The following is a 72,089-nucleotide window of genomic DNA, read 5'->3' on the forward strand; positions in this document are numbered from 1 at the left end:
CACGTGCACATAGGGGAAGCCGGGGCACAGTGGATCAGAAATGTTGTTTTGTGGCAGCATAAACACATTATGCATAGGTTTAGGTCATTCTACTGTAGATTTAATACAGAAAGTTATTGTTTATAGCACTGTGTTATTTATGTCTCCCCAAGTGTAATTTGCAGGTGTTTAAAATCAATTTTAAAAATTTTTGATTCACTGTGTCCCAGACATTAATTCACGGGGCACAGTGAATCAACTTAGAATATAATGAAAAAACACATGATTATAAAGATTTCTTCAAAATTATTAAATATATGCTGATGCATATACAAACTATAATCCAGCAAACCAGCTATGTAATGTGTGAGTGTCTTATATAGTGATATAAGTCCTTTAGAAACTATTATAAATACAACTGTTGTAATTTTTGTTCAAACATGAAAACAGTTGTTTATTTACACAAATTATAGAAATAATTCATGGAAAAATAAATGTATAAGCTTCAACAAGTAATATTTGTCATCCACTTGATACTGGGGCTCAGTAACTCACTTTCAAGACTGATTCACTGTGTCCCGGGTGCATGTGACACACATGAGTCATGTAATCAAATAGCTGATGTTCTGGAGAAGACATAACACATGCTCATCAGTTGGACGGGGTAGTCTTCTAACTAATAATTTTTTGGGCCACCTTTCCTCTGTTATGAGAAATAAATACAAAGACACTGACATCCACAAAATTTACTTCTGATAGGACAAAACTGACTTCACTTGCCGCTTAGTTTTACCCTTAATGTATCCAAAAACAAAACACTAATTTATAACGGGATGTCTTTATGCATAAAAATATGGCATAACTGCTGCAAATATATGTGTAGTTTTGCAGATATAGCTACTGATTCACTGTGCCTCGTGTTTCACCGTGCCCCGGTTTCCCCTACAAGAAACATCAACTGTACAGACAAAATGATGCAAAATGTTTGGAGGAAAACAAAGGCCCATGATTTAAATTCAGTTTATTGTGATGATTCATATTTAATGCTTAAGAGCAGCCTTTGAAAGCGCTCTCACTGTCTAAAAGAAACTCTTGGTTGGCTGTGAACAGCTGCGCCAACATCCTGGCTGTGAACTGCGCCTTGTCTCTTTCTTTCTTGAAAGCAGCCTCCCTGCATTCAATCCCAGAATGCAGCTCTGCAATCTGCAAGACACAAAGACAAACTGTTGACACAAACATTTCAGCACAGCCTGCTGACACCATTTGCAATAATATTAATAGTTTAAAAAAAACATATTTTCAAGGTATACCTCTTTGTCATTTTTGTTGATGACCTGCAGCAGCCCCTGGATGGTCTTTGTGAACTTGATCCCATTTTCCTTCTCAGTGCTGAGTTCATTTTTTATCTCCTCCAACTTTCCACACAGAGTCTGAGCACATAAAGAAGCAGTGACGTCACTGTGAGAAAACTCTCCATCTGAATTTAGTGTGAAAGAACAAACTGGTGTGTCCATGTACCTTGTTCTGATTCTGTGTGTCCTCCAGAGATTTGATCAGGTTCTCAGTTAAGTTTTTGATCATGAACAGTTCTTCAAACAGCTGTTCATTCTGAGCTTCGGACTCATGAACCTCAGTCTGTTTTTAAGTAAATCAACAAAAAACACAAAAGAGAACATGTATTAAATTAAAAAAACAAACAAACAAATGCAAATGTCACAGCTGTTGTTAGCGTGGTGAGTTTTTCCTCCGTGTCCCTTTGCTTCTGGTCCATGTTTGTGTCACCACGTCGACTTATCTGCAGCTGTCTCAGCAAAACTGCAGTCGTCTTCTACAAACAGAGAGGACAACAGAAGACAAACTTCACTGACAAAGTAAAATCTAAGGATAATGTGTTGATAATGTGTCAGAATGTCCAAGAAAAAAAACACGAATCAGAGCAGAAGCTGTGTGAATGTGATGCTCGATGTCAGTTTACCTCCATATCCTTTGTCCTGTCCTGCAGCGTCCTCATTTGAACTGTGAACTCCTGGAGGAGGAAAAGTCAAAAATTAACTTTCACAAATTATTCAATACAGCAACATGCAAAAGCTTGAATCAAAGATATTTGGAAACAAAAACATTTCTACGTCACTGAATATGTCTTGGAGTTCATTTCCATCAATCATTCAAACAAGGAGACTTTTACTGGGAAAAAGGCAACAAGATCTCATGTCAAGTTCATGACAACATCACGAAAAGTGATTTAATTGATTAGTTTGTGACACCGTCATGAAATATCATAGATGTTCATGATGGGATCAGAAAACTGAGGTTGACATGGGGGAGGAAGGGGCATTTTGTGTTATAGTTCAGGTTAAAATTAATGGGTGACTCGCTACCTTTACAGCTTCACAGTCTTTCCTTCTCTGCTGTTGAAGGTCCTTCAGTTCCTCCTCCAGGTGCTCATTTTTCTCCATCAGGTCAGTCAGCTGCTGCTCCTTTTTTAAGGTCAAGCTGGAGCCTTTGGACCTCCAGGACCTTGGACAGATGTTGGTCCCGAATCTTGTCCAGCTCCATTTCCATTTCACTCAAAAGATTATGGAGCTCCTCATAAACCTGACAGAGTTACAGTTTGTTAAAAACTGAATTTTACACACATACACACACACACACACACACATATATATATATATATATATATGTGTGTGTGTGTGTGTGTGTGTGTACTCGCTAACAGTTCTTCTTCGTCACTCTTTTTCAGTAACTAGCAGTACATTTATCAAACTAGTTTAAACAGAATCCTTACTAGTGATACCAGGTGCTGCACTCGTAGCACCAAAGTACCAATTAGTTTTTGATGCACTAGCTGCCAAACTAGTAACACTCAAAGTCTCACCTCCGTGTTGATAACCATTCGTAAGATTCAGGCGGTTTTCAATGGCTTTCAGTCGAGTGAGTATCTGAGAAATTGTTTAACAGCTGGGCATGTTCAGACTTGTCCTGTGAGACTTCCAATGGAGGTGTTTTGCTGTGGCGGCGCGCCATGAGCGGCTGGGTGCCGATGCGCGAATCCGTCCGCACGTCTTTCATTACAAAATCTCCTTTAACATGTCCGGATAAACTGCTGATCCCGACCTCTTCTGAAACTTCTCTGTTCTCTCACGACGTCCTGGGTCAACAGAGGCTTAAATTTGGAAGTTTTCAGCTCGAAACAGGCTGACGATGGCGGCTCGGGGCGCGGCGCGCCGTCCGGCGCTGTGGGCTGTCCTTAAAGCGATAGTAACACTCCTTAATCTCTCATTTGCCGTTAAAATTTTCACCAAAAACCGTCTGAATTTCTCGAATGGTGTCCACTTGGATGTGCCTTACAGTTTCTGAAAAAATTTTGATCAAGCAAAGCGGCAGTCTCTCAGGAAGTTCTCAGACAAAGGAATTCTGACGGGAGGGGTGGACCAGTGCTCACTCAAAGCCTGCCCACAGGCGAATGACGCAACCGACAGGCATGAAAAAACTCACACATGCGCACGAGGGTTCAAGCTTGTCTGACGCAATCACACGTGATTCAAATCCATATAGTTTTTGAAAAAAATAATAAGGTCGGATACTTTTCTAACAGACCTCGTATAACATTCTAATAGTCAGTATGGTTTTCGAACTAGTCACTCTACAGCCATGGCAATTATGGAACTAACTGAAGAAATATGCACTGCAATAGACAATAAGGATTTTTTTGTGAGCAGTTTTGTGGACTTCAAAAAAGCTTTTGATACCATTGACCATACTTTACTTCTTCAAAAATTAAGTAAATATGGAATCAGAGGGGTTGCTCACAAATGGGTATCAAGCTATCTAGTCAACAGAAAACAGTTTGTACAGGTAAACGATGTAAGATCTGGATTATTAACCCCTTATCGCCCGAATGTATATAGCTGTATATAAAAAAAATGTTTTGTGTGTGTTTTTGCCTTTAATTAGATGGTAAATAATGTTGAGATTATTAATTTCACTTTTGGTAATGACTTTATGTTATAATGTTATAATAATAATGATGGTATGTTGCAAATTTGCGACAATGGGCATACAGGTCAATTTGATAAGTTGCATATTTGAGTCAGAGAATGTAGCATATATGCGACAATGGGTGTTAAGGGGTTAAGTGTTACCTGTGGGGTACCTCAGGGGTCGGTCATTGGACCAAAACTTTTTACACTGTATGTCAATGATATTGTTAATGTATCTAAGATGTTACATTGTATTCTGTTTGCTGATGATACCACATTTTTCTATTCTGGTAAAAATTTACAACATGTGTTGAGAGTAGTCAAAAAATAATTCATGGGAATAAAAAATTGGCTTGACATTAATAAATTATCGCTTAACTTTGACAAAACTAATTTTAGCATATTTAGTAATAGAGATAAAAGTATGAATACCCCAATTATTATAGATGGTGTAGAAATTAAAAGAGTGACGGAAACAAAATTTCTGGGTGTCATGATTGATGAGAACCTGAGATGGAAGTCACATATTAACTATACAAAGAATAAATTATTAAAAATGATTTCTATACTACACAAAGTAAAAGAGATGTTAGATGAGAAAGGACTATAATATATTATACTGTTCTATGATTGTTCCACATCTGTCCTACTGTATTGAAATATGGGGAAATGCCTGCAAAACATTTACACATTCACTTTTTATTTTACAGAAAAGAGCAATACAGTTAATTAGTCGGAGGCATTATAGAGAACACACGAGTCCAATATTCCCGCAGTTACATTTGTTGAAATTTCATGACCTGGTTGATTACACTATTCTCCAGACAATGTTTAAGGCTCACAAAAAATACTACCAACTAACATCCAAAACAAATTCAAAAAAAGAGAAAGCCGGTACAACTTAAAAGGAACAGAGATATTTAACAAACCAAGATTCAGAACTAAACTGAAGGAACGTTGCATTTCTATCAAGGGAGTCAGTTTATGGAATAATCTGAACAAGGAAATTAAAGAAGCTAAATCAAGCAATATATTTAAAAAGGCAGTTAAAATTAATATGATTCAGAAATACGACCTGATGTAATAATGAAACCGCATGTATATTTTTACTGTTTATTTGTATTTTCCTTTTGGAGATATTCTGATTGTAATGTTAATAATGTGATTATTATTTAATTTGGAAGTTAATCTTCTGTAAAAAGGGGTAGATAATATAAGTTCGCTTCTTTCTACCCCCTTTCATTCAGGTGTATTGTTACGTTTGTTATGTTTTCTTTTGGAATGATTTTTGGTTGTCTGGTTGGAACTGAATTAAATAAAATTAATGAAAAATGAAATGAAATTAAGACTGATTCTGTTTGAAAACAAACAACTGTGGCTCTGATCACCAAAGAATCACAACTGACCACTGACTCATCATAAAGTGGTGGAACAAGAGCATAAGTGTCATAAAGACAATAAAGCTTTTAATCAGTGTATCCTAGCAACAACCTCCCCCCACATTATTACATACAAACATATAAACATATATTACATATAAACATTATTATTATTAATTATTATTGTTTGTTTTTTGCACATGTAACTTTTAAACTCTGAACAAATTCAGCTCAACATGAAACCCTGAAGAAAAACATTTTACTGCCATTTACCTCATATGTTACATCACTGGATTTTTTTTTTTTTTTTTTTTTTTTTTTTTAGGTAATTTCAATCTACAATCTAATTTTAGTAGATTTAGGAATTATGATTGAATGTACTTAAATGTCACAAGATTTTAAATCCTGAAAATTAAAAACAACATAAAAACTGCAGCTGCATTTGTGTCACTGACTTTCATGTTTTTATCACCCGAGAGAATTAATGTTCACTGAAAATCAATGTGTTTTATAAAAATGTTTTCCAGAAGTGTTTCAACAGTCAATCGGCAAGAAAAATCATCAGATATCTGCATAATCATTTAATTCATTAATTTTAAAGGAGAATTTGACTTTTTCCACATTCTGAACTGTTTTTTTTTTTTTAACCTGTTAGCTAAAATGTGAAAATTCTTCATTTAGCTTCAGGACACAAAGACATTTTAAGACCGTTTATTCATCTCTCATACATTAAATGATTAATTATAAAAATAAATTCAGATTCTCATCAGCAGCAACAACTAATAAAACACACAGTGAGACAGAACCAAAGGTTTAAAACTGACTGTACCTGTTATGATGTTTGTTGAATCTGAAACTGGACACAAACTGATTTTGTTGTGGATGCAGCGATGAAGAAATTAACACTGTTGGTGTTTACAACCAAACAACTGTGTCTCTGATCAGCCAACAACCACAAAGTGACCACTTACACAAAGTGGTGGCAGCAAAGACAACAAAGCTTTTGAATATTGAATGATGTCACATAGCGTCATAAGGAGGTGAAACCATTCAATGTCTCCTAGCAACCCCCCACCTAAACACAGACTTTCGAATATTTGTTTTTTTTTTTTTGTTTTGTTTTTGTTTTGTTTTTTTGTTTTTTTTTTTGCCCTTACATTTTAAAAATTGAGGTTTAATAAATGACGTGGAAAATGAATAAAATCCACTTTGTTACGCGAGAAGTTTGTTCTGACTGTTTTATGCTTTCTTAGTTGCTTTGACAATGTGAACACATTTCATATGTCAGTAAAGTCTCTTTGAATTAAAAGGATTACTATTCCAGATTATTCTGAGAGGTGTGTAAATCCATTGGTGACAAACTCAGTTCTAAAGTTGTTTATCCAAATGCTGTTGTCGTACTCAGCAATGCAAATCTGAGAAAGTTTTCCCCAAGAACTTTGTTTTGATTACTTTTTAATTTTGTGATGAAGAGATCATTGTTGCATAATTCTGGCAGTCATATTATCAAACTCATGCAGTTCTCCAGACAGATTTATCACACTGTACCGTGTTGTTTGTGTTTCTTCATGATTGATGAAGTCCAACACATATTCAGTGACTTGGACTGTATTTGACTCGTCCACCAGGGAGCACAAACCAGTTCATTTCTGAATGTCAGTCACAAACCTACGGAGCTAAATCCAGGCCAAAAGTTTTGTAATCTGAAAATAAAAACAGATTGAAAAAATAAATTTTGAAACTGAAAATTCAGTGTTTGTTCTTGAATTTTATAATAATTTAAAAAGTATTATTAAAATAAAAATAACTGTACGATATATATTTTTCAGTTTAAATATATTTTTGATTCAGCTCTGTAATTATTTTGATAAAATAATTTATTTTCATTCATATTTCTTTTTTTCACCTTCAGATCTTTGTTTCACTTTCAGATCTTATTTTTTCAGTTTCAAACTTTTGGCCCCGTTCTGGTGTGGAAGGGCGTGGTTTCCATTGAGAGGGGCGTGGAATTGTGAGTGACAGCAGAGCAATCAGTCCTCACATGATGTTGCTTTCAGGAAACGTGGGTCCTTTGATAGATATTGACTCTGCTCCTGTCTCCATCGTGGATTACTACGCAGCTGGTGCGTGAAAGAAAATAGAGAGAATGAAAGCTTATTACGAGGCTTTAAACCCTCGAGATAAAGCTGTTTATTGTGATCAATGTCCAGCAGTTGGTTCAGTGGATACGTATGTTGTACCGGATAGTGAATTTAATGACTATGTAACAAAGTGTGCGGCAGTTTCACAGTGTAAACTTAATATGACCAGAACCAAGCAGACCGCCCGTAAATCCAAAGCCGGAAGAGTGCGCCGGCTACCGGCAGTGTGAAGAAGCCTCACCGTTACAGGCCCGGCTCTGAGGCACTGAGAGAGATCCACTGCTACCAGAAATCCACTAAGCTGCTGATCCACAAGCTGCCGACCAGGTCAGCCTCGTTGGCATCCTGCAGAGCATCACAGCGGAGCACTGAAAGCGGAGGTCGGTCTTGAAGTCCTGAGCGATTTCTCTCACCAGGTGCTGGAAGGGCAGCTTGGGTTGGCTTTGGATTTACCGGCGGTCTGCTTGGTTCTAGCCATATTAAAGCTCCCTTCAGATCTGCTGAGCCAGGTCTCTCTGTGTGTCACTTCGAAAGCTCGTAAGACTTCACTGCTTGATGCACATTAACTGCTGGCAGCCTGTAAAATGAGCGACCTGCCTCATTTTTATGCAGCAATGCTGCGCTGCGTTCACGGTCTTGTGTGGATTTGGGACACATTGGTTTTTTTTAGGTATAAGTGTTAAACTTTACAATCCTGCATATTTTCCAGTTTTTAAACATAAAAAAATGACCAAGAGTGGTCTAGAATTACTTGTAATAGCATCACTTTATTTACAGGTATCAAGACAATACAGTGGAGAGAAAGTGTTAAGTCATTATCTATCAAAGTACCTCCGTTTTCCACGGCCCTCTCAATCAAAGCCACACCCTCCCACGCCAGAACAGGGCCAAAAGTTTGAAACTGAAAAAATAAGATCTGAAAGTGAAAAAAAGATCTAAAGGTGAAAAAAGAAATATGAATGAAAATAAATTATATGATCAAAATAATTACAGAGCTGAATCAAAAATTTATTTAAACTGAAAAATATATATCTTACACTTATTTTTATTTTGATAATACTGTTTAAATTATTTCAAGAACAAACATTGAATTTTCAGTTTCAAATTTTATTTTTTCAATCTTTTTTATTTTCAGATTACAAATCTTTTGGCCTGGATACAAACCCACATACATGAGAAGGTTTGAATGAGGAAGATTATTCTGCATGTTTGTCAAACAGAGCATCCAGATAAAAAATAGTTTCCATCCTGGATCAGTTGAGATCTAAATGAACAACAACCACCACCAGAACTGTCCAGCAGGGTGTTGGTGCAAAACCTGTGCTTTTCGGTTAATAATGGAGTCAGAATAGGCAGCAGAGGAGGAAGGTCAGAAGTGTGGAGGTCATGGAACCTTGGAGTTCACAAATCAGCAGAGTGTAAACAGCAAAAACCAACTAACTTAGTTTACTTGATGACACCATCTTCAAGTAACTTCTTCTGATGGTCATTTTTGATACCAGTTCTGCAGGACATCCAAGTCTTGCTGTAACCTGTCAGTCTTTAACTCAGTGAAATCTTGGTGTCATCTGCAAAGATCAGAATCTGTCAGTGGACGACTTCCAGCATTTTGTGAACAAAAATAATGAAAGATTGGGCTCAAGACATTTCCTTCAAGATGTCACTAAAATCCTCTGACAGTTCTGAAGGACACTTTATGGTAAAACCTGTTGTTTTTGTCCTTGTACAAATTCAGTGTCCAGTCCATTGCTTACTTTGGATTTCATAGTTTTCCACCTTAAATATGAACCTCAGAGGTCAGGTCAGGGCAGGGAGCATGAGCTCATGCTGCATGTTACCAAATCCACCACACTACAGACCATAATGATCATCTGCTGCAGCCAGGTGGAACGTGGGCGTCTCCTTGGCGTTCTCCAGCCACTGGGGTCAACACCCAGTAACTGGAAACGTTAAGGGGGGACCATGTATCACTTGGCTGGAACAGAAAGAAGGACACTTTTGGGAGGTGGGGATGGACCGCTCATCTGCCTGTATGGTTACCATACAGATCCCAAGGAGGTCCTGTAGTGTGGTGACACCAGTGCATGCTCCCAGACCTGGTGTTTGTTCACATTTGAACACAGCTGCAAACATTTATACTTGAAAATATTCTGTATTCAAACACTCTTTAATGAAGCAGACTGAGAAGGAGGAGTTACATTTACAAGTTTTTTTTTTTTTTTACATTTGCACATAATAAGTGTAATAAATAATACTAACAATAATAAGCTTATATATTAGATCACAACCCACTTACTGGAGCACTTGTTTTTGTAGTTCACATGGTACTCAGGTTAGGTAACAAGTATCACACTTTACTTACTACGTAGTAGCGGCTTGCTAGGGTGCACAGTAATTGCAATCCAGACGGGCCAGTGCGTGCTGCGTGTGAGTTAAGGTGTGTGTTTTTCAATTAAAATGTACCTGCTGTGTGCGACTGTCAGAGTATTGCAGTGATATGACATGATGTCACCTTTTTAATCATCATTCACTTGAGTCTCATGAACGTCGCAAATTACTCTGAAAATTAATGATGACAACAAACACACAATGCAACTTACTACAGCTTAACTAAAGTGACATGAAATATACAATGACATGGCTAAAATTCATCTCTATTACCTGTGCGTAGAACAGGTAACTCAGCAAGAAGGTCGTGGGTTTGATTTCCACCTGTGGCCTTTCAATGTGGAGTTTGTGTGTTCTCTCCGTGTTTGTGTTGATTCTCTCCGGGTGCTCCGGCTTCCTCCCACATCCAAAGTCACCCAGGTGGATTGGAAACTTTAAATTTTCCGTAGGTGTGTGTGTGGGTGTGAATGTGTTTGTTTGTCTGTATGTGGCCCTGTGACAGACTGGGGTCCTGTCCGGGGTGAACCCCACCTCAATCTCTGTGACTGCTGGGATAGACTCCACTACCCAACCCCCCCCACAGCCGTTAAATGGACTAAGTAGTTGAACATGAGTGAGTATATATATATATATATATATATATATATATATATATATATATATATATATATATATATATATATACACAGTGAGGAAAATAAGTATTTGAACACCCTGCGATTTTGCAAGTTCTCCCACTTAGAAATCATGGAAGCATCTGAAATTTTCATCTTAGGTTCATGTCCACTATGAGAGACATAATCTAAAAAAAAAAAAAAAAATCCGGAAATCACAACGTATGATTTTTTTAAATAATTTATTTGTATGTTACTGCTGCAAATAAGTATTTGACCCCCTACCAACCAGCAAGAATTCTGGCTCACACAGACAGACCTGTTAATTTTTCTTTAAGAAGCCCTCTTATTTCTGCACTCTTTAACTATATTAATTGCACCTGTTTGAACTTGTTACCTGTATAAAAGACACCTGTCCACACACTCAATCAATAACACTCCAACCCGTCCACCATAGCCAAGACCAAAGAGCTGTCTAAGGACACCAGGGACAAAACTGTAGACCTGCACAAGGCTGGGATGGACTACAGGATAACAGGCAAGCAGCTTGGTAGAAGACAACAACTGTTATGATTATTTATTAGAAAGTGGAAGAAACACAAGATGACTGTCAATCTCCCTCAGTCTGGGATTCCATGCAAGATCTCACTTTGTGGGGTAAGGATGATTCTGAGAAAGCTCAGAACTACACAGGAGGACCTGGTCAATGACCTGAAGAGAGCTGGGACCACAGTCACAAAGATTACATTAGTAACACATGATGCTGTCATGGTTTAAAATCCTGCAGGGCAGCAAGGTCCCCCTGCTCAAGCCAGCACATGTCCAGGACTGTTTGAAGTTCACCAGTGACCATCTGGGTGATCCACACGATGCATGGGAGAAGGTCATGTGGTCAGATGAGACCAGAACAGAGCTTTTTGGAATCAACTCCACTTACCATGTTTAGAGGATGAGAACAACCCCAAGAAAACCATCCCAACCGTGAAGCATGGGGGTGGAAACATCATACTCTGGGGGTGCTCTTCTGCAAAGGGGACAGGATGACTGCAGCATATTGAAGGGAGGATGGATGGGGTCATGTATTGCGAGATTTTGGCAAACAACCTTTTTCCCTCAGTAAGAGCATTGAAGATGGGTCATGGCTGGGTCTTCCAGCATGACAATGACCCCAAACACACAGCCAGGGCAACTAAGGAGGGGCTCTGTAAGAAGCATTTCAAGGTCCTGGAGTGGCCTGGCCAGTCTCCAGACCTGAACTCAATAGAAAATCTTTGGAGGGAGCTGAAACTCCAAACCTGAAAGATCTAAAGAAGATCTATGTGGAGGAGTGGACCAAAATCCCTGCTGCAGTGCGTGCAAACCTGGTGAAAAACTACATGAAATGTTTGACCTCTGTAAGTGCAAACAAAATTGTTAAAAAATCATACATTGTGATTTCCGGATTTTTTTTTTAGATTACATCTCTCACAGTGGACATGCACCTAAGATGAAAATTTCAGACCCCTCCTTCATTTTTAAGTGGGAGAACTTGCAAAATCGCAGGGTGATCAAATACTTATTTTCCTCATATATATATATATATATATATATATATATATATATATATATATATATATATATATATATATATATATATATAAACGCAACACTTTTGGTTTTGCTCCCATTTTGTATGAGATGAACTCAAAGATCTAAATCTTTTTCCACATACACAATATCACCATTTCTCTCAAATATTGTTCACAAACCAGTCTAAATCTGTGATAGTGAGCACTTCTCCTTTGCTGAGATAATCCATCCCACCTCACAGGTGTGCCATATCAAGATGCTGATTAGACACCATGATTAGTGCACAGGTGTGCCTTAGACTGCCCACAATAAAAGGCCACTCTGAAAGGTGCAGTTTTATCACACAGCACAATGCCACAGATGTCGCAAGATTTGAGGGAGCGTGCAGTTGGCATGCTGACAGCAGGAATGTCAACCAGAGCTGTTGATCGTGTATTGAATGTTCATTTCTCTACCATAAGCCGTCTCCAAAGTTGTTTCAGAGAATTTGGCAGTACATCCAACCAGCCTCACAACCGCAGACCACATGTAACCACACCAGCCCAGGACCTCCACATCCAGCATGTTCACCTCCAAGACGTCTGAGACCAGCCACTCGGACAGCTGCTGAAACAATCGGTTTGCATAACCAAAGAATTTCTGCACAAACTGTCAGAAACCGTCTCAGGGAAGCTCATCTGCATGCTCGTCGTCCTCATCGGGGTCTCAACCTGACTCCAGTTCGTCGTCGTAACCGACTTGAGTGGGCAAATGCTCACATTCGCTGGCGTTTGGCACGTTGGAGAGGTGTTCTCTTCACGGATGATGCCAAGGAGATGTGTTGCACTGCATGAGGCAAATGGTGGTCACACCAGATACTGCCTGGTATCCCCCCCCCAATTAAACAAAATTGCACCTTTCAGAGTGGCCTTTTATTGTGGGCAGTCTAAGGCACACCTGTGCACTAATCATGGTGTCTAATCAGCATCTTGATATGGCACACCTGTGAGGTGGGATGGATTATCTCAGCAAAGGAGAAGTGCTCACTATCACAGATTTAGACTGGTTTGTGAACAATATTTGAGGGAAATGGTGATATTGTGTATGTGGAAAAAGTTTTAGATCTTTGAGTTCATCTCATACAAAATGGGAGCAAAACCAAAAGTGTTGCGTTTATATTTTTGTTGAGTATACATATATATATATATATATATATATATATATATATATACGAGGTCTGTTAAAAAAGTATCCGACCTTTTTATTTTTTGCAAAAACCATATGGATTTGAATCACATGTGATTGCATCAGCCAAGCTTGAACCTTCGTGTGCATGCGTGTATTTTTTCACGCCTGTCGGTTGCGTCATTCGCCTGTGAGCAGGCTTTGTGTGAGCAGTGGTCCACCCCTCTTGTCGGATTTTTATTGCGAATAAAATGTCTGAACGATTTGGAGCTTTGCTGCATCAAATTTCTCCAGAAACTGTGAGAGACCTCCAGGTGGACACCATTCGGAAAATTCAGATGGCTTTCAGGGACGATTTTATGGGGATTACACAGACTAAGGAGTGCTCCGAGCGCCGATTGACAGGCTGAATCAACCAGATCATTTCCAAAGTGAAGGCTTTGTTGATCCGGGACGTCGTCTGACTTCCACAGAAATGGCAGAAGATGTGGACATCACCACTTTTTCGGCTTTCAGATGGCTTTCAGACGGCTTTCGGTGACTTTTCAGTCGTGTGACTATCCGAGAAATTGTGAATGAGCTGGACATGCCAGAACATGTCCTGTGAGGCTTCATCATGGCGTTGCTTTGCGCCATGCAGCTCCGTCCCGACGCGCAAATTTCTCCGCTCCTCTTTCCATGACAAAAACTCCTGTAACAGTGGAATGTGCCATTCATTTCCAAAGTGAAGGCTTTGTTGATCCGGGACGTCGTCTGACTTCCACAGAAATTGCAGAAGACGTGGACATCAGCACTTTTTCGGCACATTGAGACAGACATGCGGAGAAATTTGCGCATCAGGACGGAGCCGCATGGTGCAAAGCAACGCAGTGATGAAGCCTCACAGGACATGTTGGGGCATGTCCAGCTCATTTACAATTTCTCGGATAGTCACATGACTGAAAAGCCACCGAAAGCCGTCTGAAAGCCATCTGAAAGCCGTCCTGTGAGACCAACACGGAGGTGCTTTTGTCCGCGCCATGAGCGGCTCTGTGGCGCATCCCTCTGCTTCTCTTTCCATGACAAAAACTCCTGTAACAGTGGAATGTGCCAAAAAAGTGGTGATGTCCACGTCTTCTGCCATTTCTGTGGAAGTCAGATGACGTCCCGGATCAACAAAGCCTTCACTTTGGAAATGATCTGATTGTTTCAGCGGGGTTTCAGCCTGTCGATCGGCGCTCGGAGTGCGCCGTGCTCTCAGACGCTGTGGGCGGTCTTTAAACCGGCTGGAGCACTCCTTAATCTGTGTAATCCCCATAAAATCTTCCCTGAAAGCCATCTGAATTTTCCGAATGGTGTCCACCTGGAGGTCTCTCACAGTTTCTGGAAAAATTTGATGCAGCAAAGCTCCAAATCGTTCAGACATTTTATTCGCAATAAAAATCCGATGAGAGGGGTGGACCACTGCTCACACAAAGCCTGCTCTCAGGCGAATGACGCAACCGACAGGCGTGAAAAAACTCACGCATGCACACGAAGGTTCAAGCTTGGCTGATGCAATCACACGTGATTCAAATCCATATGGTTTTTGCAAAAAATAAAAAGGTCGGATACTTTTCTAACAGACCTCGTATTAGGGCTGTCAAAGTTAACGCTTTTACTCATACGATTAATGTTTTGGAATTATCGCATTCATTAGTTTTTAACACAGATTAATCGTGTTGTATGATGACGTGGAGGGTTACCTCAAAAGCCGGTAGTGATATGGTCACAGTGATCAGGTCAATTCATACGCGAGAATTAGCATTGACGAGGAGACTAAAAACAGTGTGCTCGGTGGCAAATTTCGCTTCAAAAAACACCCCGATGGGACTTTCAATAAGAACAGCGTACAGTGCATATATTGCAATGATGAGTTTTCTTATCATCGAAGTACAACAAGCTTAAGATATCACCTTCGAGCAAAACATGTGTTTGATGACGCGAGCAAGGATGCGACGGCAACAACAACAAGCCGTGCTCGACAAGCAACACTGGAGGAGTGCACCCGTGGCAATGTTGTCAACAAAAGTAAAGCGGATAACTTAACCAACTCAATTGCAAAATAGATATCCGCAGAATGTAGACCAATAAGTATTGTTGAAGACCGAGGGCTCCAAAGCGTCTTGCACATTGCAACAGGTGACCATCATACAAACTACCTTCAAAGGCGACTATTACTACGAGAATACATGAACTGTACGACGTCAATAAAGCTGCTAAACTTCAACTGCTAGCGGATAGCATGTTTGTTTCACTTACCGGAGACCACTGGACCTCAGTGAGTAATCACAATTACCTCGGGGTTACCGCTCATTTAATAAATGAAGATTGGCAACTACTGTATTTTGCTTTGGGCGTGTTAAAAATGGAAGAAAGACATTTTGCCAATGCATGCGCCGATTAATTTGTCCAAGTTGCTCAGGATTGGAATATTGCTGACAAAGTCTGCACATTAAGAACAGACAGTGCTCACAATATGGTCGCTGCTGCAAGATCCTTGCCATATCAACATCTCCCCTGTATAGCCCACGCCATACAGAGAGTTATCACTGTAGTGTTTCGAGAGGGTGGCTTTGATGTTCCTTTAGCCAAATGTTGCAAAATTGTGGGACATTTTAAACACAGCCCTGCAAATACATCATAGGTGAGAGCACAACAAGCAGCTCAAGAACTTAAAGTGGAGTCACTTGTCCAGGATGTACCTACACGGTGGAATTCCACGCTGGAAATGATCAAACGAATCCAACGCAACAAAGAACCACTGAAAACAACCCTGGCACAGCAGAAGCACAACTTGGCCATGTTAACACCAGCAGAATATGACAAGTTGGCCAAACTTGAGACACTACTTGAGCCTTGCAGGTGAAGTGATGATTCTACTCTTTTCTCACTCTCTCTCTTCTAGCATTCACTAATTTAATTAATAGTGAGTTCTTGTGCCTCTGCTCCACAGATACATCACAGAACTTCTAGGTGGTGAGAAGTATGTGTCCTGCTCTGTTGTCCTGCCTGCGCTCTGCCATCTTCTGCGTACCATGGAAGTTTCAGATGTTGATCCGGCCTACATAGTCCGCTTCAAGAATGCATTCACAAAGGATCTTGATAAAAGAAAAGAAAACATAAATATGGCCTGGTTAAAGGTAGCAACTGCTTTAGATCCAAGGTTTAAGGACCTCAAGTGCCTGCCACGGGCAGACAGGGGAGAAGTATGGCAAAATTTAAATGAACTTCTGAAAGAAGGAGGAAACATTTTAGTAAAATGTTTACAAAGCTAAAATGTTTACAGTGTATACGTTGGCTGGCCACATTGTGCAAAAGAAAAGATCAGCGTTGTCATCTGAAAATGTTAATAAGCTTGTTTGTTTAAGTAACTGGTTGTAGGAAAAATCTTAAATGTGTGATTGCAAGCAGTGTTTACAAAGCTAAAATGTTAACAAAGCTAAAATCATTTTAGCTTTGTAAACATTTTAGTAAAATGTTTACAAAGCTATAATGTTTACAAAGCTATAATGTTTACAGTGTATACGTTTATATCAGCACTTTCTTAAGCAATATTGAAAATTTGTTCTAGACGTTTGCCTGGCACTTTGAGAGTAAAATAATAAAATAGAATTACATGTTCTATTAAAACTGGCTCCTTTTTCTTTTATAAACATGCAAACGAACAAGTGCGATTAATCGCATGCAAAAAGTGTGATTAACCAGATTAAATAAATTAATCGTTTGACAGCTCTAATATATATATATATATATATATGTGTGTGTGTGTGTGTGTGTGTGTGTGTGTGTGTGTGTGTGTGTGTGTGTGTGTGTGTGTGTGTGTGTGTGTAACTCTATGATCATGATTGATATTCATGTTTTGTGAGTCCTGTGTTCACGGTTCAGGAGATATTTTTTCAGTATTCACGATTTGCAGCTGATTCACGTTTTGGGGTTTAACAGTTTTGTGACCATGTTGGCTGTGATGTGGTTCAATATAAATACTTTGTATTGAATTCAACTGATTTGACTTTAAACGTGCACTTTATGCCACTGGGTGGCGCTGTAACAGCTTTTTTTCTTTATTTTAAAGCTGGATCTAATCACTGTGTTATCTTCAGGTCTGTATTTCTCTTTGCACATTTCTGTTGATGTGAGTCACATAATTACAGCCGGCAGATGATGACATTTATTTAAAGCTCTCTCAGAGTTTGAACACAGAACTTTAACTGATAGATACTTTACTTTTTCTTTGTATTTTTTTCTGTGGCTTTTACTGGTAAGAACTTTTTTATTAACCAATATAAAGTTCATTGACAGTAGTTAGTTTAGAGTAACAGAGGAGCTCATAAAAGTTTGTCTCCGCTGGAAGTTTTTTTAGAGCCTTTAGATGCCATTTAAATTAATTTTATTGTGTCATTTTGAAGAATCGCATGTTGATTCACTATTTTCCTGTTAAATAAACACATTAAAGTTCAGTTTCTGTGTTGTGGTAAATATTTAGATATAAAAGTAGCTTCATCATATGTCTTTAAAAGTAACTGAAATCAGTCGGGTTTAATTATTGAACAAAATAATAAAAGCTAATAACCACACACACACACACTGGAACACTTATCTTTTGAGCTTTGCACATTCAGTGTGTTCACATTTATTTTATGATTTGGAGATGATGACTTTGAATTTGTAGATGAGGATTTCAGAACATTATCTAAATATTTGATTCAAAGAGCAGCGATGCCACACCCACATGTCAAGGTGTCAGACATGAAGGGAAAATGTTATATGGGCTTGAAACAGTCAAGTTCATAAACCATAAAATATCTGAACTCATTCATGTTCTATTCCCACTGACTCCAATCGAGGGCCGCGGGGGGTTGGAGCCAAATCAGCCGTCATAGGGTGCGAGTCAGAGTCCACCCTGGACAGAAGGCCGGTCTGTGTTAAAATCTCCAACTTTACAGCAGAAATAAACATGTTTACAGCCTGGAACAAAACAACTGTTTTGGTCTCTGTAGCTGTTAGCTTTAGCTTATTTGATGACTGTCAGATGGGGGTGTGTTCAGGCTTTATTTGCCCCGCCCACTTCAGGCTGGTCTTGCTCATGCTCCACCTCTTTAACCATTTATAGGCTGGACGATAGTTAAGTGGCGTCAACCGGCAAGATGGTGACATTTGGAACAATTTGAATTTCAAATGAGTTCCTCAGAAATCCTGTAGGTGGCGTTACAGAGGGTTTGTCCAGCACATATACAGTCTGTGCTAATAAACACATGAAACACACTGAAACATATCAATAATTTGTTTTTGTTTTTCATCCAAACATGGATTCTGTCCTGACTTCAGCCTCCTGGTTATTTTAGATTTAGAGGAACATCTTCTCATTGTGACTGAAGTTTTCTTCCAATGTTCCATTTTGTTGTCGTTCTTCCACTCAGAGCTTTTCTTTCTCCTCCAGGTTTGACCAAAGCAGTCGGAATACTGCCAGATGATCCTCTGACTGCAACTGTGGGAGACACAGTGACGTTCAGCACAACACTGAATCCATCACAGACAAATATTATATACATCGACTGGATAAAGGATTCTACACCAATAGTAAGATACAGTGAGGGAGGAACCATTCCAGGTCCAGATTATAGAGACAGAAACACCCTCTTTCCAAACAGTGGAGCTCTAGAGCTCAGGAGTGTGACTTTGAAGGACAGTGGGGTTTATTATATTGACATAGATAACAATGGAACACGGCATGTAGACAGTAGAACATTGGATGTTTACGGTGAGCTGATGTTTAAATGCTGTTTCATCATTTTCAGTTTCCTGTTTCTGTCTGTTCCACTTGTTTTGTCTGAACACAAACATCAAACCTTTCTGTTCATTTATCTGCAGTCAGAGTGTCTGATGTCGTGGCTGTTTCAAACGCCACACAGCTGGTGGAGTTCAGCAGCTCCGTCAGTCTGACCTGCACCTCCTCTGGCTCCGCCCTCTCTTTCCTCTGGCTGAACGTCACCTCAGAGGTCACAGTGACAGAGTTCAGATCACTGATGGAGGGTCCACTCTCATCATCACCACTGTGACCCGCTACGACCACGGACCGTTCACGTGTCACGTGTCCAATCCCGTCAGTAACGGCTCCAGCAATCAACTAAAGTTGTCCATCAGCTGTGAGTTACTAACGTGCACGCTCACACTCCACATGTGACAAAGATCTTCATATTACCAGCTGAAGTCATCTGGATTAGATTTTTTTGTAAAATGGGTTACAGAGTTAAATTAACACTGCAACAAGTGCATGTGGTCCATTAAAATCATGTTCAATTAACACTATTGTAGTGTTAATCAACTCTTTAAGTGTTAAAGTTGATCAGTACTATTTTACAGTACTGGAGCCTATCTGAGCAGTCACAGGGTGTGAGGCAGAGTACACAGTGGACAGGACACCAGTCTGTCACAGGGTCACATACAGACAAACAAACACAGTCACACCTACAGACAGGGACGGATTAAGGCTAGTCTGGGCCCCTCAAAAACACCTAAATGCTATTGTCGCAGTTCTAAATCATTCCCAGACCAGTTAGCAACACTGCATACCATATACATGAAAACAAACCATGTGTGCTTATTTGAACGTGAAGAAATTGAAGCTGTATGTTGCTTTACGTCTTTCCAAAAGACAAATCCTGCCTGACAGTGGCACATAAAGCCATAACGTCTCAACGGAGCAGCCAGAGTTAAATGCAACCCAGTAGAAATACTTTTAAAAGTGCAGCTATATGCACACGACCAAAAACAAAGTAAATTCAAAGCTGCATACAGAAATTGTAAAGTAAGTGCAATCAGAAAGACTAACCCCTGTTCAATAAAAAAAAACAGCAGGTTTACACGTGGGTTGTCAGGAGAAGTGCACTGTGTCGTGTCGGCTGCTAGTTGACAGGTGGGACTGCATTAGATTGTCCGAGATAAGTGATGCTATCAATCTAACGTTAGTTTAAGATACAACATACACACAACACATCCTACGTGAAATAAGACGCAGTCAAAATAACATTTCTTGTGACTATCTTGGTTACTTGTGCCACGGCAGGCATATGATAAAGGAAACCCTATTGCCCTCCCTTAAATCCTTGTGGCTGCATTAAATCTTATTAGCTGTATGATCCATTTGTCTTCTTGCCGTGCAAACTACTAATTACTTTCTTTAAATCTGCGATTGTAATGGTACTTTCATTACATTAACTTCCGTTCTTTTATTTTCTGCCATCTAAACTTATCAAAGCAAGAAAACATGTTATAACAGACTAAAACAAAAAACCTTTTACACTGGCAGCCTGCATGTCACATTCGAAAGGAGGGGAGAGTTTTTGATACATTTGGGAAATTATAATTTGCCATGAACCTATGAATGGAGCTCCGGTTAGAGGGAGAAATACAGTTTAATTTTCTGGTTTCCACTCCAAATCAAATGCATTATTGTGTATAATAATATGTATAACATTTAAGCATAAATGTAAATGTAGGTCTAATTACAGATATTTTGTCATGACGTTTAAAACGGAAAATGATAAACAACCTGTCAATAACTAACCCTAACACAAGAATGTATTTTATATGTTTCTTTCTACTCTTCTTTCTTGCAAATTCATCCACTAATTAATCAAAATTAAGCTGTCTGACCAGATCTGATTCAACGGCCCTGAAGTGACAGTGAGTTCAGGCGGTTTTGGCACATCCTAATCCTGAGTTCATTCTTAATACGAGTCAGTTTGGAGAATGAACGCTCCCCTTCACAATTTGTGACAATCAAAAAAAGTCTACGTGCTCGTATGTAGACATTTGAAAAGGTTTACTGTAAATCCAAATCTATCATGGTTTTGAGCATTTTACTTAGAGATTTTTCTTTTTCTGTTATGAATGATTTGTGTCGTATCAGTTCATCTGCCAGGCTCATGTTCAAATCTGAAGGATATGCTGCAGCGAGTGAGTTTGCCTTTAAAGTGCGCTCACTGTTGGACATATTGTCGGGCATGAAAAGAACATCAAATAGCTCGGTTAAGTGTGTGTATGCATTCAAACGGTGGTTGAGACAGGACATAAGTTTGAAAGTTTCGATCCGAAACTTGTCCTTTCCGTTAAATGCTACACCTGGCTCTGCACTATCATCAGACATAATTTTGCGCTTCTTTGTGCGCTGGAGGTCATGCCTGTACTCTTTGGAGACAACAGTGGTGACATTTAAAGCTGCCCCTTCAAACACCTCAAAGTTATCTCTCTGTGCTGCCACAAAGTCATAAAGAAAAGAGAAGTTGTGTAGCTGTACATATGTCAATATCATGCTTCTGCAACTGCAGGCTTGTGGCTTGGAACCTCTGTAGTATTGTGTCCCAGAGGTGTGCCATGAAGCCCATCTACAGTGTGTCCAATTTGTCACAGAGTGCAGAGGCTTCACTTCCAGTTTCACATTTCTCCTCCATATCTTTAGACATATCATTCAATGCCTCTCTCAGTTGTGCATAATATTTCCAAAGAGCCTTAGTTGACTCAGCCCGTGCGCTCCACCAAGTACCTGACAGTGATTTCAGTGTGAGTTTGACATCAGTCTCACGGAAAACCTTTCCCCACCTGTGTGTAGATGATGCACAAAATACATTGCCTATACAAAGTCAAAAAAAACGTCCAGCTTCTGGGCTACTGTCAACAGCATTGACACCAACTAAATTCAATGATTGTGCTGCACAGGGGACATAACAAATCAAAGGGTTTCTTCATTTGAGATGAGCTTGGACTCCATTGTACTTTCCCGACATGTTACTTGCATTATCATATGACTGGCCCCTAGAGTTAGATAAGTCTAGGCCCAGATTCTCCACCATAGCAACGGCACACTCAGCCAAACTGTCCCCACTGTTGTGTGGGCCGCCAGAAGAGGAAGTACTGCTGGCCCACCACCACCAGATGGCGCCCTGGTGGGAGTGCAGGCTTCAGGCTACAGAGGGCGCTGCCGCCGTGGACACAGCCGGGGGTGACAGCTGTTACTCATCATCTCATGACAGCTGTCACCCATCTACACTTCATCATTCTCCTCCATAAAACCGGACTTCATCTCCATCTCATTGCCGAGATATCATCTACCAGTAGAGGTAATATTCTCAGCCGTGTAACTAACTGTGTTTAATCTGAACTCATTTTTGCAGCTGTTTTTCCTGTGGAGTGTATTGTCTGGAGATTGGCGTGACCGGCGAGAGCTTCGCTTCACACCCCGCCAGATAAGTGCCTTGTGACAGGAGCTGCACGTGTGGATGAGAGGTGGAGGTGGAATTCCCACCATTTGTTATTACTGGGTGTGCACACACCCACCTTTGATTGTTTCTGCTCCTCGCCAGCAGTACCAGATCCGACGCTCGGAGACGGTGGCCTCCTGGGGACTCGGGACTTGGCGACTCCAGTATTCTCCAGGTTCAGTGGCGGAGGAAATCGTGTGGTTCCGGTTCTTCTCAGGACAGACGTCTTCTATCCTCGAGCCTGCCCACACGTCACCTTTGTGATTGACTATTGTCTTACATTCTGTAATCTGTTGTATTGTGGTTGTGCTCATTCACAACAGTAAAAGTGTTCATTTTTGACTCTATTATTGTCCGTTCATTTACGCCCCCTGTTGTGGGTCCGTGTCACGACACTTTCCCAACACCCACTATGGTTTTCAATCGGCTCAAAAGCCAGAAAACGCTCAACTACATGTCCATCATTATTAACAAACCTGAAAATAAAAGTGAGTTGGTCCACATGAGCTAGGTCTGGAGTGGAGTCAACAATAACAGACAAGTCTTTTGATTATTTGATCTCATTAACAATTGCCTGCTTTGTTCTTTCTCCCATCAAAGGGATAAATTCTTCACAGACTGTTGATGATAAGTAGGACACAGAGACTTTTCCCTTGCCTCCAAACCTTTGGAGGTGCTCAGCTAGGAATGGGTCAAATTTGGCTAAGAGTTCTATGATGCCCAAAAAATTACTGTTGTGGGCTGATCCTAGTAGCTCATCATCTCCCCTGAAAGCGTGTCCCCTCTCCCCCAAAAACTGGATGACTGCAACAACTCTTTTCAAAATTTCCCACCAGTATTGTCTCTCTGCATCAATTTGTTTGACAGTATCAGACTCAACTGTTGCTGTGCCTCTGGAGTGATTATGTAATGTTGCCATGGAAGCCCTATGCTCCACACTCCTCTCACGCTCGCCAATCCGCTCTGAATGTTTCCAGTCAGAAAATCCATGAACAAAAGTATTGTGCTTACTGGAAAACAGTTTGCAAGCAAAACAATACACACAGCCAGTTGAAGGAGAGTAAAGTAGCCACTGCCTAGTTAGTTTGCCCATTGGGTGGAGAGCAACTGAGTAAACCATTTGTAAAGCTCCTACTGGTACCCCCAATGCCTCTGTCCCTGACTGAGGTTGGGTACTTAGCACTTCTGTTTTGAAGTACAGCTACTCCTCTACTAACGAGAATCGACTTGGCTTGGTCGGTAAGGGTACTGGGCCATAAAGCAGGGTCGTTGACCGTTTCATACCAGGAGTTGGGATCCTTGCCCTCCTCATTTGAAAAAAGACACTCACACGATGCAGCTGACTGGTCTGATTGTGGGTCTGACACACCTGCAACTTTCATTTCATGGTCTTTCTGCTTCTGGTGGTCTGTGGTAGCCTGGCATGGCTGGCATTCCTGCTCTGCACCTGACTGGGTCTGCAAAGGTACATAGTCACTGACAGGTGACACTAAGCTAGTGGTGATCACATCTTCATCACTAGAACTCTGGTCACTGCTAACATTAGCAATACTTGTCTCACTCATATCCAGCGGTTTATCAAAGAAGTTTGAGATCAAAGGAACGCGTTTCAGGAAAACTGCCTGCTTCACTTCCTTAATCTTTTTTGCTTTTCTTTTTGAGGCATCACTTTTTTGTTGGGGATCCATGTTATTAATGGAAAGTGTTAAGATGCTAATATAGATGCTTGTCTTGCAAATTCCTATTCCTATCCAATACTTCCTATGTTGTATGTTCAGGAAAAAATACAACCTGAAAGTGTAGAACCAGACACAATATGTATTAAAATAAGCTGACCTATAACTATTAGCTATAAGCTAAATTGTTGTTTTTGCAAATGTATGTATGTACTAATATTATAAAGCTTACACTTCTACTATTATCAATGAATTATATATAATAATATAATGTAATATGCAAAGAACAATAAGCTTTTAAAAAGGCTGAGTTGCTATTTAGCAACTTTACACTAGCCTTTAAAAAGGCTGTGAACCTTTCAAAGTTTAACTATAATATAATATATAATGTAATATAATATAATAATATAATATGATATAATATAATAAGACTTTGAAAAGACTATAAAAAAGAACTATGAAAAGACTGAAAATAATATAACAGAATATATGCAATATAGTATCGTATAATATAATATCAAAAAAGAATATATTATAAAATAATACAATGCAATATAAAGGGCAATGAGCCTTTAAAAAGGCTGTTGGTTGCTGATCTGGTAATAGCAAAGTAAAGGTTGTAGTAAAAACACAGAGCAAGTTCTCAATCTGAACTGTCTGAATGTGAGGAGTTTTGATACTTGCCAGTTTTGCCAGATTGGAAATATGCAACTATCGTACCAAAACCTCAAAATTATCGTATATTGGGAGAAATTATCGTACACAAATAAAACGCATACAACGTAGCTGTTTTAGCGTTATATTTTTCATTTCCAATGGTGACGGGGGTGGGCTAAGCTACGTATGTGCGCATGTGCAGCCAAAACAGTCTACTTTACAGGTCAGTTGTCTCGGGCCCAGGGAGGGAGGGGCAGGGCCGAGAATTGGGAACTCATTACTTTGTATGGAGAGGGGGTGGGCTTTCAAATGACTTTGTCCCGGGCCGGCCAAAGCTAGCAGCAGCCCTGTGTGTGGTGTGTCTTTGATGCCGCCTGAGTGCAACGCCTGCGAAATGATTCTTGGGTGTTACAGAGAGATGCGTGTTTGGGCAACCAACTGAAATTATCGTACATTTTGGATTTTTTCCCATTATTGATCGTACCTCGTACAGAGGGCAAAACTATCGTACAAATACGATAATTATCATACATCTGGCAACACTGATACTTGCAGGGGGTTTTATATCGATATTGCATTTTCACTTGGATTTTCAAACGTTCTTGCAACACCTGATTGGCTCATTCATGTCCAGCCCCCTGTGGGAATTTAGGGCAATGTAACAATTTTTCAACACTGAGTAAGAGATTGGGAAAGGGCCACCACCATCTACTACAAAAAATGCACGTTGTTTTTTTTGTGTGTGTGTGCAAGAGAGAGAGGCACGGAGAGGGAGACAGAGATGGGGGAAGGTTTTGGGTATTAAAAATGCTGTGTTAATGATAGTATTAAATCAAGTTTTATTGTTGTCGAGACCCCATTTACACTTCCTTTACAGCAGAAACATGTCAAGTCTAAACTGTCGTTGAATAGACACTGAATAACGAGCTGAATAAATTTTTTCTTACAATAAATAATCCTCAAACAAAATATCAGGGTTACACACACACACACACACACACACACACACACACACACACACACACACACACACGCAGCCACAACTACTACAACAAAACCACTTGCTGTTTCATCATCTGTCACCAAACCAAAATTGTGCTGTTGGGTAAAATTTGCTTGCAGTTCTGTTGTATGAAAAAGCACTTTTGCATTCATGCCAGAGCTGAAGTGACCACTGGTCTCTTTACTACGGTTTATTAAAGGGGAAACATGAAACTAGTCAAATGGCTTGTTGTTTTCACATAAGTGAAATCACACCCTTGGCCAAATTCACTCAATTTAATCAGTGTCTAAGATAGTAGCCATCAGACAAATTGCTTGTTTTAAATTTAAATAATTGCTAAATTAATTTGTGTCTCTTTGCTTAAGAGAAATTGAATATAATAATTTCGAAACAATACAAATTCAGAAACATTAAGTAAGGGCATGAATTGCATATTTGCAACAAAACATCTGTTATGAAATATGGTAGCTCGCCTGGCAATTTCTAGGTCCCTAGAAAGTCAAGGAGCCATGGTAAACGAAGAAACCAAGACTCTGGTAATGAGAGGGTTTCACGAGAGAACACAGAGCTTGTGTTATGCCTTTTTGGGTGTACTCATTCTTGGTAAAGCACTTTTGCTCTCCCATTTTTTTTAGCCCCGGTTGTTACTATGGGAAAACACAGGTCTCATTCTACGATTAACACATTGCACGCACTCCAATGTGTTAATAAACCACCAGTTATTAACAAATGAATTATCTCAAATGAATTTACATATTTGTTATTTGGAGTCTTGTCATTGAAGTCGTGTTTGAGATCCATGCTGAGATCCGCGCTGTTACAGTTAGTGATGACACAACATGTGTATCGAGCTAGAGTCCACCTCTTTTAAGCATACTAGTGTACCATAACCCGATAATAAACAATGATCAAATGAAACGGACTTTGGAAATCAAGTGTACTTGGGTCCAGTATGGATTGCCTTGTGTGAGTAGGCCCTTAGCAAGGCCAGCAGCCCTTGTAGTCAAAGGACTGGGGGCCACTCATAGTCTATGAGGCCCTCCCACAACCACACCCACTCTTACCAAGTTCCCAGGGTGGGGGTGCTTTCAGTGGGCCCCATGGCTGACAAGTAGGGCCAGCTGTGGGGCCCACTGAAAGCACCCCCACCCAGCCCAGGGCCCTTGGTAAGTCAGAGGCCCCTGGTAGGGGCCCTCATAATCATAGGGCCTTCTAAAAGAATGCCCCCCTCCTCCCTAGGACCCCTGGTAGCCAGAATTCAGGGGACCCATTGTAGGGGCCCTTGAAATCAAAGGGTCCTCTGAAAGTACACCCCCTTTCTTCCTAGGGTCCCCTGGTAGGGGCTCCTTCCTAGGTCCCCTGATAGCCAGAAGTCGAAGTCAGAGGAGTGCCACACCACTTCAGTTTGGCGACAGGTCTGATAACATGACACTGGAGTTTCACAGGTGCTAATAAAACTGGATCAAAGTGCAGATTAAGTGTGTGTGTGTGTGTGTGTGTGTGTGTGTGTGTGTGTGTGTGTGTGTGTGTGTGTGTGTGTGTGTGTGTGTGTGTGTGTGTGTGTGTGTGTGTGTGTGTGTGTGTGTGTGTGTGTGTGTGTGTGTAGAGGAAAGGTCGCTGTGCTTCAGGCACTGTATGATATCAGTTCAGGACAGGTGGAGGAGTATGTGCTCAGCTTTTTGTTTCTGCATATCAGTTGTAACGATACTTTAACACCTCATCAATCTCAGAACCTCACATGCTTTCAAAGTGGGTGAATGAACATGACACATGACACATCATTTCTAATGTCATTTTGTTGGCTTAGTTGGAAACTCGACATTTACAGGTGCAGAGGTGTTGGCTCAGAGAGAAAGGTTTTGATCTGCTGATCTATAAACGGGGTTCAGTTCAAGGTTGGATCACTTGATCCAAGTGTCACCCGTCTGTCTCGTCTACTGCACCCCCTGCGTTTGCTTTTTTAAAATTATTATTTATTAAAACTTTATTTAACCAGGTCAATCCCATTGAGACACAAAGATCTCTTTTCCAAGGGAAACCTGGTCAAGAAAGAAGCTTCAAAACATTAAGTTTCAGGAGAACAACACAGAATCAGACACCAATAAAACAGACCAATACAATCTGGTCACATCATAGAGTTAATATGGAGCTTTCATAAGCAGGAACAAGAACAATATGAGGCAGATACTAAGTCCCTCATAATGTTTTTAAATGTTTCAAGAGAAGTTAGTTCCCTCAAGTTCAAAGTTCTCTGTAGTGAGTTCCAGGCAGCAGGTGTGAAGTACATGAAGGATTGCTTACCCAACTCAGTGCGAATTCTGGGGATATTGAGCAAATAGCAATCATTGGAACGCAAGGAGTAAGTGCTCTGGGTTCTCAAAATATAGCCACATAGATACTGAGGGAGTAGACAGACCTAAGATCGCTTTGTAAATAAAAATGTGCCAGTGTGAGAGCCGAGGTGCAGCCAGCGAGGCTCTGCTATATAAGGAGCAATTTTGAGTGAGGGTTTTGCAACATGTAACAAACCTCAGGGCACCATGATACATGGAGTCCAGAGATAGGAGACAATTGGAGACATGCAGGGGCATGCATACGAGGTCTGTTAGAAAAGTATCGGACCTTTTTAGTTTTTTGCAAAAACCTGATGGATTTGAATCACGTGTGCTTGCATGAGCCAACCTTGAACCTTCGTGCGCATGCGTGAACTTTTTCATGCCTGTCGATTGCGTCATTTCCTGGTAAGCAGCCTTTGTGTGGGACGTGTGCAGTGCGCTCGGCGGATTTTCATTTAAAGGAAAAAGACGGAACGACTGGAGCAGCGCCGCATCAAATTTTGCCAGAAACTGGGCTACAGCCAGGTGGAAACCATTCGGATGATTCAGGCGGCTTTCGGTGACAATCCTATAGGCATCACACAGATTAAGGAGCAGTACAACCGGTTTAAAGACGTCCACACAATGGTGGAGAGCGAGCCACGCTCCGGTCGGCCATTAACATGCTGAAATGACCAGATCATTTGCAAAGTGAACGCTGTGGTGATGCGGGACCGTCGTGTGACTGTCCGAGAAATTGCAGAAGAGGTGGACATCAGCACTTTTTCGGTACATTCCACTGTAGGAGATTTCCACCGTAGAAGACAGAAGATCTGGCCATGAAAAGAGTGGCTGTGAAATTCATGCTGCTTCTGACGGCAGAGCAAAAGCGCCTCCGTGTTGAAGTCTCACAGGACATGCTGTGACATGCCCACCTCTTCCACAATTTCTCGGATACTCACACGACTGAAAAGTCACCGAAAGCCTTCTGAATCATCCGAATGGTTTCCACCTGGCTGTTGCCCAGTTTCTGGCAAAATTTGATGCAGCGCTGCTCCAGTTGTTTCGTCGTTTTCCTTGAAATGAAAATCCGCTGAGCGCACACCACATGTCCTCACACAAAGGCTGCTTACCAGAAAATTATGCAATCGACAGGCGTGAAAAAGTTCACGCAAGCGCACGAAGGTTCAAGGTTTGCTCATGCAAGCACACGTGATTCAAATCCATCAGGTTTTTGCAAAAAATAAAAAGGTCCGATACTTTTCTAACAGACCTCGTATAAAGAAGGTCACCGTAATCCAATAAAGGAAGAAAGGTGGCAGTTACTAAATTCTTCCTAGCAGTAAAGGTAAAACATGTCCTGTCACGATAAAAGAGCCCCAGTTTTAGCTTTAGTTTTTTGATCAGATTCTCTATATAAGACTTAAAAGAAAGCCTGTCATTAATCAGTGTCATTAATCAGACCACCCAGATACTTGTAGCAAGGCACGAGCTCAATCATGTTTCCTTGCAGGGAGAGCACATTGGGAGGGGACTCAGGTGTCTTCCTGCCATTTGAAAAAATCATAAATTTGGTTTTAGAAATGTTAAGAACAAGTTTCAGATTCACAAGCTGATGTTCCACAAGGTTAAAGGCGGTCTGTAAATAGCCAATGGCCTCAGCAAGGGTGGAGCCACAACAATAAATAACAGTATCATCAGCATACAAATGGAATTTAGCATCAGGGACATTTCTAACAAGTACATCCACAAAAATGCTAAACAAAATTTGACCTAAAACGGAGCCCTGGGGCACACCAGAGGAGACTTTTAACATTATGGAGAAACTACCACTGAAGTATGTACATTGCATTCTGTCTGACAGGTAGTTCACAAACCAACCCACTGCTTGCTTCAACAGATGAATATTCAACAATCATTGTTTCAGGATGGAATGATTCACAGTGTCAAAGGCCTTAGAGAGGTCAACAAAGAGGGCTGTAAAAATTGTTTCTTGTCCAGTGATTCTATTAAGTCCTTTGTGACTTTTAGGGAGGCTGTGATGGTACTGTGTTGCTTCCTGAAACCAGATTGATATGGAGAGAGTATTTTTTTTTTTTTTTTGAGAAAGTCCTTCAGTTGTAGCCTGCTTGTTGTTTTGGACCTCCTGGTCATGCCTTCCCTGGTGTTTTCCATCAGTCTAATTATGTCTTGGTCAGTTTAACCTGTCTCTCCTCTTGCGCTCCCCACTAGATTGTCTTTTTCATAATGCTGAGCTGTCCCACATCCTTTGTGTTTGATTCCCTGGTGTTTAACCTTTGCTTTATGTTACTGGTTCTGAGTTTTTTCCTGCCCCCTTGGACACTGGTGCCTGCGCTGACTGTGCCCCTGGTTCCAACCCATTGCCTGTTTTATGGACTCGAGTACCTGCCAGTGCCCTGACTGAACTGTTGCATACGACTGCTCAACCTGTAATCACTGTCACTGGCAAAAATAACTGCATTAAACCTCAGTTAAACCACCTACCTGAGTCACTTCCTGTGAAGGGGTCCTGGGTTGTGTCTACCTGTCTGTGTGCTTGGACAATGTGATTGGTGGATGGTCTCAGGGCGGAAACAAAGCAGTGTGTTTTAATGCTGTGTGTCCATCATAAACGACACACTATTGCATCATTGACTTGGAAAATTGTCTCGTCTTTTCCAGCCTGACATTTGTCTTTTGGACATTTATGGGGCCATTATTGTAGGAAAAGCAGGTGCAAATGTCTATTTTGATCTCTTCTAGGGACCATCCAGGCTTAAAACGACAGCGATGAGTGATGTCATTGGTGCTTGCGCCCCCTGGTGAAGGCACACAGAAAAGTCTCCACACACACACACACACACACAAATCGCAGCATGCATTTACAGGTCTAATGCGGCAGAACTGGAGCAAAAATTACGTGTAAGAACACATCCAATGGAGTGGCCCGATTTTCACAGACACACAGATACACACACACAAATTTTTTTACACATTTGTGGATGTATTTACACACACGCAGATCAAAATACGCATTTGCAAATACTACTATGCTACAATAATGGCTCCGTACTGTCAGACAGTAAAAACAAAACAAACCAAAAATCTACATGCACACAAGATAAATTCAAACTGAATGCACTCGGTACAGAAATGTGGAAAAAGGATCCATTTAATGTTTAGCTCGTTTTGTCTGCCATGGTGACAGCTTGTTAGTTACATAGTCATCATAACAGGGGCACAGATTACTTAAGCAGCTGCAAGTCCAACGTGTCTGATGTGATGGTCACAGCTGGTGACAGCCCAACTGCATATCCGAAAAGTATAAGGCAAATCTTTATGCCTGGTCTCTTCTCAAAGTTTTGACCATGCACAAACCTTTTTGTCGAATCTGGTGGACATCAGCTGACAAGGAACTCATTTATAAAAATGAACTTTATTCATAAAGCCCCCGTCACACATAACAAGAATGTGCAGGAACAAGGCCAAAACAGTAAATATTGCCATAATCGGATGCAGTCGGGAGGGAAAGAGGCAAGGTCAGCAGTGTCAGAATGCAGCCAGACTATCTCATCCACACCTGCATGATGGCATCCATAGCGTAGGTAGACAACAGGTAGATGACACAGACTGCCATCAGACAGCCATAAAAGGTGCTGAAGACTGCCGATGTCCAAACGTCTGGATGGCAAACACGGAACCGGAGTAGGAGGCAGCGCTATGTTCCTCCCTTTGCACAGGACCTGCTGGTACTGGACACCGAAGTACAACCAACACATGGACCGTACTCACACCATATGTGTCCAAGCCGGCATCGGTGCGGTCACTCACTCACTCATGCAATCACATCTGAGCTCATCCTCTCCTTCCTAGCACGACTGACCTCATGTGCAGAAATGAGGTCACTCACTCTGCACGAGGTCAGTGCAGAGTGAGTGACACATCACTCACTCACACACATCACTCAGCTGTGTGTGTGTGTTCATGAAGGCTGAATGAGCCAGTAAGTGTGCGCGTGTGTGTGCGGGACGCACGTGCACACACTTACTGGCTCACTTACTGGTCCAGGTGGCCCCCTGTGGAGCTGACGGAGAGCGGTGTCACTGCAGAGGAGGAGAAACAGTATGAGGGTGACTGCTCACTAGTGCTCAAACCCAAATTGCACAGGTGTCAGGAAACATGCAGATTGACAAACAGAGTCCAGATATCAGTGCGACGGAACACAGACAAAAGGTTCTATCCAGAAATAGAGAGGCCAGGTACCAGGTCGTGAATATTGAGTTTCTGGCGCCGATGAGCTGTTGAACCAGGGTTTTTATGGAGGCAGGTTGATTGCAGACAGGTGTACTCATCAGCGCCACAAGGAATGCCACCTGGAAGAGAGAGAGAGAGAGAGAGACAGAGAGACAGAGAGACAGAGAGAGAGAGCAGAGGAGCAAGTACCAGGACGACACACAACATTTGTGTTGTTTTCGTGGTCGGCCCTTCCTGATAGAAGTTGCTGGTTGGCTTTGAGTAGGATGTTGTAGGCTGATCGGGAAGGGCGGATGGGAGTCTCACACACACACCACATTCACTCATGCACTGCATACCTTCTGTCTTGCAAGAATAAATCGCATATATGAGTATTAATGTTCATAAATGGTTCTGCCAGTGTGGCATTTACCATTACTATATATGCAGACAAGGGAAAAAAAATTAATTAATTAATTTTATTACGAATCACAGTGGGCTGCTGCCTCAACTTTATCTAAAGTCTGGGCCTTTTAGTGATGCTTCGGGTGAGTGGCAGAAGAAATACTAAGGTGATCACCAACCTTAGTATTTCTTCTGTTTTTCTTGTACAAATCAAAATTTCCCAAAATAGAGAGCAGGCTACCATTTTCGTGCTGGCTGTGCGAAGCCCCACATTTTCTAAGTGCCCCACGAGCTCGATACCGAGCAACACAAATGGTGTGTGAGTGTGCCGCCCCACCACCACAAATGGCATGCAAGTGTGCGATGCTCCCCGCCCCCCATAACGCAGATGGCGTGTGAGTGTGTCATCTCCGGACAGGCATGACACGTGACGCGCGATCACAACATCCACACGTACGTCCATCATGTCAAGCCTGACTGACAGCCTCATAGAAAAATCAGAATGGCCAGCTCAATTGCCCCACAGGCTGGAGGCGTGGCCCCATCTATGTGAGCATGTTGCTGCAATGGGAAGGTAGGCAAGTCACACATCAATCATGTATTGATTGATGGTCATACGTGCACACACACTGCAGTTATGCATTTGTCAGGGGACTGTGGTTGACATGTAATCATGTCATAGGTTGAATGAGATTTGACATGAAGAAGGGGGGGAGCTGACCACAACCCATGGCCAGTGCTGCAGAAAGGCACAATATGAACCATTTTAAAATGCACCCTGTAATCTCACATGGATACTTTAGCCTGTTTGTTATGATGTTGTGATCAAGAGTATGAAAAGTAGAGGTGAGGTCCAGCAAGACTAGAATTGTGAACTCCGTAGTGTCAGCAGCCATCAAAATGCCCAGAGAGATTTAAAGTAAAGCTGTACACACACGCATGCACACATGCATACACGTGTATGCATGTGTGCATACACGTGTATGCACACATGAATGTAATTATCAACATCCATTGTTCACTTTTGTTAGCTAATATCCCTAATTTCTCCAAAAAAATTTGTCTTGTCAACTTTCCATTTTCGATGCTGCCTGTTCGTTTCAGTCATATTCATCATCACAGCCTGACAAAAACCTATCCACATAAAGCGTCCTGATTTTGGAAATTGATGTCTGAAAATTCTTTAATTCCTTGTCGTGGGTGGAAACATAATGTTTTAAAACGAGTTTCTCTGCTCCAGGTGCATTTCTCAACCTGAGGATGCCAGTCTCACGGTCGCCTGTCGCTTTAAAAGTTGAAAGAGTCACAGCGCTTCATTCATTCACACAGCATTTACCACAGCCATCAGTCGACTCATCAGCATTCTGCATGCGATGAAAATAAATCCTGTGATCCAACAAGACAAAAATAAAATAAAATAAAATAAAAATTAAATTACTCTGATTTGACTCCGTGAGGAGTGAAGACACCATGTGACAGTGTACACGCACTGAATGACATGCTCATCAATATTTAAGTGTTCCACCTGCCAAATAAAAGGGTTTTGCCAGCAGTCCAAATGCAAAGCAAGCAAGACTTAACTGTTCTGACCTGCACCATACCCTGCAGCACCGACCCGAACAACTCGATGGAAACGGGACTGTCAGCATACAGTGAAATCATCAAGGTGTGACAGCTGCATAATTTATTAGACGTACACCAGCATATGCCAGCATTTTTAATATGGTCGGCACATGCTGGCGAAATCATCAACGTGTGACAGGGCCCTTAAAACCCCAAAACCCAAACTCCCATGGTGCACTGCAGCACAACATCCATTGTTCACTGTTGTTAGCTAATATTCCTAATGTTTCCAAAAATATTAGTATTTCTGCAAAAGGGGGATCTGCTATATATTGATGTATTTTTTTCTGTTGGGGTGCCCAAATTTATGCACCTAATTTTGTTTAAATAATTATTGCACACTTTCTGTAAATCCTATAAACTTCATTTCACTTCTCAAGTATCACTGTGATGTCTGCTATATGATATATTTAACCGAAATTGCTAATCCAAACAACCAATCATATAAAGGAAGTTACTTTACCTTGTGGAAGTCCACACAACTGCACAACTTAATTTTTTGTGCAGTCTGTATGCATTGTCTGTTATTGTAAATTTGTAAAAAAAAAAAAAAAAAAAAAAAAAAAAAAAACATTTTTAAAGAATCCTTGTAATAATGCTGTGATAATCTATTACATTCTTTTTGTGTTTGCTTGTCACATTCAGTTGGCCCAGCAGGGCCGGCCCAAGCCTTAAGCAGAATTTCATTTGGGGGCCCCCCTACCATCACCTGAGCACCAGATGCCTCATTATTCCATAGGCTACACTGTTATGTGTGTAACGTACCCACAATCATTAGCATTATTTGTAATTATCTTACATCATACAGGTGTCATTCTTGTTTTTAACCTTAAAGGCGTAGCAAACTCATAAATATGTTTTAATTAACTTCTACATACAGAGTGATGTATAAGTATGGCTCATTAATTTAACTATTTGAAAGTAACATCAGCAGGCAGGAGACTGCATTTATAGTAAACACGTTAAATAGTTTAATTTCTTTCAGGTGTGCAATGGTGTGCAAAATGTTCAATATCCAAATACAAAATAGAATCAAATGACATTCACATTATCTTACAGAAAAATAAAGTTGTAATCAAAATTAAATACTTAAATAATAAATACAATACTTAAATAATCTCCAAAATGAACATAGAAATCCACAACATAACAGCAATGTGTGTGCATAGCAATGCACAAACATTGCACTGGGGGCTATTGCTTTAACTTTGGCCTGCAAACCACTGAGAGCTGAGCTACTTTTCCCCACCTTTTGCACCAAATTAATCTGAGGAGTTGATCTGCCCTGCTGTTTAACTCTAAGTTTTTCTTTTTAAGGAAGACTATCAAATGGCTTCGCCAAAATCTGCTGCACAACATTCAAATTGTCTGCCACTATGTGCAGCTTGGCGTGAGGCTAGTGTGAAGTTTGTCCGCCTGAGTGCTTTGTGACGGTGGAGGAGCTCAGCAGCACCCGCTGCTCGGTAAGAACAGAAACTACGATAGAAGTCAGAAAGAGTGATAGAAGTCAGTCTCCAAACACAAGCAGCTACAAAAAAAACCAGAACACCAGAAATAGAAGTTCGATTTGTCGCTAGTCGTTTTTAACAAACAAAATGCCGCTAAGAGGATTAGGAAAGTCTCCGGTTCAACTCAGAACAGAATGAAAATGCTCCCACGGATGTTTACACCAAAAGATCGCTGATTCGCTCATTAAGCGGGCAATCAAAAAGGGATTCAGCCTCAGACAGATCATCCAATCATCATGCAGAAGCTGAGCGTCCGGGCCAGCCGAGGCCAGCCCACTGCCCCATAGACCCCAACACACGCTGAGCGTCCGATGGGCGGGACAAAGCCCAGCATTTATCCAATGACTCGTCTCGTTTTGCTGCATGCTTTGTGTCGCTACACTGTTTAAAGCACTGTGAAGCTGTGGGTTTGAGTGAGAGGAAAGCCGCGTCGTTACCAGTGATAAGAAGCTGATTCTGAACAAAGGTTGAGCGCGTTGTAGAGCATATTTAGTCAATGACGTGTACACACAAAAGTATATATTTGATCACTTATTTTTTGACATTTTAGGGGAAGCCGAGCTTCCCTTGCAGTCTTAGAGCAATCGCCTCTGTCTTTAAGACACCTAAAGCACTTTACACTAAACAAACGGAGCAACAAAAATTGTAATATTGGACATGCAAACCTACCTTTGTCTTGTTTTTTCTCATCTTTCAACTTCTTTTTTCTTTTCTCCGCTCCAGAGGGATAATTTCTTTTCTGAGACATGACTTGCACTCACTTCATTCCTCACGATTAGTCATCGACTGCCTGACCCAAGTGGTGCATCTAAATTTGCCCAACGGTGGCAGCAGCCAACAGGAGGCATCAATTAACCTAGTATTGGTATTTTGTCAAAATGAATTAATTTTTTCGGGTGTAATACAATTTCGTTTAAATTATTCAATATTATTTTAATTTCATGTATATATTTACTTTTTTATCACAACGTCTCGGTGCTCTCGGGGCCCCCTGGTGGCGTGGAGGCCCTAAGCGACCGCATAGTTGGCGTATGCCTTGGACCGGCTCTGTGGCCCAGAAAATGTTAAATTGACAGTTTTTCCATCCGAGCTGTACCACATGGAAGGATCAAACGCCATCTTGTCCTGTGCGGCTGATTCCAGACCAGCTGCCCAGTTTGACTGGTATCTGAATGGAGAGACACTGTCGCATTCTGGACCAGAACTCAGACTGAGTTAGCAGTCTGAGTTTAGGTAGCAGAGTAGCTACCTAAACTCTGTAAGTGAGATAGAGTATCTCGTCAATAGTTTTACATCCTCATTGAAGACAACTTTGGATGCTGTAGCTCCTCTGAAAAAGAGAGCTTTAAATCAGAAGTGCCTGACTCCGTGGTATAACTCACAAACTCGTAGCTTAAAGCAGATAACCCGTAAGTTGGAGAGGAAATGGCGTCTCACTAATTTAGAAGATCTTCACTTAGCCTGGAAAAAGAGTCTGTTGCTCTATAAAAAAGCCCTCCGTAAAGCTAGGACATCTTACTACTCATCACTAATTGAAGAAAATAAGAACAACCCCAGGTTTCTTTTCAGCACTGTAGCCAGGCTGACAAAGAGTCAGAGCTCTATTGAGCCGAGTATTCCTTTAACTTTAACTAGTAATGACTTCATGACTTTCTTTGCTAATAAAATTTTAACTATTAGAGAAAAAATTACTCATAACCATCCCAAAGATGTATCGTTATCTTTGGCTGCTTTCAGTGATGCCGGTATTTGGTTAGACTCTTTCTCTCAGATTGTTCTGTCTGAGTTATTTTCATTAGTTACTTCATCCAAACCATCAACATGTCTATTAGACCCCATTCCTACCAGGCTGCTCAGGGAAGCCCTACCATTATTTAATGCTTCGATCTTAAATATAATCAATCTGTCTTTATTAGTTGGCTATGTACCACAGGCTTTTAAGGTGGCAGTAATTAAACCATTACTTAAAAAGCCATCACTTGACCCAGCTATCTTAGCTAATTATAGGCCAATCTCCAACCTTCCTTTTCTCTCAAAAATTCTTGAAAGGGTAGTTGTAAAACAGCTAACTGATCATCTGCAGAGGAATGGTCTATTTGAAGAGTTTCAGTCAGGTTTTAGAATTCATCATAGTACAGAAACAGCATTAGTGAAGGTTACAAATGATCTTCTTATGGCCTCAGACAGTGGACTCATCTCTGTGCTTGTTCTGTTACACCTCAGTGCTGCTTTTGATACTGTTGACCATAAAATTTTATTACAGAGATTAGAGCATGCCATAGGTATTAAAGGCACTGTGCTGCGGTGGTTTGAATCATATTTATCTAATACATTACAATTTGTTCATGTAAATGGGGAATCTTCTTCACAGACTAAGGTTAATTATGGAGTTCCACAAGGTTCTGTGCTAGGACCAACTTTATTCACTTTATACATGCTTCCCTTAGGCAGTATTATTAGACAGCATTGCTTAAATTTTCATTGTTACGCAGATGATACCCAGCTTTATCTATCCATGAAGCCAGAGGACACACACCAATTAGCTAAACCGCAGGATTGTCTTACAGACATAAGGACATGGATGACCTCTAATTTCCTGCTTTTAAAATCAGATAAAACTGAAGTTATTGTACTTGGCCCCACAAATCTTAGAAACATGGTGTCTAACCAGATCCTTACTCTGGATGGCATTACCCTGACCTCTAGTAATACTGTGAGAAATCTTGGAGTAAATTTTGATCAGCATATGTCATTCAAAGCGCATATTAAACAAATATGTAAAACTGCTTTTTTGCATTTACGCAATATCTCTAAAATTAGAAAGCTCTTGTATCACAGTGATGCTGAAAAACTAATTCATGCATTTATTTCCTCTAGGCTGGACTATTGTAATTCATTATTATCAGGTTGTCCTAAAAGTTCCCTGAAAAGCCTTCAGTTAATTCAAAATGCTGCAGCTAGAGTACTGACGGGGACTAGAAGGAGAGAGCATATCTCACCCATATTGGCCTCTCTTCATTGGCTTCCTGTTAATTCTAGAATAGAATTTAAAATTCTTCTTCTTACTTATAAGGTTTTGAATAATCAGGTCCTTTCTTATCTTAGGGACCTCATAGTACCATATCACCCCAATAGAGCGCTTCGCTCTCAGACTGCAGGCTTACTTGTAGTTCCTAGGGTTTGTAAGAGTAGAATGGGAGGCAGAGCCTTCAGCTTTCAGGCTCCTCTCCTGTGGAACCAGCTCCCAATTCGGATCAGGGAGACAGACACCCTCTCTACTTTTAAGATTAGGCTTAAAACTTTCCTTTTTGCTAAAGCTTATAGTTAGGGCTGGATCAGGTGACCCTGAACCATCCCTTAGTTATGCTGCTATAGACTTAGACTGCTTGGGGGTTCCCATAATGCACAGTGTTTCTTTCTCTTTTTGCTCTGTATGCACCACTCTGCATTTAATCATTAGTGATTGATCTCTGCTCCCCTCCACAGCATGTCTTTTTCCTGGTTCTCTCCCTCTGCCCCAACCAGTCCCAGCAGAAGACTGCCCCTCCCTGAGCCTGGTTCTGCTGGAGGTTTCTTCCTGTTAAAAAGGAGTTTTTCCTTCCCACTGTAGCCAAGTGCTTGCTCACAGGGGGTCGTTTTGACTGTTGGGGTTTTACATAATTATTGTATGGCCTTGCCTTACAATATAAAGCGCCTTGGGGCAACTGTTTGTTGTGATTTGGCGCTATATAAAAAAACTGATTGATTGATTGATTGAACAACATCCAGCTGCATCAGAGTGGAAACTACAGCTGTCTGGCCTTCATTGAACAAACTCTGAGATATCAAACATCTCCAGCTTCAGCCATCCATGTCTTAGGTAAATTTGAATTTGTTTTTTTTTTTTAATAAGTGATATGGTGGTGGGGGGGCACATTTGATCACTGTAGAACAGCACAAAACTCTAACATAATTCTTTATGGTAGAGTTCTACACTTTGGACACTCGTTTGTCCACTGAGAGGTTGTGAATCATCAAGGATTTTAAGTCTGGTATTATGAGATGGGTTAAACAGGAAGAAAAAAGGACTCACTGACACCACATGAATGCTTAGTTTTCATTGTAATAATAGAACCTACAATCAGTAATAATGGCTGCAGGACACACTTCTGGTGTCCAGCTCAACAAAAATTTATCATTCATCACTACGACAATTCATGCGGTTTTGTGTGTCAGTTTTGGAGTCTTGGTTTCTTCTATGGTTGCCAGCATTTTAGGTCGTGTGATGGTGTGCTCTCTAATCTTGATGACAGAGTTCTATCTGATGCCTCCAGCTCCATCATTCCTGAGTTGTGGTCCTGATGTTCTGTTAATTTGGGCCTCCTTTGTGGATGATGTGAAGTCTACATGAGATCCAAGATCATGAAACCTTGGAACTTTTGAGTTGCTCTCGAAGGAAGAACCTGAGTTGTGGAGATCTGCAAATTTTTGTCCAGAAGTCTCAGCTTTTGTCTTTAAATTTTCTCTTGTTGTTGGAATGATACGATACGATATACTTTATTATCCGCAAAAGGGAAATTCATCTTGGACTCATATACTGCATACAATGCATGATAAAAAGAATTATAAGAAAAAAACACAGTAGATCAAATCAATTCAAATCAAATCAATTTTATTTATATAGCGCCAAATCACAACAAACAGTTGCCCCAAGGCGCTTTATATTCTAAGGCAAAAGCCATACAATAATTACAGAAAAACCCCAACGGTCAAAACGACCCCCTGTGAGCAAGCACTTGGCGACAGTGGGAAGGAAAAACTCCCTTTTAACAGGAAGAAACCTCCAGCAGAACCAGGCTCAGGGAGGGGCAGTCTTCTGCTGGGACTGGTTGGGGCAGAGGGAGAGAACCAGGAAAAAGACATGCTGTGGAGGGGAGCAGAGATCAATCACTAATGATTAAATGCAGAGTGGTGCATACAGAGCAAAAAGAGAAAGAAACACTCAGTGCATTATGGGAACCCCCCAGCAGTCTAAGTCTATAGCAGCATAACTAAGGGATGGTTCAGGGTCACCTGATCCAGCCCTAACTATAAGCTTTAGCAAAAAGGAAAGTTTTAAGCCTAATCTTAAAAGTAGAGAGGGTGTCTGTCTCCCTGATCCGAATTGGGAGCTGGTTCCACAGGAGAGGAGCCTGAAAGCTTGGGGTGATATGGTACTATGAGGTCCCTAAGATAAGATGGGACCTGATTATTCAAAACCTTATAAGTAAGAAGAAGACTTTTTAATTCTGTTCTAGAATTAACAGGAAGCCAATGAAGAGAGGCCAATATGGGTGAGATATGCTCTCTCCTTCTAGTCCCTGTCAGTACTCTAGCTGCAGCATTTTGAATTAACTGAAGGCTTTTCAGGGAACTTTTAGGACAACCTGATAATAATGAGGTATGTGAGGAGTCAGTCAATATCCTCTAAGCGTGCCTGAAAACAGACTGTTCATACAAAGACTGCAGGCCCTGGTACTCCTTTGTCCCATCACCTTCATAGCAGTGTCAGACGACTGAGTTTGGTTTTTAATTTCACAGTGAGGTTACCAAACCACACTGATATACCAAATCTTATCAAGCTCTCCAAGACAGCTTGGTAGAATATAAACATAATTCTCTGATCCACACCAAAAACTCTGAGTCTGTGTGAAAAGTATAGTCTCTGCTGGAATCGAGGACACAGACTATCCACAGCTAAAAGTATTATCCAAATGAATTCCTCGGTACTTGTAAGAGCAAACCTGGCTTATACATGTGTTGTGTTTGACCACTGGACTGTGGTCCCCTACAGACCGAGGGTCCAAGACCATCTTCTTAGTCTTCGGGACATGTAAAATGAGATGGTTGGTGTCACACCACTGAACAAAATTCTCTATTTCTGAGTGATAAGCTGGTGTACCTGTGTCTTTGTGCAATAGGTTCAAGATGGCTGTATCATCTGAAAATTTAAAAACATAATTTCCTTGATGAATATGTGAGCATTCATTTGTGTACAGTGTGAAGAGAACTGGTGATCTCACACAGCCCTGTGGAGCACCCGTGCTGATGGTTCTCACCTCCAAGAGAGAGTTATTAACTCTTACACACTGACTACGATTGGTTAAAAAAGAAACGTACCATTTGATAAAAAATGATTCACATTTAACTGCTTCAGTTTCTCAAGTTTCTGCTTCATTTTTGAATTGAAGAAGGTGTAACAGCAGTCTGTCAAAGTGCAAAAAGTTCACACCAAGGTCTCAAAGGTGCAAAATACAAACACTATCAGTACTCTCTGAACTGATTTTTGACGTTGATAAATAGGTGAGGTTTCCATAGGTATTTGCATGTTAACTCCCACAACTTTGCCCACTCAGGTGGACAAACCTCAAGTCACAAAATCAAAAAATGGTAAATGCATTAAAGAGACAATACACACAATTTTGCACTTCTGGTACATGCTATCATCATTCTGCACTTAGTAACTCAACGTGCAGGTGCATTTGTGCGTGGTGTTTGTGCACATTTTTAATTAATCAGGCCCTATGTGTTGATGGCAGCTACAGAATTACAACACAATTACAAATCTGCTTTAATTCATTCATCCAGGGAGAAATACGAGTGTGAATTGGCTGAGAATAAAAATCATACTTTATATTCAGACTGTCTCTCTGTCAGACACAGTCCATCCAACAAACATTTTGTACCAGTGACACAGTGAAGCACAACGGCCACATTTCACTCATGATACAGGGAACAATATGATTACAACATGTTTGTTCCTTTATTCAGGAGAACAAACTGTAGTTCTTTTATTTTGGTGGTTTGCTGTGTCACAGTTCATGGTTACACTTGTTCCAGTTTTCACTCTTTTTACAGATTTATTTATATTTCACCCAACAAAGAAAATATCAGGTGCTTCCATCAAAGCGTCAAAAAACGTGCTGCTGGAGGGGAAGTCAGTCAACCTGAGCTGTGAGGGTTTTGGCTCCATCTTTAGCAGAACGTGGCTGAAGGACGGCTCACCTCTGATCCTGGACAAAAATGTCACGTGTCAGATCCCGTTATTTTTTTTTAGATACACGGCACACGCTCACCCTCCGATGAATGTGTTTGTGTACTAAACCAGCTCTCCGTCTCTGGGGTCCGACCTTCGTGTCTCCACGGGTATTACCCGGCAGGGCTGCACAAAGGCTGTTCAAGCTGGTGACGAGGAGATTTGTCTAGCCGCTCACTGCCTCCATCCGGACGTCCACCCCGCTGAAGCTGATCTCGCACCCCGGTCGAATAGCCTTCTCTGGAACCAGGATACGAACTGGCCACGCCCGTTAACGGCAGCTCTCCTCTTATGGATCAGGGCTCTTGGAATGTTGCTAGATTTTGAATTTAGTGACTCGTACAGCGAGTCCCCAGGATGCGTTATTTTCATTAAAAACCAGACTAACCTTTTAGAGCACTTTTTGATGTTGTACACCCAATAAACTTTAACTTTTACACCTTAAGAAGCATCAATAAATCCAATGTCCGAACCTTAACACTTTAACTGCATGCTTGGAAATTTATTGCAGGTTTTGCAAGTGCCGACAACATAATCAAAATAGGTTATATGATGATAATTTCACAACAGTAATTCAAGTATAATTAGAATAATGATTGGCAGAGATTTTTGTTTTTGATTCAATAATACTGTCTGATCTTACTTTGACTGGACTGGATTGACTTCTTAACAATTTTTCTAGGAGTGAGGGAAGGAGGTTTTTGAGGTTAAAGTCCCCAGCTCGATGAACTTGATTTCCTCTTCATCAGCTATTAGTCGTTAGCTGACCACGATCCTTGTGTGATGTTGTAATCCTTCAGGAAATTAATCCACATAAGAGTTTATTCCTTCTTCAATCAACCAAAAGTTGATCTAATCCATTCTGGTATGATGTGATGTTCCTTGAGAGAGAAAACGTTGAACATTCCTCACTCAGACTTAAGGCCAGTGTTTATTCTCCAATGCTCTGCTACTCCGTGACTGGACGGCCTGAGTGGGAGTTGAAAACTCTCTCAAATGATCTCTTATGGCTCCAATCCTCTCACTCCACAATTCCAATTGCTGCTCACAAGATGGTCAAGTCTTGTGATCTCCTCGTAGCAGGGGAGAAGTGACAACAGCACCTCTCCCTGGAAGAATAACCCCGTTTCCTGGTGTTTCACAGTTTATATATGTGCTTGATTCTTTGTTGTCCTCAGAAGATCTTGGTTACCAAGAGGACGCTGGTGACTCAAAACCTCCTCCCCTTCTCCTTCCCTTACTGGAAGCCATCTGCGGCCCTTTGCCAGTAACTTATTTCTCAAGTTCCTCTTTTCTGTTAACACTTCAGTTTTTCTGAGAATTCATTCTTTTTAAATCATTTCTTTAGAATCACATCAATCATATTCAATCATTTCATTACAACTCTTTTTCACATAAAAACAATTCATATGATCATATACAAACATTTTCATTCCTTATTTATTCATTTTCATATTTTACCACATCTTAATCATTTGATCAGTTGTTTATCATCAGCTTTTCTTGCCTTGTTGCAACATCACTTCACTTCCTTTTTCTCTCTGACTGCACTCTTTATGAAAAACAACTTCTTCACTTCCTTTTTTCTCTGACTCTGCACTCTTTATGAAAAACAACTCATATAATCATTCATTTCACTTATTTGTAACATACTTTTTCTAATCAACTCTTAATTTTTAACACATTAATACTTCATTTAATCATACTTGTTATGTTAGAATCATTCTTAGACATAGTCCATCATCTTCACCACTGAGTTCATTCCGTGGGCCTCCCCATTTGTAATGGAAAAGTCCGGTATGACCTCACTTACTCCGGGAAAGTACCAAACACTGTTCAGTTTAATCCAACAGCATGTATATTAATCCCATGGCACGTACTATATTCCAAAATGAAAACAAGCTGAAAGCAAGCTTAAAGTCATCTTTCCTGACACACTTCATGAAGAGGACAGAGTGTTACACTTTCAGCGGTGAAGAACCACTGGGCTCTCAGTGACATCAAGCAAACTTTAACCTTAAAGTCATCAGCAAAGCAACATAAAAGTTTGCAAACTCTTAAAGCAGCTGGATTTCTTTTTTTTTACTTGCCCGTTGGCTTCTTGATTGCAGTCCTCTCCACTGTCTGTAAAGAAAGTTAGTTTGGCTTTTCTCTCCATATCTTTTTTACACCATCAGAGAGAAAAAAAAACAAACAAACAACAAAAACCTCGTCTTTTGTCCCCACATTGAGTCCTATGGTGCAGTGTTCTGTTGGTTTTGCAGTGTGAGCAACTCTTATTTTTGTGTACATTCAGAAGCTTGTAGTCGTCTTTTAACATTTCCTCTGTGCACCCTTCGGTGGCGTGTGCTCGGCTGTCAGAAGTACGTAGCCGGCAGTAGGATTTTTCTTGCCCTGGCTAAACTTTCCATAAGTTCACTTTTCTCTGTGGTTCCTGCAGTGGAGACAAACTCAAAGGTGTCAGTCTCATGAAAATGGCCTGCAAGTTCCTGCGGTGGAAACAGGCCTACTGAGAAGGTCTCATGTTTTCTTCTCACTTTACGCTTTCTGGTTGGAGTTTGCATGTTCTCCTGTGTTTGTGTGGATTCCTTATAGGTGCTCTGGCTTCCTCCCACTTCCAGAGACATGAAGGTTTAGTGAACTGGTGAATGTAAATTGACTGAATGACAGTGTGAATGAGATTGACTTTCTTGTTGTGGATCAGCACTGTGCATGGGAGTCAGTGTCCAGGTGTGTGATTTTGTAGATATTTGTGATCTACACTAAGCCCCAACCTCCACCCCTCAAAAATGAAAATGTGAATATTCTCTCAAATGTACAAGACACATGACTGATTTTTTGATCATTTATCCGAAAAATATTATTTTTTTACACTTTTAATGCAGCAGGTAAAATTATTTGAAATTTGCTAGATTCTATCATTTAAAAAAAAGCCACAGCAGAGCCTAAGGTTCAATCATTTGTCAATATTTGTATAAAATGAGTCTTTTGGAAGTGCAATATGATTTTACTGAAACTTATACAATTTCCTAAAACAAAGTTAATATATTTTGACACTTTGATTATCGGAACTCAGTTTATCGGAAGATAATTGGCCCCCTGATGGTTTTTAAAATTATCTGAAAAGCTAATCCGCTAACAAAAACATTAGCTTCGATAATTATCAGTTTTCGGATGAACTGAACAGTGCCCACCGCTGGGTTTCTGCCACTAGTCTTCTGTGTTTTGGCCTGACGCCCCGTTTCTATTGGACAGCGCAAAGCTACTTTACATTTCAGAGCGGCAAAAGTTGGATTGGGTTGAACTTTGCCCACAGCAGCCTGTCGACAAGCGGCAATGCGCGCTCCTGGCAGAAGCGTCAGTTTAGCTCGGCTTTTGATTCGACCCTTCTGACGCGTGTAAAAAGTGACACGTCTCATTGAAAATAATGCTTTTTAGACCGATTTGCGACATCTCTGCCGCGCCCAAAGTGTGCAATGTGAAAGACCCTTTAGGTTTGACCACTTCAGCTGACTGCTCCTGAACACCCACCCTGGTTTCAGATGGCCACTGACCCTGCTGGTTGATCTGCATTTCTATCTGTAGTTCATTCATTTTTGGGACTTTACTACTTGTGTTCTTTCTTTGCTTGGACTGTCTCTCCGAGTCTCCTGTCTCCCTACTTCTAGAAGCAAGTAGAAGCCTTTCCTTTAACCCTCTGGGGCCGACGCCGTCGTATACGATGACTAAGACCAAGCTTTACTAAATTATAAATAACTTTTTAATGATATGAGATAGAAACTTACTTTTTTTTTGCTGAAAAGTTAACTCCAGACTTTCGAGCCAGCCATCGGCCATCTTTGTACTCCTCATAGAAGCTTTGTGATGACGTGCGCAATGTGAGTGTCCAATCGGAAATGGTTCACCATCACATGGTTTTCCAAAATCCAATCATAGGGCAGATTTACCTCACGTGAAAAGCCAAAGATCATTTTCAGGAGTGATATGTTACTAGTTGGCCCGTTTGAATAGCCCCTGGGTGATCCAATGAGTACATACTATTGGGCTCCATGCGCCCTGTGCCATTATGCACAGCAACCAGTGAAAGCAGACTGAGAGCCTCTGATGACAATCTCACCTGCTCAAACAAAGAGTGTGTAACTGTCAGGATTGCTCCACTAGTTTGCATGTGAATGTTACAGGATAACTCTGTTGCTTTCTTGGCGTAAAGCACTGTTTACCATATCAATGGAGCACGGGGGAGGGCTGCTCCACAGACTGTAAGGAGCCAAAGTGGGCCAAAGTGTGAACGAAGGCTGCTTTAGGAGCACCACAGAACACCCCAAAACACAGGAGAAGTAGAAGTTTGTGATGTAACCTTTGTGTAATAGCAGACAGAAATTGCTTTGAGATGAAGACAAACAAAAACACATAGGCCATTTTGTATATATTGGTCAAAATGTGCATTTGTGTTTATTGTTTGAACCTTTTTGTTGTACAGTCTTTCACACAAGACCTCAAATTACCTTTATCAAGTGCAAAAGTAGTTGTTTATTATAGTTTGCTGTGTGTTTTGAATAAATGTGTGTGGAAAATTATTTGCTGCTTTACTTTTTCCTTTCTTATTTCTGATTGTAAACCATTATTACACTTATAAAACACAACTATAGCATATATATTTTGAAAGTACGGGTTGTCCTGAAAAAAAGACATAAAACTTGATTGTGGGATGCAGGGAGAGCTGTTAACAGCAATAATAAAACATTTATGCCAGGCGAGTGAACTGTCCAAAAAATGCCCTTGAACCCCAGAGTGTTAACACAATTGCTCCAAAGAAAATGTTTTGAGGGGACTCACAACTGTCTTGTGTTATGTGAACAAGCCTGTGGTCCAGCTCAGTAGAACTGTCCTCTTTGAAATGCCCCTTCAATATTGTCTTCAGCTGGGAAAGCGTAAGGTCACGTTTTTATCTCAAGCATATCATGAATACCCAAACCTGGGCCAATCGACTTCATCCCTGCTTCTATGATTTCAGCCTCACTGTGTCTCCTGCTCAAACCTCTGTCAATCTGGTGCATCACTGTATGAGAGTTTGTCCTTCTGCCCTCTTTCCCCAATCTGACCACAAATCTTCAATTATCTTCTTATTGTCCCTTCTGGGAGCCTGTTCACGGCTGTAGGCAGCACATTTTGAGGAGCTGAAGTTTGACTTAAAGCTGTACTCTTCACTCTTTTACTCAGCCTCCTAACTTCATCCTGCGGAGCTCGACTGTTTTGCTGCAGTTGTGTGTATTTTTCAGCTAAGCTCATCTCTTCAACATGCGTTTTGACTAGTTTGTGCTGTGTTCTCTGCTGGCTCATTACTTGTGTTTCCAGTCTTTTGTGTGGTTCGCTCAACTAATTTCAACATTGTCCTCAGATAATGTGATCAGGGCCGGCCCTGGGTGATTTGGAGCCCCGGGCGAAAATGTAGAATGCCCCCCCCTCAACACATAAACACAAACCCACAAATGTATATTTTTTTCCTTCTTTTGTATTGATAATAACCGCACGTCACACAAAATACAAAAACTTGAATGATAAATACAGAAATAAAGTAAATAACCTAAGTGCAAAGTAGAGTGTAGTGCAATTGTTTTGGTTAAACTTAAAATATGTCATGACAGATATTAAAAATTTAACAAAATATTCTAGATTTGACGTAAACTCTGGTAACAATATTCAGACATAACACAAACAGTGTGCAAAAAAAGCCTCTTAAAATAACTTATCAACACAATGTAAACAAATACTTAAAACTGTACATGCAGGGCTTAATTTGAGGGGGAGCAAGCCGGAGCGCGCTCCGGGAACCTCTGACGTTGGCTCCGCCAGCTATTTATACTGGATCCGTGATCCGCCACCTCTCTTGACTAAAAAAAAAAAAAAAAAAAACACCGCCTGCTGTGCGGAATTGCGCCAAATCTGGCAACAGGTCCAGAGGCTACGCTCGCTGTTTTGATCCGGATGTTGACCGTAGCCGATGAGCTCCGTGGCCACCGAGAGAGGACTTGGATTCTTTGCGGGTCCCGCATCCGTACCCCCGGACACAGTGAATGAAGGGAGAGCCGCGCATTGTGTTCTGCGTGAACTCCAGACATCTCCATGTCACTATATATTCAGTCCCTGATTGGTCATCGCGGCGCGAAGAAATGAAAAAGTTCAGATTTTTCAACTTGGGGAGGAGGGCGACACGATTTGACGCAACGCAATATCGCGCAACAAACGCTCAAAATCGCTTCACTCGTGTCCATCGCGTCACGCTGCGCGGTTTGGCGCCAGAACGCGTCCTTACATAGGGAATACATGGCAACCTGTGGCTGCAGTCGCTCGCGTCGCGCCTGGTGTGAAAGCGGAGAACGTAACTCCCGCGATAAACGAGGGACCACTGTACATCATTAAACAGGAATTTGTACTCTATCTGGATTTGGTGTGACTACTAGTGTTATTAGGCCTACAATACATGCCCAGTTTATTTTCGGTGTGGCGCACAGCATTGTTCACAAGGCCCCCGCCCTTCTTTTTTTTTTCTGCACCGGAGCCACCCATCCTTTGCCTCCCACTTTACAAATTAAGCACTGTGTACACGCCTGGACTTCCTTGCTGCAAAGGCGTCAACAGTTGCATCAAAAGATAGCTGCCTGGACACTTCTTGATTAATACTTATAAGTGCAGGTCCATTTAGTTGCTCTTGTGACATTGTGGACCTTAAGTAGTTTTTTATAAGCTTAAGCTTAGAAAAGCTTCTCTCAGCTGATGCTACAGTGACTGGAATGGTTGCACCTATTCTGAGTGCTACTCAGATGTTGGGATAGATCTCCTTGAGTTGTTTATCCTCAAGGAAAACTAAAAGTTCCATGACAGTCATTTTGGGTTTTGGCCAGGTGGGAAAGGACTGCAACTCCATCACCAGTTGTTGCTCCTCTATGTCTGTCTGGTCTCCACAGGTCAATGTATTGCACAATTCTTTGGTTTGCTTTTTTACTTCTTCTGGAGGCAGATTGGGGAAGTTGGTGAGCACATGAAAGATATTGGAAACATCACTTATCATCTCTGTTCTCTCCTTCAGTGATGCAGTGGTCATATCTACAACTGCATTGAAAAATGTCACTTCTGGAGCTTTGTAAGAGAATTGCCTCTTGGTAACTCTCAGTCTCTTTTCTTTCAATGCAGCAATAACATTCATCTCCTCACACAAATCTCTGGCACATGCTTGGGCAGTAGCAAATCCTGTACTCCTGTATTCTGAAAGAGATGCTTCAGTTTTTCTTACGAGGTCAACTACATCCATGTGCATTGATTCTGACTGCAGTAATTTGTTTACTTGTTGTATTTTTGACAAAATGTCATGCCACACAACAGAGCAAATTGAAAAGCGGTATGAACCAATCTCTTCGGCTAAAGTCTGTGCCTCTATTTTTATTGTAGGGTCATTTGCAGAGTCTCTTACCTCTAAAAGAGCATCCCTAATGCCTGATGCCTGAAACCTTACAGGCACTACACTGTTTATCCTGCTCTCCCATAGTGTCAGCCCAGGATTTCAAAGATATGTCCACATGTTTTTTTTAAATGGTCCATCTTTGTGTAGATGCTGAAAAAAGATTAAAAAGCTTCTGCAGGTAGCCAAAGTACCCTGTAGCATCTGTGGAGCTATTTGCTGCATCTGAAACAACAAGATTAACTGTGTGTGCTCCACAGGGAACAAATGGAGCTCTTGAGTTTAACTCGCGTAATCTAGCTTGAACACCCTTTTGTTTTCCCTTCATGTTTGCCCCATTGTCATATGACTGTCCTCTACAGTCCTTAAATTGAATGTTTAGTTCTTTTAGTCTGTTGAGGATGAGTGCTAAGAGGCTTTCTCCGGTGGTTTCTTCTGCCTCCAGAAACCCCAAAAATGTTCCTTTATTTGAGGAGTGCCTTCTACTGTTACTATTCTTATTATCACTGACATTTGCTCCATGTGGCTTAGATCTGGAGTACAGTCCAAAATAATGGAATAACATTTGCTTACTTTAATTTCTGCCACAATGGAGTCCAAAATTTGTTCACCTATGCAATTTATTAGTTCATTCTGAATAGTTTTTCCGAGGTATGTTGTGTGGTTTGCTCCTCTATCCACCTTTTCAATATGCTCTTTGAGTACAGGGTCAAAAAGTGCCATGAGTTCTACTTCTTTCAGAAAATTTCCATTATTTAAATCATGCAGTTTGTCTGAGCTCCTCCGAAATGCAATATTTCGTTCTGCCAATGATTGAATTATTGCCACCAACCTGGTTAAAACTTCTCGCCACCTTCTCCTCTCTGCATTTATTAGTGCCATTTCTGCCTTGTCTATTGTCTGGCCACTCTTAATACGGCTTTCTAACTCTTTCCATGATGCCATGTTTTTGCAGTGTTCAGGGCTGGTCTCATGCATTTTAAGTGTATCTGAGCAGTGCTTCCAGTTATTGAAACCTTCTCTGCCTAATTTGAATATTTTTTGTGAGAACAGTTTGCAACAGAAGCAGCATAAACTGTCATTTTTGGTGGAGTATATGAGCCATGTTCTCTTCATCTTCTCCCCATTCATCAGGTGCCTAAAGAAATAGTGATGGTGGAAACTTCTCCCATCCTCATTTTTTGGAAATGTGAAGTCCGAATTGATAACAGGAGGCCCTTGGGTGACTAGCTCGGTCCTTACACCATCAGTCAGGCTGGGCCAATCAGCTGGGTCAATGGGCTCACAAACAACTGCTAAAGTGGCTGGTGTTTCTCCAGACTGATGGATATTAAGTCTACTGGTACTGGCTCCTTCCTCTGTAAAAAGAAACAAACACATTGCAGCAATAATTAATTTCTAAAAAATAGTAGCGTGAGCATCCATGTGGAGAGATGTGCATACAGTTTTTCTGTGGACAATATATAGACCGATATAAAACATGAAGAGCTGCTGTTTGTACCAAATGCATGAAACACTCACCTGGATCTTGAAGGGCAAGTTGTGTCTCACTAATAGCACTGATGGTTGGAGTTTGACTTTCTGCTGATTCATCTGTGCACAAAACACAAACCACCTATTATTCTTTGAGTGTGTGTTTTTACAGTATTATGACAAAAAAAAAAAAAAAAATAGCTTTTGGAAAAAGTAAACAAAAAAATTCTAACTGCTGTTCATAATTAAATCATGCATGCACTTACATTCTTCAGTTTGTGAAGTTGACACCAAGGGATTCTCTGCTGCAGCATCTACAGGTGCTTGTTGTGACTGCAGATACTTTCTCAGAGCATCTATACAAAAAAGTAGGTTTACATATATTTTTATAGTTTACACTAGCCCGCAATTCTAATCTTGCATAAATTAATGTGGTTATGTGAAACTAAGGATGAGTGTATATATTTACAGGTACATTCTGTATTTCTTTAAAATCCTAGTTTGTAGCTTGGCCCGCTGTTGTGTAGGAGCGTCATGGACTGATGGATATAATGGGGAGTCAACAAGCTATGAAGCTAACACTATTTTCATGTTAAATTGTGATGTAAAACAACTGACATACCTCTACCCTGGGCCCGTTTTTCCTCCTCCTCCTTTCGTTGCTTTCTTAGAGCAGCACCTGAGGGCTTTGACCTTTTCATTGTTAGTTTTTTATGTCTTAATCAACAACACCTGTGTGCGTGACGTCAATCTATCAATAGCGCTAACATCAGGATGATGCGCACTGCCCCCTCCCCCCACCTTTCACTGTAAACAGCAGGTCAGGTTCAGGGCGCCAGGTCATGAGCTCTTGCCCTCACAGATTCAGATGAGGAGTCAAAATAATTTGTATATTATTATATGTAACGCATTAAATGTATTTTATACATAAAAACATGGCGCAATATAATCTTTATTTTATGATTATGATTTTTTTTGGGGGGGAAAGGGTTGCAGTTTGGCACCCTGCCCACTAGATGGCACCCCGGGCGACCACCCGGTTCGCCCGTGCCCAGGGCCGGGCCTGAATGTGATGCAACGTCCTCCTCTTCATCACTGATCACACACTCTCACAAGCACCACTGGCTTAACTTATGGCAAGTTAAAAGTGGACGCTCTCGTTTTGGCCGAACTTCTAGCCAGTTTCTGGGTATTCTGTGTTAGTACGTACCCAGGGCCGATGTGCTTGATGAATTCCTGTGCAAAACATAGTTCCCAGATAATTGTGATAGTTGGGACAAGAACTTGTGTATCTTGTGTGTTTTTATGCCTAAATGATCATAAGTCAATATTCACACTCATCCAGCAGGATCTTCTCATGTCGGCAATTTCAATTTTCAATTTCAATTTATTTTCATTGATATAGCGCCAAATCACAACAGAATTACCTCAAGGCGCTTCACACAAGCAAGGTCTAACCTTACTGACTCCCAGAGCAGCAGTGGTAATGAAAAACTCCCTCTGAGGAAGAAACCTCAAGCAGACCAGACCCAAAGGTGTGACCCCCTGCCTGGGCCATGCTACAGACATAAATTACAGAACAATACACAAAACAAATACACAGGAAATGCTGTTGGTGCACAGGACAGGAGGGTCTCCAGCACAAATGCCACACCATTTTGCAAACAACTGGAAACTGGGTCAGGCGAAAGTAGTCCAGCGAGCTCAATCTGTGGGCCAGCTATCCCACAATGCCAAAATAGCAGAGGTGACGCTTCAACGAGAGCGACATGCTGAGCAGGGTGCACTGATCACACTGTCCATAGAATCAGTAATTAGACTGAATAACGCTCGTCTTGTGACATTTCCAGGTGGGATCTCAACTTCAACACAGACCTCTTTCAGTTGAGCCAGTTGCAGAAGGCAAAGTCTCTGAGACACAGTTCCTGCCAACTCCTCCAGACCCATTGTGTGTGATGTAGCTGCACCCTTAGACAGCGAACTCCCGCTGTCAATCAAAAGCAGTCCCTGTCCCCGTTGAAGTCACACTGAGCCCGACGTTAATCAGTCCAGCGGTGCTTCCAATTTTGTTGAACACTTAGACAAAATAAACGGGACTTTTCAAGCGTACATGGGTTTAAAACAAACTTTATTCCTTATCACAGTGTCTGCCAGTTCCTATTCTAAAATTTGTCAAATCTTTATACAGTAGTTTTAATCTCTTGTCATTCACATTTGGATGAATGTACTGTGCAGCACATTGTTTTGTTTTTGTTTGTTTTTATATTAAAGTGTAGAGCCAATCCATATTCAATATTCTGGCGATTATAAGTTTGTTAATATTTGTGCAAATGACAGCATCTCATAAACCGCACTCTGTACAGATGTGAAATCATTGTACACTGTGTGGCAGGGGTGAGGTTTGAAATGGGATTGTTATTAACATAATAATGCTGAAATGATCAATTTATTATTTAATTAATTATTTATTTGCAATTTTGTATTGCAGTTTCTTCGGCAGAAGGCCCATCTCCATCACTTTCACCTGGTGCCATTGTTGGAATAACAATCGCATGTTTACTTGTTGGTCTCATTGCTGGTGTAGTGTTCTACATTTTTAAAAAAAAGGTAAGTTATTTTTTTGAAAAATGTTTCATCCAGTATGTTGTGTGAATTGCATGTGTGCCTCTGTCCTTTGCTGTGTGTGTGTGTGTGTGTGTGTGTGTGTGTGTGTGTGTGTGTGTGTGTGTGTGTGTGTGTGTGTGTGTGTGTGTGTGTGTGTGTGTGTGTGTGTGTGTGTGTGTGTGCGTCAGCAGGCCATATATGGTAAAAGAGGTGGAGCATGGGTGAGCTCATGTATGACCTGGGTGGGACACACCTCTGAAAATGCTCCCACTTTAATTCTGCGTCACACTGTGAGGCAGAAATCATTTAAGTCATGGATATGAAATTTTGATGTCAGTGTCTGTCCATTTTTTTTTCCTGCACAAATCCGTTTGTCATTTGTTCACTGCATTCCTTGTCAGCTGATATCCAGTGAGTTCATCAGAAAGTTTTGTGCATGCTCAACACTTTGAGTAGACATCAGAGAGAGAGCTGTTGTTGTCCTATCTATCTATCTATCTATCTATCTATCTATCTATCTATCTATCTATCTATCTATCTATCTATCTATCTATCTATCTATCTATCTATCTATCTATCTATCTATCTATCTATCTATCTATCTATCTATCTATCTATCTATCTATCTATCTATCTATCTATCTATCTATCTACCTACCTACCTACCTACCTACCTACCTACCTACCTACCTACCTACCTACCTAAACCCCAGCCCTCCTGTACCAAAAAACCAAAAAAAAAAAAACAAATGATGGTAGCATGTGTCTTCCTCAAGCATCTTGCATCCTCTACCACAGGCCTGGGATTTTGAGGGTTCGGCACAGTGTCTTAGCTAATTAATTCCTAAATGCGCTCCACAGTGACGTGGTGTTCCAACCGGCTTCCACTGCCAGAACCCAGAATTCATCAGAAAAGTCTACGACACTGCGGTTCCCCTGGCAGAGAGACAAAAGCCATTTGGAGGTCGTCTACCCATGCAATCTACCTATTCACATGGCATCATAATAGCAGTCAGAACATGATCATGGTCGGGAAAACCGCCACATGGATCGGGCATGTGAGATCCTGCTGGTATCTCCCACTTGTGCCATGTTCATGCACCTCCACTGAATCCTGTTCAGGCAGTACAAAGGTTAAGTTGATATGCAACATGTATGTGGCATGCATCCATCATGTGCAGTGGACATTGTGCAAACAAACCGAAAGCACCGTCTGTAACTGCAAGTCCATGTGTCATTGTGCATGTCAGAGGCTTGGCCCAGTGCCCACAACACAAATGATTGGGATATCATCCTTGTAATACACAGATTATGACATATTTACCATCTTAGTCTGTTACAGGAATGACGGTGGAACTGTTTTGCCAGCCCATGATGCCATGAATATACAGTGGGGAAAATAAGTATTTGACCCCCTGTCAGTTTTGCAGGTTTTCCCACCTACAAAGAATGGAGAGGTCTGTAATTTTTATTGTACGTACCCTTCAACTGTGAGAGACAGAATCAAAAAAAAAAAAAAAAAAATCCAGAAAATCACTTTGTATGATTTTTAAATAATTAATTTGCATTATATTGCATGAAAAAAGTATTTGGTCCCCTAGAAAAACAGAGCTTAACAACTGGTACAGAAATATTTGTCTGCCATTACAGAGGTCAGACGTTTCCTGTAGTTCTTGACCAAGTTTTCACACACTGCAACAGGGATTTTGGTCCACTCCTCCATACAGATCTTCTCCAAATCTTTCAGGTTTGGAGTTTCAGCGCCCTCCAAAGATTTTCTATTGAGTTCAGGTCTGGAGACTGGCCAGGCCACTCCAGGACCTTGAAATGCTTCTTATGGAGCCCCTCCTTAGTTGCCCTGGCTGTGTGTTTGGTGTCATTGTCATGCTGGAAGAGCCAGCCATGACCCATCTTCACTGCTCTTACTGAGGGAAGGAGGTTGTTTGCCAAAATCTCGCAATACATGACCCCATCCGTCCTCCCTTCAATACGGTGCAGTCGTCATGTCCCCTTTGCAGAAGAGCACCCCCAGAGTATGATGTTTCCACCCCCATGCTTCACGGTTGGGATGGTTTTCTTGGGGTTGTTCTCATCCTCTAAACATGGTAAGTGGAGTTGATTCCAAAAAGCTCTATTCTGGTCTCATCTGACCACATGACCTTCTCCCATGCCTCCTCTAGATCATCCAGATGGTTACTGGTGAACTTCAAATGGGCCTGGGGACATGTGCTGGCTTGAGCAGGGGGACCTTGCTGCCCTGCAGGATTTTAAACCATGACAGCATCATGTGTTACTAATGTAATCTTTGTGACTGTGGTCCCAGCTCTCTTCAGGTCATTGACCAGGTCCTCCTGTGTAGTTCTGAGCTTTCTCAGAATCATCCTTACCCCACAAAGTGAGATCTTGCATGGAATCCCAGACTGAGGGAGATTGACAATCATCTTGTGTTTCTTCCACTTTCTAATAAATAATCATAACAGTTGTTGTCTTCTACCAAGCTGCTTGCCTGTTGTCCTGTAGTCCATCCCAGCCTTGTGCAAGTCTACAGTTTTGTCCCTGGTGTCCTTAGACAGCTCTTTGGTCTTGGCTATGGTGGACAGGTTGGAGTGTGATTGATTGAGTGTGTGAACAGGTGTCTTTTATACAGGTAACAAGTTCAAACAGGTGCAATTAATACAGGTAAAGAGTGCAGAATAAGAGGGCTTCTTAAAGAAAAATGAACAGGTCTGTGAGAGACAGAATTCTTGCTGGTTGGTAGGTGTTCAAATACTTATTTCATGCAATAAAATGCAAATGAATTATTTAAAAATCATACAATGTGACATTCTGGATTTTTTTTTTTTTTTTTTTTTTAGATTCTGTCTCCCACAGTTGAAGTGGACCTATGATAAAAATTACTGACCTCTCCATTCTTTGTAGGTGGGAAAACCTGCAAAACTGACAGAGGGTCAAACACTTATTTTCCCCACTGTGCATGTGAACTCACCTCCGGTACAGCCAGTGGTGGGCACAGATAACCAAAAAGTTCGCTTCGATAACCATTAATCCGATAACTGAATTTTTTATTTTTTTTATTTTTTTTTTTTTTATGATGCTAAACTGATAAACTGCAAAAAAAAAAAAAAGATCTTTATTACAGATAACCGACAACTTTTATTCGGACATGGCCACGTAAGATTACACTGTCGGCTTCAGATAAACCAGGTTCACTTTAAGCGCCACAGGCACTGCTGGGTAAATTCAAGGATCACAAACATAAAATGAACACACGAAAAATGAATGAATCAAAAAAAAAAATCAAACAAATCCAAACACTGTCATCATCTTTCAAAAGTAGTAAAACACAGTATTAGAGGTCAGTTTATCTCGGTATTATATGTACACCGTCATTTACGAACTAAAAGCTGTTGCTTTGAACACTGCAGCTTAAACAACTGAAATATGTCCATGAACGCAGATGATATGATTGGCAGAGTAAAAGACACAAAGTAAATATAAATTCTTGTTAGTTTCAGTGGGATTCATTAAATTCTGAAGAAAATATTCCACATAAAGCGTCCTGATTATCAAAAAGGGTAAAAAAAAAAAAAAGAGTCTTGGCAATTAAATTATCCCATGCCAATTGGTCTTTTTTGTTTGTTGAGCGCACGGTAACAGTGTAACTTCCAAAGTGAACCTGAACTACACTACCCACAATGCTCACTGCGTCGACCGGCCAATCACGTCTTGCGATTAATGGTGATGTCATCAACAAGCGACAGCCAGTCTGCCACAAACCACTGATCGACACAAGACAGACTAAAATGTTTGATTTTAGGGTTTACACACGTTTTTGACTGTAAAACTTTGCTCACTTTACCAGCAAAAAAATGTTTGCGAACTGAAAGTTATTGAAACTAAATTTATTGGAAGATAATTGATCCGATGATGGTTTTAAAACTTATCTGAAAAGCTAATCCACTAACAAAAACATTGGCTTTGATAATTATCGGTTATCGGATTAGCTGAACAGTGCCCGCCACTGGGTAAAGCCTCAGGTATGTTTCACAGCGCAGGGCGGACAGTGGCCAGGAAAGCCCCTCACATCCTGCTTGTGGTGCATGCTGATCACACTGGCTCAAAAATGCCCCGTCCATCACAGCATAAAAATATCCCATGTCAAGCGCTGTCCTGTGGCATGCCATGCGCTAGTGATCCAACTGATCAGCGCAGAGCACAGCTGTCCCATGCACTCTATTTGCTGATGACACCAGCACAAAAATGCCCCTTCCATCATGGCATAAACATATCCTATGTCAGGTGTTGTCCTGTGATGTGTGGTGGTGATCCAACCAGTCAGCATGGAATACAGCTCTCACGTGCCCTCTGTTTGCTGACAACATCACCGTTGCCATGCTGTTTCCATGGGCATGGTGCTGACAGTCCGTCATGTGTCGAAGACGCATGTCCGTCCTGCCACCGCTATGTCCTGTTCAGGTCAGTGTGTGCGAGGGTGCGAGTGGATGAGCGAATTGGTGTATAAGTGAGTGAGTGACACCACTCGGGTGCATCCGTCCACCAGTCTGGGCACTTTATTTATGTTTTTGGTGCAGTTTGTGTCTCTGTACTGTTGTCCGACAACGTTTGGGTTGCGGTTATGTGGGTGAGCACAACTCAGTCAGGACTGGATCTGCCCAAATTCCACGTGGTCGTCTGCCGGTCCTACACGGCTGTCTGTCTTTCCCTCCTGACTGCACCTCCAGGTTTTGTTTGTTTTTTTCCCCGTTCTGGGTGATTCTGCCTGATGCCTGCACATTCTTGCTATGTGTGACAGGGGCCTTATGAATGCAGTTCAAATATAGTTGGAACTAGGGATGTCCCGATCCAATCACGTGATCGGAAATCGGGCCCAATCACGTGGTTTCAGACTTTATCGAAATTGGACGTTGCATCCCGATCAGGAATCTGATATAGATTTTATCCTCATTATTTTGATCAGCACCATTTCATGCTCATTATTGCAGATTAATGGGCCTTTCACGCGTCGGAAGCGTCAGAGGCGTGAGACGCGTTGCTTTTTAGAGGCGACGAGCGACGCTTCTGACGGGAGCGCACATTGCCGCTTGTCGGCAGGCTGACACGGTCAAAGTTCAGCTCAATCCTTTTTTTTTCTTAATTGAACAAAAGAAAAAACATGAGTTCAACTAGACATTCTCACATGTGTGCGGCTGAAACCGATTCCAGAGGAGAAAATGGAACAAGAGTTGCACAGTGAATTTGGGAAGAAGAGATGGAATTGTAACCTGGACAGAGGTGGGGGGAGTTACGCGTGCAAAGTTTTTTTCACAGAACTGCTGTTGGTGTGTTTACACACTCAGCCTGATGCCTCGATGGAATGACAAGAGGATGATGGACACTTTCCCACCGAAACTCTTGCTCAGTCATCCTTCCGTGCACAGCAGGACCCGGTGCTGACCAAGTCCTCAGGACGATGATCTGTCATCTGATGAACAAAAAGAAAAAAACTAATTGTCCTGTGATCGTTTGTCTGCAAAACGGAGTGAGAGATGGTGTGCGCACGGTGCTCGTGCGCACTCATCACATTTAGGAGCGTGTCTTAAAGAGCTTCGGTCTTCATTCACGTTCACTGCGCTGCTCTGAACTTGTTGAACACTGATAAAGCATCAGAGGGGTACACTGAGGACTGTCAGGACGCAAATGTAAGTTGTTGTTTTTTTCCTTTTACTTTTCACGTTGACTTTTAAACTTTCGAAGCTCTGAGCTGTGACATAGCTTTGCGCTGTCCAATAGGAACGACGCATCGGGAGAAAACACGGAAGACTAGTGGCAGAAACCACTGATCTGTACAAATGGTAAATGGACTGCATTTATATAGCGCTTTCCATCTGCATTAGATGCTCAAAGCGCTTTACAATTATGCCTCACATTCACCCCGATGTCAGGGTGCTGCCATATAAGGCGCCCACTACACACCGGGAGCAATAGGGGATTAAGGACCTTGCCCAAGGGCCCTTAGTGATTTTCCAGTGAGGCGGGGATTTGACCCACAGATCAGTGCAGAAACCACGTGTCTGAAGAAAAATCCTTGTAAATCTTTTTTGTTGTTGTTTGTTACCTCAAAATTTCTGATTACTGTTTAAAAAAGTTTAGAACACTTGTAATTAAAATAGCTAAATCAATAAATGGTTCTTTAGAAACCTTTCATCTATAAATTCAAACCACCTGTTATTTCAGATATCATTTCTTGTTTAACATACGGAACCTTGGACATTTATTTTTAGACAAATAAAATAACATGGAAATTTGTACATTTTTTAAGTCTGGTAGATTATTACTTGATTGTTCAAGCTACCTCAAGGAGAAGTGCACTGTTTAAGTGATAAATAATAAAATAAGGTGATTAAAATGAAATTATTATATATTTAGCATTTGTTCATTGTTCATTCAGTTTTTTAAAGTATCGGATCAGGACTCGGTATCGGCAGATACTCAAAATCAGATGACTCGGAATCGGATCGGGGCCAGAAAAACCTGATCGGGACATCCCTAGTTGGAACACAGAGCGAATACCCAGATTGCAGTCAAAATGCAGTAAGAATATCAAGAATGCACTCCAATGCCGTACGAGTGCGGTGCATTTGCCACCCGAAGTCTAGGTGGAAGGCAAGAAAGAGGAGGGGCGTGGCAGAGCAAGCACTGTGGTCTGATATCCTTTGAAGGCCTGCAGTTTCTTTGTGCTGGATGTCGAATGGCCATCAGGACCCCGATGTGCACGCCCACAACTGTTATTATCGCTGCAGCAACCAGTAATGGCCATCAGTTCATAGTATATCTCAGTAAACCCATAATCAGGAACCCTGGGCAACATATATCAGTACAGATATTGGATAAAATATGTAAGCCAGAAGGGAGGTGAGGCAGGTCCTGAGTGTAAAGCATTACACAGCAGCAGCATGCCAGCTCCCCCTCCCATTGCATGCTCTCTCTCTCTTACTCTCCAGGAAATCAGCTCTGTCTGAACAGCAGAGTGCAGTGATCAGATGATACAGCATAATACACAAGCAGTACAGTGATCACACCATACGGCATCATGCATGACCAGCGGGGTGATCACATGATATGAGCTTATGCACGGGCTTTGGAGCCGTAAGATGATATGAGCTCATATGCAATGGGGTGATCACATGATATAAGTTCACACACGAGCTGCGAAACCGTGAAATGATATGAGCTCACACACGCACAGTGGGGTGAATATATGGTATGACCTCATGCACAAGCTGCAGAACCATCAAATGATATGAGCTCAGGCTCACCCAACTGGGTGATCACATGATATAAGCTCATACACAAGCTGCAGAACCATCAGATGATACAGCCCCACACCTTTCCCCTCTCCAGAATATTAGGTCCATGAGATGACCTCACTGTGGTTCCTGCGTGTGTCATGCCAAGCAGTTAATGCTTCACATGACATACTGCCTGGACTTTGCGATCACATGTTGCCGGCCCTGACATGCAGCTGGGCATGCAACGGCTTGGCAATACAGTTGGAACATCATTCATCCTAAAGAGTTCTATGGTGTACATTTCATAATATGTGTATTACAGCTGTGACATGCCATTCACCTGCACTGTGCCATGCTGTGCTGAGCCTCTGAAATGCATTGACTTGCCATGAGGCAGCATAGCTATGATGATCATAATATTTCACATACTTTATCTAACCCATGGGATGGAATGACAATGTAGCTGTCATATAAGGTTTATTATAGATATGACACCCCGCTCAGATGTGTATGCTGCTCCGTGGCCCTGAGATGTCTCTGAAAGTGTAATTTACCCTGACAGGATACAGTGGTCCAGCGATGAGGCAGAGGTCTTGAAATGGAAAGCAGGTTTGAATTATGGTTTTGCTTTATAAATAAAATTATTCCAGATAGAATAACTACATTAATGTAAACTCTTAAAATGTACAAAGTGATATATAACACATACGAGGTCTGTCCGAAAAGTAACGAACCTTTAAATTTTTTTCAACAACTATATGGATTTGAATCACGTGTGATTGCATCAGCCAAGCTTGAACCTTCATGCGCATGCGTGAGTTTTTTCACACCTGTCGGTTGCGTCATTCGCCTGTGGGCAGGCTTTGAGTGAGCAGTGGTCCCCCCCGTTGGATTTTTATTGTCAGGGAAATGGCAGAGCGACTGCCGCTTTGCTCCATGAAATTTTTTTCAGAAACTGTTAGAGACAGCCAGTTGGAAACCATTCGAAAGATTCAGATGGCTTTTGGTTAAGATTCTGTCGACGTCACATGGATTAAGGAGTGTTAAAACCTTTTTAAAGACGGCCCACAGCAGCGGAGGGCGCGCGGCGCACCAAGCGGCCATCGACAGGCTGGAATGACCAGATCATTTCCAAACTGAACGCTGTGTTGATCCGGGACATCGTGTGACTACCACACAAATGGCAAGAGAGCTGGACATAGCACTTTTGTGGCACGTTTCACTGTTACAGGAGATTTTGTAATGAAAGACGTGCGGAGGAATTCGCGCGTCGGCACGGAGCCGCTCATGGCGCGCAACAAAAAAAAGACCTCCGTGTTGGAAGTCTCACAGGACATGTTGTGGCATGTCCAGCTGTTACACAATTTCTCGGACACTCACTCGACTGAAAAGCCATCAAAAGCCGTCTGAATCTTCTGAATGGTTTCCAACACACTCAAAGCCTGCCCACAGGCGAATGACGTAACCGACAGGCGTGAACAAACTCACGCATGTGCCCGAAGGTTCAAGCTTGGATGATGCAATCACACGTGATTCAAATCCATATAGGTTTTGAAAAAAAAAAAGGTCCGTTACTTTTCGGACAGACCTCGTATCTGTTAATTTTAAAATAATGCACTAATTCTGAAGATTTGAACATTAACACAGATGCCCAAAACGATTCTGGGTAAACTAAGCCTCCGCTCATACTGATTAGTTGATTCATTAATTCAGTGTAAAAACCAACACAAGTGAATCAATGTCACGTGTTGGTGTTTACAAATAAATGTGATTTTGTAAAATACATCATCAAGAAAGAAATTAAACTAAGCACACGTGTGATGACATCACAACTCCACCCGGTTAGGGAGACAAGGCTTCTTTCAATAACAAGAACTGTCAAAAAACTTTCTCGTGTGTGGGTGGAGTTGTGTGGCGATAGGAATCGCCTTTTGAATGCTTGAATAACGATGTCAGTCGCACAAAGAAATCAAATAATAGTGAAAACATGTTCGGTTCGGTGTCATAACACATCAATCAGTCAGTCCATGAGGCGTCATAACATCCGATCTGTTAGCGGCTCGGTGCGGTGTTATAATAGAACAATCAGTCGCTCCGTGAGGCGTCATAACATCTGATCGGTTAGCTGCTCGGTGCAATGTTATAGCAGATCAATCAGTCGCTCTGTGAGGCATCATAACATCAAGCCTGGTTCACATGGCAAGATAATTAGGACGATATCGGACCCGATCTTCCCCTTCCAACAATCTTAAGGAATCGTGATGACGCTAAATATAATTTTATCAGATATTCCTGCCATATGTGGTGTGTTAAGGACCTGAAGAGCTAAATGTGACATGCAGCCAATCAGAAAGTGAGGTGATTGACCTGTGAATGTACGTGTGTGAAATCTGTTTGTGTGTTGTTTTTACAGTGTAGCTGATACCACACACTGTACAACTAAACCTGTCAGATGTATGATTTTTTTTTATATCTCCACATGTGTGGTCTCAGGTTTTGGAAATCTACAGACAATTTTAAAATCCTGCCGTCGACAACACTACTGGTCACCAGTAGATGGCAGTGTTCTATGCATTTTGCCGCCGGTTATATCACATGTCCTGAATCGCAATTTAACAGACTTTTCGGCGTTTGGAGAAACAACCAGGGCTTCTTCTGGCATTTTTACATAAAACAACAATATCTATAAACCCAGAGAATATATTCATGAGCGTTTTTGGCACAATATACAAAGAGTTTAATACTGTTGTCCATCTCAAATGCATTTCTTATGTTGTGAATACCCATAATGCACGAGGCACAAGCATGTTCACACTAAAAACTTCAAAATTAGTGCATTAGTTTAAAAATAAAACATATATGTGATATTTTCACTTTATAAAACTTCAGACGTGACATTATTTTAAATAACTTGTCTGAAATTAGTTTTTTTTTAACCATAAGTTAAAACTGTATGCCTCTGGATGACTTGGGTGCTATTGCCAGCATATTAGTATGGGGTTAAAAGAAATGAGTTTTTTTTCTTTTCTGTGACTAGTTTTCCTTTGCCTGCAGAGGATAGAGTGGTTTCTTCTAGAATCAGCTCTTCTCCATTTGTAGAGAATAGAGCTGCACATCTACTATCAAATAGCTATGTGTGCAAAAATGTTAGCGGTATAAAAATTATTGGATGAGAACTTGTCAGAAGATAATTGGTCCAATGATGGTTAATAGACCATAACTTATCAGAAGACAATAGAGCCGATGATGGTTTTCAAAGTTATCTGAAAAGCTAATCCAATAATGAAAACATTATCCTCGATAAATAGCGGTTAGTGGATTAGCGGAGCTGTGCCCACCACTGCCTACAAGTAACATGATGGAACAACTTGAGCACAAGTATTGCATCAAATTTTGCCAATCATGTTCCTGTAGGTCTTCCACAACCTGAAATGAGCAAGTATATTTACTTAATATTGACTTTGGTCATGAATGACTGTCATGTCACCATCCAAGAACTCTTCACTTGAGTGTCCAGAACATGTGGCCTCAGATCAGATGATACGATCACAAAATTGATCATCGACCTTTGGCCTAGTGTGCTCTGGTTCTATGTACACTTATGAGCATCCTTATGTTTGAACACGGTGTTCTTGATGGACAGTCCATGACTATCACAGATGTCCAACAACAAATGACCTCTCGGGTTTAGACCAGGGAGACCGTTCCTCCAAATCACACCTCTCCAGGTGTCTCTGTCATTGCCCACATGTGCATTGATGTCCCCCAGTAGAACAATGGAATTCCCTACTGGAGCCCCACACAGGACTCCATTCAGGGATTCCAAGAAGGCAGAATACTCTGATCTGCTGTTTGGTGCACACGCACAAACAACAGTCACAAACAACACCCCCCCCCCCCCCCCCCCCCCCCCCCAATAGCACAGGGAGGCAACCTTCTCATCTACCGGATTAAACTCCAAGTGGTGCTTGCCCAAGGAGTCATGAGTATCCCCACGCCCGCCTGGCGCCTGATACCCTGGGCCACTCCAGAGAAAAATAAGGTCCAACCCTTGGAGAGTGGCTCCAGGTCAAGGCTCTGCATGGAGGCGAGACTCACTAGATTGGTAATGCTCCACCTCCCACCTAAGCTCTGTGCAAGCTTGATGTACTGCATGAAACACTGTGACCTTAACATTTGGATAATAAATTTATGTATGTTTTGCATCACCATACATGAGTTAGGGGAATGTTGCTTCACTCTGGAGTGCTACAGTAATTTTCACTGGCACTGAGTGTCACATACTGCAGCTCGTTTGCACTGTGTAACCAACCCTGAGACCATTAGATCTCTGAAGCTAATCAGAGTTGGTTCTGGTTAGTACTTGGATGGGAGATCTCTTCAGAAGGCCACTGGCTGTATAATCTTGTACATTGGGAAAACAGTGTTGCAATGTTTCATGAAGCAATCAATCTTTCAGTCAACGTAACTTACTTGGTCAAATACGATTAGTCATCGAACTTAATTCGTCTAATCACCATTTCACATTGACGGCTAAACTTGTAGATTCGCCCTATTGACGTTTCAAATCCCGCAATCCTCGCCATGCTGCGAGATCTCAGTAACATTGAAAACTGCACTGAGACGCTCTGATCACGCTGCACTTTAACCGCTGCACACAGACAACACCATTAACATAGCAACATAAAACTATTTTTATATTGTCCCTAAAACTCTTGTGAATATATTCTCTGGGTTTATAGACATTGTTATTGTGTTTATTTTATGTAAACATGCGGGAATCACAGGCTGTCTCAGTTATTTTCAATGGGAGCTGCTGTGAGCTACGCTCGCTTCATGATCGTGTTGTTCTGGAGGAAAGTGAAATTTGCTCTTTAATGTCTTGATTATTGTTCTTTACAACACTGTTTGTCCTTGTTGTTCCAGACTAATATATATAATATGTCTGAAATTCGGTTTGCGTTTATTAAATTCCACGCAGATTAAACGTAACAGACACGGATTATTTGTTAGAATTGTTTTAGCAAGTTTTCAGGGTATCATGCAGCAGTCTCTTATTAACATGATGAAAAACATAAAAAAATACATTTTTGTAGTATAATATTCATTTACAATTGTCATCATGTCTCTATATGTTGTTTGACTGCAGTGACTCTGGCGTTCAAAGGATTATGGGATACATCGATAGGGCGAATTGGCCATCTTATGTGAGTCAACGGTTTTCACAGGTATAACTGACTCGTGCATGCTGTTGCGTGGTTTTATAAACATTTTTGGACCCATACAAACTGCTTTGCACTTAGCCTAGTAGTTTCGCTATTTAGTTTCTTCTTCTACACTTCCATCAAGCCTTTTTGTATCACAACGCTGCTCTGCGTAACAGCAATGCTCATATGAGAACTATCACAAATACATCATGACAGTCGTCATCCGCTGCAACAATGGTCAAAAGCAGGAGAAGCTCTCCTTTTGAAGGAATACAAGTGATGTAGGGGTGCTCTTGAGTGTTCCATCAATTGTTGGTACCTGATAGCTGCCATTTTTTGAGGTAAGGCACTGAAGTTTTGTGGACTAAAATAAGATTAGCCTCCACCGTACCAGACTAAAAACTTCATTCGGGTACCACGAAACATTAGCTGACAAAGTGCTTTGTACAATGACGAACGTAAAAAAATTAGTCAACTAACTGAGTTTGTTTGACTAAACAAGATTAGACTGCTTTATGAAACTGGGCCCAGATCGTCAATCAGGCATGTCTCCATTATCAGGTCCTGTAATTTGGTCCGTTACAAGATGATAGAATTTGGTATTTTTGGAGTTATTGTCTGAACAATGTGGTTGGGATGGACAAACTTGCTCACCTACTCAGATCTTTTTGCTGCCCAACCTCTGTGCTGTTTGCAGGGCAGGGAATATTTTGCATTAAATTAACAAAATCACAGTACGTAAAAGTTATTAAACATGATCCATTGCAATTTACATTTCAGTGTAAAGCTGTTGTGATGGGAAACATTACACATGTAACTCACTTCATACTTGTCTCAACAGTGATTCTTCTAAAGGAAGCACTTCTGAAAACACAAGTAAGTTTCTGAATAATTTCTCAACTGATATTTAAAAGCAAAGAAAATTAAATAAATACTTGGTCTTTTTGCATATTTTTGTGTATATATTATTTGCTTAAATCTTTTTTCATCAAAGTTTATTTGATCTGTTTCAAAGGACATGATGGGATGGACAACAGACCCTATGAAGAGATGTAAATTCTTTCTTCTTTTCCTCACTCATCCTTTGTATCTCAATTACGTGTTACTGTGTCTGTTACCTTCTACACATGCACGTGTACTCACTGCATATCAGGCCTCACTCACAACTCGCCATACATGTTGTCGACACGTACATGTTGCAGGGAATGGTAGCTTGCAGAATCCTGCAAGAATTTAGTGAAATTTGGGGGAGTGTGAACATAGTACTTAATAAATAGTGAAAACATGTTTGGTGCAGTGTCATAATGCATCAATTAGTCGTTCCGTGATGTGTCATAACATTCAGTCGGTTAGCGGCTTGGTGCGGTGTCATAACAGATCAATCAGTCGCTCCGTGAGGCCTTATAACATCAAGCCTGGTTCACATGGGAAGATAATTAGGCCGATATCGGACTCGATCTTCCCCTTCCGACAATCTTAAGCACGCCCCGACAATTGTGATAACGCTAAATATAATCTTATCAATTATTCCTGCCGTGTATGGTTTATAAGAGTGCTCTGATCTGCTCAGAAGGACGTGAGGAGCTAAATGTGACATGCAGCCAATTCGAAAGTGAGGTGTCAGACCTGGGAATGGTCATGTGTGAAATCTGTTTGTGTGTTATTTTTACCGTGTGGCTGACACCACACACTGTACAACTAAACCTGTCAGATCTATGATTTTTTTTAATCTCCACGTGTGGGGTCTCTCAGGTTTTGGAAAATTACAGATAATTTTAAATTCCTGTGGTCAACAACACCGTGATATAACCGGTCACCAGTAGATGGTCGTGTTCTATGCATTTTGATGCCGGTTATATCACACGGCCTTAATCACAACAGACCTTTTGGCTTTGAGAAGCAACCTGGGCTTCTTCTGGCATTTTTACATAAAACAAACACAATAACAGCGTCTGTAAAGCCAGAGAATATATTCACGAGAGTTTTAGGCACAATCTAGAAAGAGTTTAATGCTGTTGCCTGTGTGGAGCCTGATCAGAGCATCTCAAACACATTTCTTCTGTCGTGAATACCCATAATGCACTGGGCGGGCACTGCATGTCCACACTAAAACCTTCAAAATTAGTGCATTGCTTTAAAATTAAAACATATGATATTTTCACCTTATAAAACTTCAGACGTGACGTTAATTTAGATAACTTGTCCGAAATTAGTTTGGTTGAAATTCTAACCATAAGTTAAAACTGTGTGCCCCTGGATGACTTGGGTGCTATTGCCAGCGTATTAGTATGGGTTAAAAGAAATGATTTTTTTTTTTTCCTTTTTTTATGATCAGTTCTTCTTTGCCTACAGAAGATAGAGCTGTTTCTTCTGGAACCAGCTCTTCTCTGTTTGTAGAGGATAGAACTGCACAGCTACGACAAAAAGTTACATCTACAAAAAAAAATGTTAATGTTAGCGGTCTAAAAATTATCAGACCAAAACTTATCAGAAGATCATTGGTCCGATGATGGTTTCCAAAGTTATCTGAAAAGCTGATCCGATAAGGAAAACATTATCTTCAATAATTAGAAGAACTGTGCCCACCACTGGGATGGATGGATGGATAGATATACCAAAGCACATTTTTTGTGCAGCCCCTCTTTTTTCAATAATATACTGACACAAGACCACTACAAGTTATTCAGAATGTTAAAAATTTTAAGAAGAATGCCATCTTCTGCCATCTGCTGACATGTTGCACTTTATTTCTTGGCTGCTTGAGAGGCATTTGAGCACTTTGCTTCATGAAATACTGAGCTTAAATCTGGATCACAACTTTACAGATTGTCCAAAAGGTATGATTTGGACTATCTATGGCTAAATGCTATGGAGTAAAAACAGCAAGACTGCTGACAAAGTCGTACAAGAGTCAAAAGTTAAAGTTCCTTCAATTTTGGTCGAAACTCGTGCAAAATATTGGTTGAAGCCTCACCATTTGAAGGATTCTTTCAGTTATCTGCTGCACTTGCCATGCAAAAGTCATGTGCTTTAATGTCTAAAGTGAGGCAAATAAGTATTTGATCCACTATCGATTTTGCAAGTTTTCCCACCAACAATGAATGGAGAGGTCTGAAATTTTATCGTAGGTACACTTCAACCGTGAGAAACAGAATCTAAAATTAAAATTCAGAAAAATCACTTTGTATGATTTTTAAATAATTTATTTGTATTTTATTGCATGGAATAAGGAATAATGGAATAATGATTATTTATTAGAAAGTGGAAGAAATACAAGATGACTGTCAATCTCCCTTGGTCTGGGATTCCATGCAAGATCTCACTTCATGGGCTAAGGGTGATTCTGAGAAAGCCCAGAACACATAGGAGGACCTGGTCAAAGACTTGAAGCGAGCTAGGACCATAGTCACAAAGATTACATTAGAAACACACAACGCTGTCATGGTTTAAAATCCTGCAGGGCAGCAAGGTCCCCCTGCTCAAGCCAGCACATGTCCAGGCCCGTTTGAAGTTCACCAGTGACCATCTGTATTATCCAAAGGAGGCATGGGAGAAGGTCTTGTGGTCAGATGAGACCAAAATAGAGCTTTTATCAACTCCACTGTTAGGAGGATAAGAACGACCCCAAGCACACCGTCCCAACCATCAAGCATGGGGGTGGAAACATAATTTTTGGTGGTGCTTTTCTGCAAAAGGGACAGGACGACTGCACCATATTGAAGAGAGGATGGATGGGGTCACTGGATCTTCCAGCATGATAATGACCCAAAACACACAGCCACGGCAACTAAGGAGTGGCTCCATAAGACGCATTTCATGGTCCTCGAATGGCCGAGCCAATCTCGACTGCCAAAGTCCCAGCTGCAGTATGCAAACATGGTCAAGAACTACAGGAAGCATCTTACCTCTGTAATTACAAACAAAGGTTTCTGTACCAAATATTAACATCTGTTTTTCTATTGGCTCAAATATTTATTTCATGCAATAAAATGCAAATTAATTAATTAAAAATCAGACAGTGTGAGTTTTTTTTTTTTTTTCAGATTCTGTCTCTAACAGTTGAAGTGTACCTCCAATACAAATTACATTCCTCTCCACTCTTTGTAGGTGGGAAAACTTGCAAAATTGACAGTGGATCAAATACTGATTTGCCTCACTGTATATTTTTGCAAACAACTGGACAGTATTTGTGCCTCTGTGTACTGATAAGGGACTTTTTTCATTCTATCAATAAAATTAAGAGTCATTGACTTACATTGAACACTGGGGAAGTGATGGTCTCGTGGTAAAGTGTTGGGCTTCAGACCACAGGAACCTCGGTTCAAACCCCAGTCTCACGGGAAAATCACAAAGAGCCCTTGGGCAAGATCCTTAATAACGTCCCAGTGTGTAGTGAGTGCCTTGCATGGCAGCACCCTGACATTGGTGTGTGAGTGTGTATGGGTGGATATGAGGCATAATTGTAAAGCACTTTAAGTGTCTGATGCAGATGGAAAAGCACTATAGACATGCAGTCCATTTAACATACTGGCCAAAATACTTCAGAAACTTGCCAAATTCAACAGATCAGACTCTTTTGGCTATGATTTTGATCTTCTCTCCAAGGCCAAAGACAGTGGGAGCCACTTGTTGGCCAAGTGAGGAATCAAGGGGGGTGTTCGTCTTTCAGCAATGAAAAACCTATTGTTAAGCAATAGCACTGACATAATATTTTGAGGCACATTTGCAGCAATAGAAAAAAATATATATAGAGGGAACAGCCTGCTTAAAGGGCATATGAGTCCAGTCGACACTATCTTTTACAAAATTATATACCAGATTATAAATCATTACTTCCAACATTTTAACTTGTGTGAGTTACGATAAAGCTGATAAAATTAAAATACATCAGAGTGCATCTGACAAATGCACAACAGATTGGCAGCCACTTTGATCCACAATCAACATCAGACACCGACTATTACCTGTCTGAAAGTCAGTCCACCTGTGTCCACGAATGGAAATAATAGAATCCATGGTTAAATTTGTGTCTTGAAGATCATTCTCACGCTGTGCTGAGATTCTCTTCTGCAGTCTGTCCCAGAGGCATTCAAC

General features: G+C 41.1%; 1 long non-coding RNA gene and 1 pseudogene across 1 annotated transcript in view; both read left to right on the forward strand.

Annotated features, from left to right (window-relative positions):
* The first annotated feature begins 18,562 nt into the window (after positions 1–18,562).
* On the forward strand, positions 18,563–20,508 carry LOC117513415 (annotated as a pseudogene).
* A 47,246-nt stretch (positions 20,509–67,754) lies between these two features.
* Positions 67,755–72,089, forward strand: part of LOC117513758 — a 12,900-nt gene continuing 8,565 nt past the window's right edge. The window contains exons 1-2 of the long non-coding RNA XR_004561703.1: positions 67,755–67,871; positions 68,011–68,047. This is a non-coding gene — a long non-coding RNA (uncharacterized LOC117513758). The remainder of the gene's footprint in view (positions 67,872–68,010; positions 68,048–72,089) is intronic.

Source organism: Thalassophryne amazonica, chromosome 7, assembly GCF_902500255.1.
Source record: "Thalassophryne amazonica chromosome 7, fThaAma1.1, whole genome shotgun sequence".
NCBI lineage: Eukaryota > Metazoa > Chordata > Actinopteri > Batrachoidiformes > Batrachoididae > Thalassophryne > Thalassophryne amazonica.